This window comes from Taudactylus pleione, unplaced genomic scaffold, assembly GCF_031769625.1.
Source record: "Taudactylus pleione unplaced genomic scaffold, aTauple2 ptg000435l, whole genome shotgun sequence".
NCBI lineage: Eukaryota > Metazoa > Chordata > Amphibia > Anura > Myobatrachidae > Taudactylus > Taudactylus pleione.
In genome coordinates, this window is record NW_028284837.1 from 2,193,846 (window position 1) to 2,245,475 (window position 51,630).

General features: G+C 44.4%; 1 pseudogene; it reads right to left on the minus strand.

Moving 5' to 3' along the window:
* Positions 1-17,644: 17,644 nt before the first annotated feature.
* Positions 17,645-43,208, minus strand: LOC148505894 (extracellular calcium-sensing receptor-like; annotated as a pseudogene).
* Positions 43,209-51,630: the final 8,422 nt, after the last annotated feature.

The following is a 51,630-nucleotide window of genomic DNA, read 5'->3' on the forward strand; positions in this document are numbered from 1 at the left end:
CTTCCTCCTAGTGCTGTTGCTGCTGCTGGGAGTTGTTCATCATCCCAGAGAGGAAGTAGGAACATCACTACTTTTACTAAACAATTGACCCTCCAACAGTCCCTAGCGATGAGGATGAAGTACGACAGCAGTCATCCTGAAGCAAAACGTATAACTGAGGCCTTTACTGCTATGTTGGTGTTAGACGTGCGTCCGGTATCCGACATTAGTGCAGTGGGATTTAGACAATTGATGGAGGTAGTGTGTCCTCGGTTCCAAATCCCGTCTAGATTCCACCTGCATCCTCAAAGCAGCAGCGACAAGCGTGCGTCTGTCTGTTAAAGGGTGGTGACACCCTCAAAGTGTTCTACACAAACAATTAAAATATTGTTCTTTTTTTTTCGGTCTTTGTGAAATGTGTGGGCTGTAGCCTCACCTGCATCCTTAAAGCAGCAGCGACAAGCGTGCGTCTGTCTGTTAAAGGGTGGTGTAACTCTCAAAGTGTTCCAAAAAATAAAAAACTATTTTTTTAATGTGTTTGTGACTTGTGTGCGATGTAGCCACACTTGCATCCTCAAAGCAGCAGCGACAAGCGTGCGTCTGTCTGTTAAAGGGTGGTGACACCCTCAAAGTGTGCTACACAAACAATTAAAATATTGTTCTTTTTTTTTTGGTCTTTGTGAAATGTGTGGGCTGTAGCCACACCTGCATCCTTAAAGCAGCAGCGACAAGCATGCGTCTGTCTGTTAAAGGGTGGTGACACCCTCAAAGTGTGCTACACAAACAATTAAAATATTGTTCTTTTTTCTGTCTTTGTGAATTGTGTGGGCTGTAGCCGCACCTGCATCCTTAAAGCAGCAGCGACAAGCGTGCGTCTGTCTGTTAAAGGGTGGTGACACCCTCAAAGTGTGCTACACAAACAATTAAAATATTGTTCTTTTTTCTGTCTTTGTGAATTGTGTGGGCTGTAGCCGCACCTGCATCCTTAAAGCAGCAGCGACAAGCGTGCGTCTGTCTGTTAAAGGGTGGTGACACCCTCAAAGTGTGCTACACAAACAATTAAAATATTGTTCTTTTTTTTTTGGTCTTTGTGAAATGTGTGGGCTGTAGCCGCACCTGCATCCTTAAAGCAGCAGCGACAAGCGTGCGTCTGTCTGTTAAAGGGTGGTGACACCCTCAAAGTGTTCTACACAAACAATTAAAATATTGTTCTTTTTTTTTCGGTCTTTGTGAAATGTGTGGGCTGTAGCCGCACCTGCATCCTTAAAGCAGCAGCGACAAGCGTGCGTCTGTCTGTTAAAGGGTGGTGTAACTCTCAAAGTGTTCCAAAAAATAAAAAACTATTTTTTTAATGTGTTTGTGACTTGTGTGCTATGTAGCCACACTTGCATCCTCAAAGCAGCAGCGACAAGCGTGCGTCTGTCTGTTAAAGGGTGGTGACACCCTCAAAGTGTGCTACAGAAACAATTAAAATATTGTTCTTTTTTTTTCTGTCTATGTGAATTGTGTGGGCTGTAGCCGCACCTGCATCCTTAAAGCAGCAGCGACAAGCGTGCGTCTGTCTGTTAAAGGGTGATGACACCTCAAAGTGTTCTACACAAACAATTAAAATATTGTTCTTTTTTTTTTCGGTCTTTGTGAAATGTGTGGGCTGTAGCCGCACCTGCATCCTTAAAGCAGCAGCGACAAGCGTGCGTCTGTCTGTTAAAGGGTGGTGACACCTCAAAGTGTTCTACACAAACAATTAAAATATTCTTCTTCTTTTTTCTGTCTTTGTGAATTGTGTGGGCTGTAGCCGCACTTGCATCCTCAAAGCAGCAGCGACAAGCATGCGTCTGTCTGTTAAAGGGTGGTGTAACCCTCAAAGTGTGCTCCACAAATAATAAAAATATTCTTTTTTTTTTTCTGTCTTTGTGAATTGTGTGGGCTGTAGCCGCACTTGAATCCTCAAAGCAGCAGCGACAAGCGTGCGTCTGTCTGTTAAAGGATTGCATCGGTGACAGCATCCAAGTAGGCATGTCAGACAGTCCGTACCTGTACTGGCAGGAAAAAGAAGCAATTTGGAGGTCCCTGTACAAACTGGCTCTATTTTACCTGAGTTGCCCCCCCTCCAGTGTGTACTCCGAAAGAGTGTTTAGTGCAGCCGGGAACCTTGTCAGCGAAAGGCGTAGGAGGTTGCTTCCACAAAATGTGGAGAAGATGATGTTCATAAAATGAATTATCAACTCTTCCAGGGAGACCAGCCTCCAGAACGTACAGAGGGACCTGTGGTTCCAGCAGGGACGAATTAATACTCTGTGAGGATGAGGATGTACACACTGAAGAGGGTGAGGAATCGGTGGATGAGGAGGATGAGGATGACATCTTGCCTCCGTAGAGCCAGTTTGTGCAGGGACACATTAATTGCCAGCTTGTTTTGTGGGGGCCCAAACGAACCAATCATTTCAGCCACAGTTGTGTGGCAGACCCTGGCGCTGAAATGATTGATTTGTTAAAGTGTGCATGTCCTGTTTATACAATATAAGGGTGGGTGGGAGGGCCCAAGGACAATTCCATCTTGCACTTCTTTTTTTTCTTTGCATTATGTACAGTTTGGGGCCTAGTTTTTCTAACTGCCATCCTGTCTGCCACTGCAGTGTCACTCCTAGATGGGTCACGTGTTTGTGCCGCCCACTCGTGTCGCTTAGCATAGTCATCCAGCTACCTCGGTGCAACCTTTTGGACATGAAAACACTATTGTGAGGTGTGAGGTGTTCAGAATAGACTGGAAATGAGTGGAAATTAAGGTTATTGAGGTTAATAATAGCATACGAGCAGAGAAACCAACAAATTCTGTGATTTTAGCTGTTTTTATGCTTTTTTAAAAAAAAATACAGATCCAAAACACAAAACCCAGAACCCAAAACACGGAAGGGTGGTTTTGGCAAAACCAATCCAGATCCAAAACACGAAGAAAGATCCAGATCCAAAACCAAAACACAAAACACGAAAAGTGGCCGGTGCACACCCCTAGTATAAATGGTTATGAAATAGAAAGAAAAATAAAAATAAAATAAGGAAAATAAGACAATCCACAATCATTATGGTATATGATTGGCAGCAACACAGATTGCGATCCTATGCTGTGTTATTTAATCCATTTTATTATATAACCACTACTATTTCTATGAGTACTCTCATTAGGGTCCTGCCATAAGAGGCTCCTGCACTATTTATACCAGGACCTTCTTCTGAACGTGGTCTAAAAGTAGATACTCATAACACTTAGGACTTCATTCAGAGTCGGTCGTTGTGGCCGCACGGTCGTACTGAAAAAGGGGCCGGATATGCAAATGATGCACTCGCATGTTGCGTCCCTAAGGTCGGATCGTTAGCTGGCCGACCAAGGGGAGGAAGCGGTCGGACTGCAAAAATTACGCCCCCTTCTCATACGCATTACACGTCATCTCCGGCCATATAAGGATTAATCGCGAGCATCGGTAACCATCGGAAATGGTCGTAGAGCTTAAGGTTGACCATACCCTCTCTTAAGCACTACGATCATGTCAGCGTACAAACCTCCCATGTCACGTGTGCCATGACACTACTGTAATTTATGCACTCCCATAAAACGCCGTTTACATAATTAGGCATGCCTGCATTCGGATCTCCACTCCCCCGTTTTCAAGCACCTTCCCCTGTTACCACCCACAAACGCCTCATCCTGTCAATCAAACTACCGCCCTAGCAGTGTTCAAGGAGAGAGAACTTTCTGATCGTAGCGGCTAGTTTGCGCACACGCATTGCGAACTTTACGCATGCGCAGTTTAGCGAACATCGGTGGCGTACGACCGTGCAGCCGCAACGACCGACTCTGAATGAGGTCCTTATTCCCTACCCTGGGAGTGCTAAACAGTACGCTCACGTGCCATTCAATGATACATTATAATGGCATGCAGCAGCTGCTGTTTTGAAGACTCCATATAAGGGAGTAGTTTAATTTAAATTTTTATCTGTATCTAACTGTCTACCAGTACCTGGGTAACTTCACAGGCGGCTTGTGCACGATCTGCCTCTCACAACAACCTGTGATTGACATACATCAACATATTTTAGGGTCATTAATTTTCATTTATTTGACCTTTTTTTCGCATTAGAAAGTGTCAATATTTATTAGGATACTTCATGTAATCTATACTGTAGATGCATTATTATTTTGTTTTCCTGAAGAGCTTATTGATGTCTCTGTGTCTGCTGCAATTCTGATTCGCCATTGTGCTATTATAATATCACATAGTCATTGGACTTAGAGACTTTTTGTTGTGTTTTGGTCTCAACACTATGGGTTCTATTTATTAACATTATTTTTACTAAAATAAAGTGAAAAAGGGTGTTTTCACACCCTTTTCACATTATTTTAGTTTCACCTGTAGTTATTACAGGGCAATTGGAGTAGAATTAGTAAAATTCTACTCCAACCCCCAGTATCACTTATTTTTAGTAAAGCAGATCGCATTTCCCATAATTGTAATGGGAAATGTGATCTGTGTGCAAGTTACTAAAAATAAATTGTAAAAAAATACCGGGGGAAGCCCTGTGATAATAACGCCACCTGGAGGTGGCGTTATCCAGGGTCTCCCCCGGTTACCGGGCTCCCACTCTGCTCTAACGGGGAGAGCAGAGGCGGGAGCCGGGTACCAGTAATCAGCTGTGTGGTCTAAGCAGACCGCAAGCTGATTGCTGTAAAAAAAAGAAAAAAAAATTAAACATTTTTTTTTTCCTTACCTGAATCCAGGGACCGGTGATCGGGCCTCCGGTGATGGCTCCTCTCCGGTCAGCTGGTCTCCCACAGTGCACTGGGGCCCGGTCATCAGGTGATCGGGCCCCAGTGCAGTATGGGAGATCACCTGATCGGGAAGCCCGGAGAAGACCACCGGAGGCCAGGAGGATGCAGGTAAGTGTAATGAAGGGAGGGGGGGTCATGGGGAGGGGTCGCGGGGGTCCGCGATCGCGGGGGGCGGGACTTAGTGCCAGGGGGTGGGGTTTAGCGTCGGTGGGGGGTAGTAGTGGTGGTCGGTCGGCGCATGCGCGGGCTCTTAGTCGCTGTATTTTTTCCGAAAATACCGCGACTAGAGTGCGGATGGGATCCGCAGGGACAGAGCTTTATCGCAAGCTCTGTCCCTGCAAGGGATTTATAGTAAATCCCTGTGATATTGCCTGAATTCACTCGGTAATATCACACTACAATCCGCATTCAATATGCGGATTGTAGTAAATAGAGCCCTATATGAGATAGAGAATTAGAGACCAATTTGTACTATTTCACTCAGCTTCACACATTTGTGATATTTATTGCAATTGTATGTCTTTTCATGTTTTGTGTTTGTTTGTTTTTTGCTGTTGATATTCTACGGCTGTTATTCTAAACAGTATGGCCGTATATTAACGGGTTCAGACTTGCGGCTGGCATTTTAATGTATATTTAATAAAAGTTATTAATTATTATATTATTATATCGTTCTTATTATAATAATCACACCAGAGTGCCCCCGAAAAAAGAGAGTTTTCTCTTTCTTCCCCAAACTACGCCAAATCGAAAGATAGTAATTGAATATTCATCTGATTCGACTGGATCAAAAGCGCAGTGTGTACCCACCTTCCACCATTCCTGCGATTCTACACCAGCAGCAGCGCCTCCTCTGTGGGTGGTAGAATCTTTTTCTTTTGATATTTTAGCCGTTTGGGATCGAAGGTCATCAGTACGATTGTATAGGTGTGACATTGGGCCTCGATGCCAATGTTTTAGCAAATGGCCATTTGTTTTACTACTGTGCATGTGCATAAGTCAAACTGCTCTTGTGTCATGGTGGCCCCGCTATGGAGGTCACAGTGAGGATTTATTCGTAAAGTGATTGACAGACAGAAACCGGTTGCGGGCAGCAATGGGGGGGGGGATCCAAATACATGCATGTTGCGACCTTTTCCAGGGCACGTCTCAGGCTATGGCTGCGATCCATTGCACAGTTGAGAATGCTCCGGCATCTTATTTCCAACTCCTGTTCTGCTCAGCCATAGGGTTACTCAGAAGTTAGATGATCGATGGTTGTGTCTTTGTACATAAGTGGTGGACTTGAGATAATACAAATCATATTTTCACACACCTACTGCATACCGGATGGAAGCTGCGATGGCATTTGTGAACGTTTCTGAATCAGGCCCACTGTGTGGTCATTGTTGTGCACCAACTGCTCATACTTGTCCAAAAACATCGTTCTGCTCAAGTACACTCAGGTACAAAGGCCCTCATTCAGAGCCGCTCGCTAGCGGCAGTACGCTCGTTCCGAGCGATGTTTGCACATCTGCGCATGCGTACGGTTTTTAGTACGCATGCGCGAACCAGTCAGTGCGGCCGAAAATCGTTTGTACGCTATATAGCGAGTGCCTGCTATTTTGAGTGACAGAATGAGGCGTATGTGGGTGGTAACAGGGGAAGGTGCTTGAAAATGGGGGGTGGAGATCCGAACGCAGGCGTGCTTAAAGGTCAAAACGGGCGTTTTATGGGTGTGTATATTTAAAACAGCAGCGTCAGTGACCACGTCACTTGGTTATTTTAGAGCCAGAACTGCTCGCAAATTTGTGGTAGCAAACACCAACCACAAGAATAGCGAGCAGTTCATACGCTGGTCGATGTACTCGATTAATCTAATAAATAGCGGACATGACGTAGGATGCGAGCGGCCAGGGGGCGTTTTTAACAAATAAACGAGCGTATGTTTTGCTCGCTCGTTCAGACTTAGAGGTGTGAACAGACTGCAATGTGCGTACGGATCATTTGAATAGCCACCCCTTGGCCCTCATTCAGAGCCGTACGCTCTGAGCAGAGCGCACGCTCTGCATGAGGGCCGGGCTCCTTTTTCATGGAGCGTCCTCCTGGACGCTCGTATAGCTGTGGGTCACCACCCACAGGCTATACGAGCGTGCATTTTGATGGCCGCGATGGTCGTGACCATCGCGACCATCGAAATTGCGAGCCGAAGCCTGCGGTTGAGGTTTTCAACCGCAAGCTCCGGAGTGATTTTGGCTCTATCAGAGCCAAAATCACTCCCACTGACATCACTAGTGATGTCAGTGGGCCGGCTTCTGACGGGAGGCGTTCCCGTGGGAACGCCCCCGTCAGGGAGGCACGCCCCCGGCACGCCCACCAAAGGGGGCGTGCTGTCAATCAACATTGACAGCACGCCCCCTTTGATCGGACACAACGAGCGAAGGAAAGTCCTTCGCTCGTCGTGTCTGGCGCATGCGCACGACGGAGCTCCCTCCGTCGTGCGCATGCTCAGTGCAGACCATCGACCCACTTGCGAGCGTACAGCCGCTCGCGAGTGGGTCTGAATCAGGCCCCTTGTTTTTAAACGAACGACCGCAAATAGCGAACGGCTCTGAATCAGGCCCAAAGTTACTTACTGCATATGTAAAGTAAGACTTAAACAATAATCAGACTGGCGCTAATGTAGGTATATAGTTAATATTTATCCATAAACAGCTGCATACGCCTATGGGTTTGTGGGCCTGATTCAGACCCGCTCGCGAGCGCTGAGCACTTGCAAGCGGGTCGATGTTGCCCAAGTGCGCATGCGCATGACGGAAGCTGCTCCGTTGTGCGCATGCGCGAGACCCGGATAGCGACGGGGAAGCCGTCGCTCCAGGTCTCGCACCAAAGGGGGCGTGCTGTCGATGGTGAGTGACAGCACGCCCCCTTTGGTGGGCGTGCCAGGGGCGTGGCTGCCCAGACGGAGGCATTCCCATGGCAATGCCTACCGTCTTGGTCCGGTCCCACTGACATCACTAGTGATGTCAGTGGGAGTGTTTTTGGCTCTAATAGAGCCAAAAGCACTCCGGGCTTGCGGCCAACGAGACCCTACTGCAGGGGTCTTGTCGCAAGCCCGATGGTCAAGACCATCGCGACCATCTTTTTAGCCGCTCGCATAAGCTGTGTGTGGTCACCCACAGCTATGCGAGCGGCCAGGAGGCCGCTCCAATATTAGGTAGAATGGCCCTGATTCAGTGCGAGCCCTCTTGTCAGAGCGTCCGGCTCTGAATCAGGCCCTGTGTATACCCAATTAAAACCACCAATAGGTGGTCAAATATACAATAAACCAAAATACTGCTGGTGTTGCGCTCATAATCTAATATGGAAAAAATATTAATAATAATAATAACCAGAGATGGCAGAGACAAAGAGATTCAGGACACCAAGATGTAGCATACAAATATTCAATCTTTTTATACAATTTAAATAGTGTCATATGATAATAAAACATGTACTAAAAAGACATAACATACTTAATAGGTCAAAACAGACTACTCATGTGATATATATATATAAAAGAGAGACCTCCCAAATTGGGGTCCGGTTAATATATTTTACTATGAAAAAAAACATGTATATCTGTCTTATTGTATAGCATATAAAGCTCACTGGATTGCAACCAAAAAATTACGTCTTAAGTCCACACTTATCACTTGAACACAATCCTTATTAGAATCACCATACAGAGGTGTATATAGCTGGTATCATGGATTTCCAAATCTTGGATGAGTGCTAGCTCTGCTCAATATGCTGTGGCGACAGGTGCCTCCTAAACTCCAGGAGAGCTGCTACGCTGATGGTATCCCGGTTATCTTGACCAGAAAAGTCTCCAATATAGGTAAGTTACAAGGGGCCATTGTAATAATCTCCCCCGAGTGGCAGGAACAAGGTATACAGATGCTCTTGAGGAGGGGAATGCCCTGAGACTCGTAATAATGTCAGCCCATGACCGCCTCTTTTTCCTTACTTCTCCTCCGCAGCAAACCTCGTCCCACACATGGAACAGGAGACTGAACACCAGGTGAACTCCCATTTCCAAAGCCGACTTGGTAGGTCTCCAAAGATGTTTGAGAACAAATGTGTCAATATAATAATGCACTAACGCATTTCGCTTCAGATCCGCAAAGCTTTATCAAAGAGTATGCATATGTAAAGTGAGCGCTTGTTTCTTTTATTCCTGTAAGCACTTACTGTATACCTCACCATGGATATGTGGTGGGGAGCTTGGGGCTATAATAGCCTCTGGGTCAATAGTTCTGTATGTGCTATGTACTAAATAACTTATTTCTTAGACTTCATTGTTCCCATACATCACTGAAGTAGAAAGGTAATTATGGGTTAGTACACTCTCACCATTTGTTACTCTACTCATATAATCTCATATATTCCACTTAACACTATTCATTATGCGATTTACAGCAAGCAGACCATCCAGTTATTTCACTATCTTAATTAAAAAAATTGCCTTTAACCAGAGTCCATATATAATACTGTACACACCTATACCTGTTATAGGTACATCACAGTCATAGTGCAGAAATATGACAGGGGTTCTTCTGCTCTCAATGTTACTTCATGATCTAAAGGCAGTACAATGTCATACACCTAGCGTCCATATGCCATATGGCGCGAGCCACCATGCGCGACTGAGCCGATCCGAGAGGTGTAGTGTATTGTCTATTTGTTTAACTCTTGCACCTTATTCACATCGCAGATGCAGCAAAACACCACTCACAGGGGGGAATTCAATTGTTTTTTTGGGGGGGGCGTTCAATTTCACTGCCCTGTTTTTCACCATCATCGTGGCTAGCCAGCCTCCTGGTTAGGTTGTACTTCAAATGATTGTGTTGTGGACATGTAAAATTGGTGGGTGGCGAAGATCCTTTCTTACCGCCTTGTTAAATGCGCCCACCAGCTTCCTGATAGGCAAGGTAATTTGTGTAGTGCAGAGAGCACTGCATATGGGGAACACTACTGGGGGTACTCTATAAGAGCCACTACTGGGGGCACTGTATAAAAGCCACTACTGGGGGCACTGCATAGGGAGGACCGCTAATGGGGGTACTCTATAAGGGGCATTGCATAGGTGGGACCACTACTGGGGGCATAATGTGTACTGAATAGGGGAAACCACTACTGGGGCACTGCATAGGGGAGACCAGTACCTGGGTTCACTCTATAAGGGCCACTACTGGGGGCACTGCATAGGGGGATCAATACTGGGGCATTGCATAGGGGGGACCACAACCTGGGGAAATGTATAGGGGGAACACTACTAGGGGCACTCTATTGGGGGCGATTCAATTGTTTTTTAAGCCGTGATAATTAATAAGCACCCAGTTTTGCTATTCAATTGTTCGAAGCGCTCATTAATTATCGCTCTCTTTGCCCCCTATGAGACCAGTTTTAGCCATGTAAAATGGCTAAACCCATCTAAAATTCTGGTTAGGGCGTGCTGACCAGGGAGTATCTCACACATTTCTGCTCGCACCCTCCTGAGTGCGTGCAGAAATGCTGCCGCTGGCAGCTATCATGCCCTGACAGAGCAACAATTGCATTGCTCTGTCGGGCGTCTTAAAAAAAAAGCCACCGGCAAAACATTTGAATCGCCCCCAAAAGAAGGGGATGAAAGAGGCCAAAAAAAAAAGTATTTTATTGAAATATTTGATGAATAATTGATAATAACTCTTAACAATTACATATCAGTTATATATAAATAAAATTGAAATATTTAAATATTTTTTAGTAAAAACTCACCCCCTAGGGCTGGTGAGAAATTACAGGCGATAAAGTGAAAAATAGCTTGACAAATATTTAGTATCACGCCTAATTTACAACAATTGAATAGCCCTGGCCATGTTACAGATAGGCTGGAATTTAGGCATGATAAATCACAATTATCACGACCAAAACATGTACAATTGAATAGCGACTACATTTTATCACACCTAACAACATGTTTATCTCGGATAAAAACACCGTGATAAAACAATTCCCCCCACAGTGTACTAGAGACGCTGGGCTGCAAGTATTACATGTATAAAGTTGCATATGAAGCCCGATGGAAGTTGGCGTGAGGTAAAGCTGCACAGCCATTACATACATCATAGCATTTCATACACAAATTCCCACTCAGTCACACACAGATGTACAAATGTTGCACATCAATATGACCAGTGTGAGCTAGTAATGTACAGTAGTTTTGTTTACCACATTTTGGGCAAAAAAGTTGTTTGGTGCGGCTGAGTCACCGGGACCTGGTGCGATGAGAGGGGTGATTTGCCATTACTGGAGCCACAGTGTATGAGGACACATCTGTCCAACAAGGAAATACTATACAATACCATTAGATCACTTGTGGATGGGAGTTTCCAGCTTGCCAAGCTCTGACTTATGTGTTTGTTGTACATGATGTGTGCTGGTCGTTACCTGTGTTATACTTTCCTGTCATTGTATATAGTTGCATTTCTTGATTTCTTACATGATGACCTCTGTTTGCACTCTAATTGCTTTTTCTCTTACAGTAATGTGTATTTATTTCCTCTTTGATTCTCTATTTCCTAGTTATTGCTTTTCTGAGTTTATATCTGAGTCTAGTTTATGCAGGTAGTCATCGCTGGTGATGATGGAAGAGCAAGGAGAGCACAGAGCTGTCTGATGTCAAGAGATACAAGAGATAAACTCAAGCCCATGTGTGTTACCCCCATTTCTGCAGTGTTCCTAAGTCAGCAACAGCTTTACTGGCAGCTAGACATTCTAAGCAACCTTCGGGTAAAAAAGGTCGACGGGGTCAAAAGGTCGACATGAGAATAGTCAACACAAAAATGGTGACTCTTTTTTTTCTAACCCTTATCTTTACCCTAACCCTCCCCTTTATGTCTATCCCTAACCGTCCCTCCTAGTGCCTATCCCTAACCATCTCTCCTAGTGCCTAACCCTAACCATCCGTCCTAGTGCCTAACCCTAACCCTCCCTCCTACTGCCTAACCCTAACCCTCCCTCCTAGCGCCTAACCCTAACCAACCCTCCTAGTGCCTAACTCTAACCCTCCCTCCTACTTCCTAACCATAACCCTCCCTCCTACTGCCTAACACTAACCCTCCTTCCTAGTGCCAAACCCTAACCATCTCTACTAGTGCCTAACACTAACCATCCCTCCTAGTGCCTAGCCCTAACCATTCCTCCTAGTGCCTAACCCTAACCATCCCTCATATTGCCTAACCCTCTCTCCTAGTGCCTAACCCTAACCATCCCTACTACTGCCTAACCCTAACCATCTCTCCTAGTGTCTAACCCTAACCGTCCCTCCTAGTGCCTAACCGTAACTGTCCCTCCTAGTGCCTAAACCTAACTGACCCTACTAGTGCCTAACCCTAACCATCCCTCCTAGTGCCTAACCCTAACCATCTCTCCTAGTGCCTAACCATAACCATCCATCCTACTGCCTAACCTTAACCCTCCCTCCTACTTCCTAACCCTCCCTCCTAGTGCCTAACCCTAACCAACCCTCCTAGTGCCTAATCCTAACCATCTCTCCTAGTGCCTAACCCTAACCCTCCCTCCTAGTGCCTAACCATAACCCTCCCTCCTCTGCCTAACTCTAACCCTCCTTCCGAGTGCCTAACCCTAACCATCTCTCCTAGTGCCTAACACTAACCATCACTCCTAGTGCCTAGCCCTAACCATTCCTCCTAGTACCTAACCCTAACCATCCCTCATATTGCCTAACCCTCCCTCCTACTGCCTAACCCTAACCATCACTCCTACTGCCTAATCCTAACCGTCTCTCCTAGTGTCTAACCCTAACTGTCCCTCCTAGTGCCTAACCATAACTGTCCCTCCTAGTGCCTAACCCTAACTGGCCCTACTAGTGCCTAACCCTAACCATCCCTACTAGTGCTTAACCTTGACAATCCCTCCTAGTGCCTAACCCTAACCATGCCTCCTAGTGCCTAACCCTAACTGCCAGGATAGGTACCTAACCATCCCTCCTAGTGCCTAACCCTAACAATCCCTTATAGTGCCTAAACATAACTGTCTCTACTAGTGCCTAACCCTAACTGCCCTACTAGTGCCTAACCCTAACCGTCCCTCCTAGTGCCTAAACGTAACTGTCCCTCCTAGTGCCTAACCCTAACTGTCCCTACTAGTGCCTAACCCTAAATGGCCCTACTAGTGCCTAACCCTAACCATCCCTACTATGCTTAACCCTGACAATCCCTCCTAGTGCCTAACCCTAACCGTCCCTCCTAGTGCCTAAACGTAACTGTCCCTCCTAGTGCCTAACCCTAACTGTCCCTACTAGTGCCTAACCCTAAATGGCCCTACTAGTGCCTAACCCTAACCATCCCTACTATGATTAACCCTGACAATCCCTCCTAGTGCCTAACCCTAACCATCCCTCCTAGTGCCTAACCCTAACCATCCCTCCTAGTGCCTAACCCTAACTGCCAGGATAGGTGCCTAACCATCCCTCCTAGTGCCTAACCCTAACAATCCCTCCTAGTGCCTAACCCTAACCATCTCTCCTAGTGCCTAACCCTAACCATCCCTCCTAGCCCTTCAAATGTTCTACTGAACTAGCCAGCTATAATTTAATTTGCCAGAATGTTTCTAGGTTATTATACAGATGTGTCCTTTTTCATCTTGGCCGATGCTGTGGCACGCCATGGTATGCATCCTGCAAATAAGTGACGGGTGCGTGGGCATAGGCCCTCATTCAGACCCACTCGCGAGCGGCTGTCTGCTCGCAAGTGGGTCGATGGTCTGCACTGTGCATGCGCACGATGGAGGGAGCTCCGTCGTGCGCATGCGCGAGACGCGACGAGCGAAGGACTTTCCTTCGCTCGTAGTGTCTGATCAAAGGGGGCGTGCTGTCGATGTTGATTGACAGCACGCCCCCTTTGGTGGGCGTGCCGGGGCGTGCCTGCCAGACGGAGGCGTTCCCAAGGGAACGCCTACCGTCAGAAGCCGGCCCCACTGACATCACTAGTGATGTCAGTGGGAGTGATTTTGGCTCTGATAGAGCCAAAATCACTCCTGGCCTTGCGGTTGAGAAACTCAACCGCAGGCTTCTGCTCGCAGTGGCGATGGTCGCGATGGTCAAGACCATGGCGACCATCATCCTGCATGCTCGTATATGCTGTGGGTGGTGACCCACAGCTATACGAGCGTCCAGGAGGACGCATCATATTTATGGAGGTGGGCCCTGATTCAGAGCGAGCGCTCTGGTCAGAGCGTCCGGCTCTGAATGAGGGCCATAGTTCGCACCCGGAATCCCATAGGATTGCCTGGTGCAATCCATGACCAGCATGGCATACTATGCATTGTGGGCGTGTGGCATTTTACATTCCGCGACTCGAGGACAAATTTGCCGCTGATGCAGCCAAGATGCAAATGTACTATGATGGTTAGTTTATGTACAGATGTGTCCAATGTAAAGTTTTTTATTTCTTTGAGTAGACTCATTTTTTCTATCTTTTGGAAACAATTTAAGAAAGCTTGATTGTAATTTTCTTTCAAGGTCAAATCAATATTATTTTGATCCGTTGTTGCGGGGCCCCTGAAAGCTGATAGGATTTATCCCATCATACATTTATGTGTAGTAATGTGTAATTGTAGAAAAGAGTGAGATGATGATGGAAAGGAGAGATGGGATGAAGTGAGTAGCTTAGGGTAGGTACACATCTAAACGACCAACATTCATCCAATGTTCAGGGCGATTTGCCTTCACCCTGGACATCGCATGATTGCCGGTACACACTTAAAAGATTTAATGAACGACAGAATGATCACTGTTCCATCCTCCATTAATATGTACAGCTTTGCGTGCGATATCATGTGATTGGCCGTGCAGCATGGCCATTTTCACGATATTGCATGTGACCGCAGGAGCACACAAAATGAGCACACACACTGCATGATATACACGATTTGTCATTCCGATGTGGACAAATTGGCAAAATCGGGCAGATATCATGCAAATGTGTAGCCGGCTTTATGTAGAATTCCCTATTTGTGTTTTCAGTGCAATAAAAGAAATTAGACACATTTTTCTTTAATCAATTAATTAATTTACTTAAATACTAAACTGGTGGCATGATAGAGCACATAAGAACACGCCAAGCCCGAATTGTGATTCAATAACCAAACATAGACAAATAAGGGAGTTATACTGTAGAAGTCACTCCAGCACAACTTGGATACAAAATGTCCCCCAGCCCCCAAACAACTCTGGATGAAAACTCGTCTCCCTTGCAGGTGGTACCCATGACTCCCATGCCTTTGGTATTGTTAAAGTCACATATACAATAAAAAGCACTCAACTAACTTTTTCACCAAAATGGACAGTTTCCTGTACTTTAACACAACAATGTACCAGTACAACAGACAAACAGCAACACAATCATATGAAATTCTAACTATGGGCCATATTCAATTAGACGCGAAAAGCCGTTTTTAGCGAAAAAGTATCGTGTGGTCGGAACTTATCGCCATATTCAATTCCAGATGCTTTTCACCTATGCGGAAAGTCAATGCAATGTAATAGGCGACAAAGATTCGCCTCTGAATAGCATGTCAAAAGAAGTGCAAATTTTATTTTGGGGTGCAAAGGTGGGGAAACCACTCAGAACCCTTGGGACAGCCCCTTAAAGAACAACTGTGTCAAAAAATCCCGGAAACAAACTTAAGAACACCCCAAAAAAAGTACTTTCTTTTTGTGGGCAAAAAAGTCCAAAAGTGGGAGGACAAGCATAAAAACTTTCGAAATAGACTTCTTGGGGGTCTGCAAGGATGGCTCAGGTGTTTTGGGGATTGCAGGTGCATGTAACAGGTGCGTTTTTCACGTTTTTTTAAAACTTCACTTTAGAGACTGTAAATTATGCTAGTACCCATTTTCATGTACCCCAAATTTGCCAGGACTACTTACTTTCACCAAAAAATACCGCTTTATGCAGAACTTGTGCAAAGACCCTAATAAGAAGCTATTGAAACAACTTCAGTACCCCAAACAGTTTTATTAGGGCTATTCGGGCACTACTACATTGATCCCCAAAGTTAGTGCATCTTTTTGGGGGGTTCTGGCCGATTTCCCCAATTCTGACAGCACTTTCCACCTGTTTTGAATTCACCGGTTGCCATTTTCGCGTGGTTTGTAATTGAATACAGCGAATAGCAGGGACGCACACGATAAGTTTCCGCGTCCAAAACACGTAATGTTGGCAGAATGTCGGGCAGTGAAACTAATTGAATATTAGAAAGTTGTGTTGAAAATCCAAGAAAAAGAGGCCTACTGTAATTATAGCCAGTCTCACACTTTTATAACCAATTATCTAAGAACAGTCCAAGATGCATTAACAAAACTGTTCCAAAGTTAACAAATTTCATTGCAACTATTTTATTCATATTACATTTTCAGATTAAAACTTGGGGGTTGAGTCTTCTTCAGCCTTATACAGCCTTCTCTCACTCTTCTTTCTTTGTCTAGTTTATGAAGACAAACCCTGGTGATAGTAGGTGCGAAGGAAGCACACAGGACCTCATTCCGAGTCAGTCGTTGCGGCCGCACGGTCGTACGCCACCGATGTTCGCTAAACTGCGCATGCGCAAACTAGCTGCTACAATCAGAAATTTCTCTCTCCTTGAACACAGCCAGGTCGGTAGTTTGAGTGACAGAATGAGGCGTTTGTGGGTGGTAACAGGGGAAGGTGCTTGAAAACGGGGGTGTGGAGATCCGAACGCAGGCGTGCCTAATTATGCGAACGGCGTTTTATGGGAGTGCATACGGTTTATGGGAGTGCATAATTAACAAAGTAGTGTCATGGCACATGTGACATGGGTGGTTTGTACACTGACTTGATCGTAGTGCTTAAGAGAGGGTATGGTCAACCTTAAGCACTACGACCAGTTCCGATGGTTCCCGATGCTCGCGATTAATCCTTATATCCCAGGAGATGACGTGTGTGGTGAACGAGAAGGGGGCGTAATTTAGTATTATGGCCGTTTCTTACCCTCGGTCGTTCAGCTAACGATCTCATCTTAGGACCGCAACTTGTGATGACTTAATTTGCATATCCGGCCCCTTTCCCCTACGACCGAGCGGCCGCAACGACCGACTCTGATTGAGGTCCACAGTGCTATTCATTGTAAGGGGCTACAGTATGAAACAGAAAAAGCTCATAATCTTAGATTTATGTGTGTACAAATAAAAGCAATGATATCATTACAGTCACGTGGATGATGTCATCATGCAAACACAGAAATGTGTATAGCAATTGTTCATGCAACTGTTTAGCTGTGACACTAATGTTGTCTACATGCATGTTGTCATGCGTGTTGGGAGAAAGAAGTGAGCTGTATTTGTGTGGTGGGAGAAAGAAGTGAGTTGTATGTTAAACAATTAATTACAGTAAATTTTTCTATTGAAGATTGTACAAAATATGGACAACAAGATCCCTGGCATTTCATGTATGAACAAAATCTTTTACACATAAGTTTTAATGTGACATAATCATTTAACAAACCAATGAGGTCCAGGCCTGTGGTTTGCATGTAAAAGTTAGAAGTCACATGAGGAGAATATAAAAGAGCATTTTTCAAATTTTTTACCTTTTGTGCAAGAATCATTAGGCTATAGGGTGACTGGCATAATCAAACTCAACAAAATAGTTATTGAATGTCCTAAAGAGGTGCCTGAGACAATTTCCACCACAATCACGCCAATGAGCAAAGAAGATAACAACAAAATAGAGATTCTCTTACTTTAATGCTTAAATGGAAAAATATGAATATTGCTAATGCATTTACTATATCTTGCTCTTAAGTTGTTCTGTCTCTTCTCATGAGATGTTCCCTGGAGTTCATGTCAGGTCTGAACACTATGATAAAACATTTAGGAAGAAACATACAGATCACCAGAGCCCAACTGGATGCCAGGATGGCGAATATCTCCATGGCCACAGTGTATTTTCCTTGAGCACTGAGGGAGGCTGGGATAAAGGAGAGCCAGACACTGAGGAAGGCCAACATGCTGAAAGTAATAAACTGGGCCTCATTGAAGCTATCAGGAAGTCTCCGAGCCAAGAAGGCTACAATGAAACTACTGGTGGCCAGAAGAAACAGGTACCCTAGCATGGTCCAGAAAGCAATGGGAGAGCCCTCATTACACTCAACAATTATGAGTCCTGGTTTGGTTTGAGTGTTGTATTGTGGGAAAGGAGGGGTGAGTGACAGCCAAGTGACACACAAGAGGAACTGTAAAAGAAAACAAATAAAAATGATCATATAGGACACTTGAGGTGTGGTCCATCTCCTCAGGCTGCTGCCCGGTCTGGTGGCCATGAAAGCAAACACCACCATGATAGTTTTTGCCAAAATACAAGAGACACAAAGGGCAAAAACCAGTCCAAAAGCAGCTTGGCGTAAGAGACAATTCTCAGGTTGGGGATATCCAATGAAAACTAAGGAGCAGAGGAAACACAAAGATAAGGACACCAGCAGAAGGCAGCTTAGAGAATAATTGTTAGCTTTCACTATAGGTGTGTCCTTAGAGTAGATAAAAAGCATTAAAATAGAAACAGGAATGACCGAGGACAGTATGCTTGAAGTTGACAATGCTGCTCCTAACGGATCTTTATAGTGTAGGTACTCTACAGTCTTCTGTAGACATTTGGTTTTCTGGAGATTTGGCCATTGATCCCATGGACACTTCAGACAAGCAATCGAATCTGGGAGATAGAATAGCAAAATTGTATTACTGTATGTTGCTTTTTAGATTACAAAGAAAATTAGTAATATTATCATAGAAAATTTGTTTTGACTTGCAGATACAGTATATTAATTAATGCTGAAATTTTGCCTTGTATGTGTAATTTTTCTACAAACAGGACAAATGAATGTGCAAGAAAATTTCTACAAAATTAAAGTTAATCAGTGTTTCTTCAGTAAAAACATTAATGTTTTTTTTAGTTTTTATAAGCAAAATTAGAAGAGAAGGAGGAGTAGAGCAGGAATATAAGAGACAAGAACATGGGTGCAAACATGGCAAATCATCTGGATGGATAGTAGAGTATTTGTAGAGTATTTGTGCCAGGAGAACCACTTTATCAAGGAAACCATGTAGAGCAGGGACAGCCAATGTCTCCATTTTACAATAAAAAGGATCTGGGTAACAATCTTGACAATGGAGGGATGAGAGGGGTTCTTCCAGATCTGGGCAATGACCACTTTGGCAGCTAAAAGAGTATACACAAAAACATACCAATGTTTTTCAAACAGAGTAAGGATAAACAATTTGGAGCGACAATCCTGGATCAGGTCTACAGCCACCCTGAAAACTGAGGAGCTCATTTTGAGTACATCCTGCCATAAGGAGGAGACACATGGGCAATCTCAAAAGATATGAAATAGCGTACCTAAAGCATCATATTTGCACAAGAAAATTTGGAGCATATTGGCCAAATATTATATGCTTATGATGGGCAGCATCGAGCCTATCTCGGAATTTCAACTACATCTCTGCATGGTTTAGGCATTTTGACAGTTTTAATAAACATGGTCCCACTGAGGTATTATAATCAATTTGTTGAGATCTGATTCCCATTGAATCTGTGATTGAAACTTCATGGCTTGGTCAGTGGAAGAGAGATACTGGTACCAAAAGGTAATGATGCCTTTTAGTTTTCTAGGTTTCTGCAGAGGTGAAAGAAAACAATACTTCAAATGAGCAAGGAGACATGTCTACTGATATTTCAGCAAGTCCAGCCACTGAAAACCACCATATTCTTTAGGCAGCGTCATGTGGCTGTAGTCTATTCTGTGAGGTTTCTCATTTCAAACATATGTACTAGACATCAATTTCGGCAGCAGATCCAAACATTTTGTAGGCAAAATGTGTAGGATAGCACGGAAGTTATAGGTTCATTTTACAATCCACCATGCAGCCCAACCAGGGGACCAAAGACCAGTAATTTGAGAGATCAGAGGTAAAATGTTGACATAAAAAATGTCATTAATGTAGACTGAAATCTGAATTCCCAGGTAAGCCTGTTTTCTTCCAGATATAGGAACATTTATCTTGTAGAATTAAACATTTAGATGATGAAAAATGAATTGGGAATGCCTTAGGTTTGGTGGGAATTAAATAATAAAAGGATAGCAAGTTATAGCAACTGATTAACTGGTGCATGGTAAACAATGAGTTGTTAAAGCTTATTACAAAAAAAGAACAATATCAATTAAACATAATTTGTGCAACATGCCATTAATTCGAAGACCTCAAAATTAAGCGGTCAGAAATCTCTTGGGCTAGTGGCTCTATCAACCTGCCTGGAAACAGTCAGTACACCACGATAAGTCGGCTAAGTTTCGCCTCCTGGACTGTCCGCCTACATCTCGTGTTTTTGGCGAAAAGGCTTTTCGTGCGTGACCGCTTTTCACCCTATTCAATTCTAAAGGACGCAAAAATGGGACCTGGCGAAACTTAAAAAGGTAAAAAGTGCTGTCAGTTTGGAGAAAGCAGGCTGACACTCCCCAAAAGATGCACTGACATTGGGGATCACTATAGATACCCCCGAATAGCCCTGCTGAAGGCATTTGGTGTACTTAAATGGTCTCAATAGCCGCTGTGTAGAGTCTTTGCATTAGTGGTGAAAAATAGCATTTTGCAATATTTTTTGGAGAAAATAAGTAGTCCCAGCAAAATTGGGTTTTTTTTTGCCCCCAAAACAAAAGTACTTTTTTGGGGTGTTCTGAATATTTATTTAACACTTTTTTGACACAGATTACCTTTGGGGGACTGTCCCAAGGGTGAAAGGAGTTTTTGTAACGTTTGTACCCCAAAACTGCAATTCTGCACTTTTTTTTGACCCCTATTCATAGGCAAAACTTTTTTGCCTATTTCAATGTATTGACTTTCCACATACGCGAAAAGTCTTTGGAATTGAATAAGTTTCTGCCTGGAGAAATTACGTCACCAGCAATACTTTTCCGCGGATTCGGACTTATCGCAACTAATTGGATATGGGCCTAAGGGCCTGATTCAGAGCCGGACGCTCTGACCAGAGCGCTCGCTCTGAATCAGGGCCGTCATAGTTAAATTTGGAGCGGCCTTTTGGATGCTCGCATAGCTGTGTGTTACCACCCACAGCTTATGCGAGCATCCATGATGATGGTCGAGATGGTCAAGACCATCGCGACCATCGGGCTTGCGACGAGACCCTGCAGTAGGATCTCGGTGACTGCAAGCCCTGGAGTGATTTTGGCTCTATCAGAGCCAAAATCACTCCCACTGACATCACTAGTGATGTCAGTGGGGCCGGACTAGGACACCATCGACCCGCTTGCGAGCGCTCAGCGCTCGCGAGCGGGTCAGAATTAGGCCCTAAGTCAGAAAGTTAACTGTTGCTGAACACTTGAGCCAAGAGTCTTGTATAGAGCACATGAAAAAAATCTAAAACAGCACCTTGAAGGCCAAAGTAGATAATACCGTGTACATGTATCACCAATTTAACCAGTCAAAGACTTCTTGGCATTAAGAAGCAGGAACACAATCTCCTTCCTGGATCCCAACACTGATTCCAACAAATTGAGAAACTTCCTAGTATAATTGGAGGTCTGGCAGCCTTGGATGAAGCCCATCTGGTCAGAGTGAAACTAATCGGGGTATAAGGGAAAACAAACGAGTAGCAATTAATTTATCAAAGGTGCTTAATATCCATATTTGTTAGAGCTACAGTATATTGTAAGTCTATAGTTTTTACAATATGTGGGATCTTAGCCAGGATTGTGTATAATAATGATTTGGGCCTCCAGCATTACCTGTGGAAAGATTCCCACCATAGCTAAATCAAAAAGATCAGTCATCCCAGTATGCAAATAAAAAGATGTTTGATTAGCCATTTGGGGCAGGTGCTTTATCAGAACTTGGGTCAGAAATTCTAAAAATTGTGATACTGTTCCTCCATAAATGGTCCTAAAAATCAGCAATCTTATCAAGAGACAAGGAAATATCTCTGAGAGTTTAATCATGAGCCATGATCAGATCATTGTGAGAGGTCACTAGTTTGCCTATATTGGCCTCTACATGGTTCATGTGGTCTCCAATTCTGTGATGTCTGCTCTGAGCTCTCTAATAGAGGATCACATCTCCAAGGTGAAGTCAGTAGTATTGGCCTGTTAGAGAGGGTCTGACTCGAGATTAACCCCTAGGTCCAGACCAGACAAAGAATGTTATGAGGGGGGGAGAGGGGTTGGCTGAGATGATGATGGAAAGGAGTCTTCAGAGTGATGCCAATGCAAACATATTTTGTTTCTTTGGATGCATAACAAAAATGTCTTGAAAAACTTTAGTAAAAAAAATGAGGGGTCAAATGATGTCAGGCTGCACCAGGTAAATAGAATTTGTAGGCAAGTATAAGCAGAAGGCACACAGGAGGGCAGTATAGGATAGGACACAGCCATATCACATATTCTCCTTTGTAAGCAAAAGTACTATATTCACAAAAAGAGCATTCACAAGTTCCGGATTTTTCATGGTTGTAGAGGGTGAGAGAAGGCAGAAGAAGCAAAGAGTTTGTCGGACATTCAGGGGGAACACTCGGATCAATGAAGTCTGGAAGAGAGCCTTCAGTCCGGGAATCACTAAAGTATACTTAGGTATGACAGAAAAAGTTAAACTAGAATATTCCTATGCTCAGGATGGACTAAGGCAGCTATGCAGTAACAGAATGTCAAAACCAGGTAGAAGTGTGTGTAGCACTCAACGGCTAGAAAGCAAGAAATTGTGAGCCCTAGCACTGATGAACCAACGCCACAGTAATTAATCAGTCTGATAATCAATCAGCCAGAGAAGAAGCCATAGGAACAGGACCTTCAGGCACACAGTACAGAGAGTGGAGTCATCTGATTGATGGGTACTCCAGTAAAGCCGGAAATATAGCAGGCCTGAAATGGTAGTCATTCTGCATTCTGAATTGAAACCTATATAATTCATTTGATATTTGTAACCAGCTATGCTCCATGGACCAGATCACATTAGATCAACCTGCAGGTGTGTCAACAGGGCATTTGGGGCAGGATGGAACTTGCCAGACAGCACGAGAGCTGAGCTGGAGAAAAAGTAGACAGTCCCAGAGAGGAGTGACAATAGCCCACAAGCTCCATAGATGCTGGAGAAGAGGGGACCACTGAACTTTCATTTTAGGACAAATATAACAGGAATTTACCTCCAGGGGAAGAAGCTAACCAAGAGCAGCAGTAAAAAACTGAACAGTTTAACCAAACCATTTGGAGACCATGTAGAGATAGCAAGTGGAGTTCACCTAGATTAATATGTAAAATCAGGCGAGATAATAGCAGAGATAGAAAAAAGTACTATGGAGATGAGGCCGCCATATTTGGCTGCAAGCCACACCACCCAATGTTGTCTTCTTAAGCATTGTCTGAATTTTTACTTTATGGTTGTTGTCCAATATCACTACGGAAAAAATATTTTTCATTGTGAAACACTTAAAAGGGGGCATTTATCAAAGCTTGGAGAGAGATACAATTGTGAGCGCTAAAGTACCAGCCAATCATCTTCTAACTTACATTTTATAGACAGCGTTTGCAAAATGACAGTTAGGAGCAGATTGGTTGGTACTTTATCTCACACAGTTTTATCTCTCTCCAAGCTTTGATAAATACCCCCTATATGTCCCTCTTTGATGTCTTCCCCCAATGACTCCTTGGATTTTTAATTGCTGCATCTCATTGATCTTCTTTAGGTATATTTTTCCATTGTCTATTTATATTATTGACTAGAACAATGGAGGTCATTCAGACCCACTCGCGAGCGGCAGTACGCTCGCAAGTGGGTCGATGTTCCCCACTGCGCATGCGCACGACGGAGGGAGCTCCGTCGTGCGCATGCGCGAGACCTGGCGAGCGACGGGGAATCCGTCACTCGGAGTCTCGCACCAAAGGGGGCGTGCTGTCGATGGTGACTGACAGCACGCCCCCTTTGGTGGGTGTGCCGGGGGCGTGCCTACCAGACGGAGGCGTTCCCATGGGAACGCCTACCGTCTGAAGCCGGCCTCACTGACATCACTAGTGATGTCAGTGGGAGTGATTTTGGCTCTGATAGAGCCAAAATCACTCCATGGCTTGTGGTTGAGAAACCCGACCGCAGGGTTTCACACGCAAGTCCAATGGTCGCGATGGTCAAGACCATCGCGACCATCTTTTTAGACGCTCTTATATGCTGTGGGTGGTGACTCACAGCTATACGAGCGTCCAGGAGGACGCTCCATTTTAATGGAGGAGGGCCCTGATTCAGAGCGAGCGCTCTGGTCAGAGCGTCCGGCTCTGAATCAGGGCCAATGTCTGTAATCCACACAATAGGAAAAGTGTTTCTCTATGGTTCTTTTCCCACATAGTACATTACCATGTTTTTATCATGAGCGGAATTTGTTATTGGTGGTCAGGGAAAAGCAACAATTGTAATAAAGTCTGAAACAACAGTGGGCCTGATTCATTATGGATCGCTATTACGATTACGCGCGTAGATGGGCGATTGTTGCATACTGCGCATGCGTATGCATCACAGTGCATGTGCGCAAAGACACCACTGCGATCGTACTGCAATCGCAGAGGCCGGGGACCCATCACAGAGTGATTGACAGAAAGTGAGTATTTGTTGACGGGGGGGGTGGTCAGAAAAATGCAGGCGTGCATAAATTAGCCACTGCGACCACTCACTGCTGCAACGAGGTTAGCAATTTCTGAGTAAGATCAGACCTGTTGTACAGTAATCGTGCGTGAGAGGACGATGTTACTCGATGTTCCTGTATACGCAGTATTGTTATGGATATGTGAAAGCGATAGTGGACGTCTCTATGCTGGCTTTGGGCATCTCTATAATAGCTTTGTGATTGCATTCATTAGCATATCGCAATAGCGATCCGTAATGATTAAGACCCAGCATCAGAAGTGGTTACGTTATCATGGCCAATGGTGGGGAACCTGTTGAAGTTTAGCTGACATTGAGGGGTATTCAATATGAAACGTTAACTTCACTGTCGAAGTTAACGTTTCATATCGGAGTTTTTACCTGCGCTAAAGTATGGTGCGCGCTCCCGCTTATCCCCGTATTCAATATAAAATTAACGAAAATGGGAAACTCCGAAGTTGGATTTGCGTAAAGTTACGAATGTTTCCTTAAAATAATTGTAAGACCCCCCTGAAGTTGTAAAAACATGGGGGAACACTATGGGTACCCCCGTTTTAGCCTTTAATTGAAAGTCGGGGATTTAAATAGCCGCAGCAGGTGTTTTTTCCCGACATTGAAGAAGTGATGCAGAAGAGCACTTAGGTTATTTTTTTCGTTTTTTTAAGTGGTTCCATCAAATTTGGGGTACATGAAAATGGGTACTAGCATATTTTGATGTCCCTAAAGAAAGTTTTTAATAATTCTGCATTTGTGCACCTGCCACTATAAATCTATTCTAGAATACACCTGCCACTAATAACCTATTCTAGAATACACCTGCCGCTAATAACCTATTCTATAATACACCTGCCACTAATAATCTATTCTATAAAACACCTGCCGCTAATAACCTATTCTATAATACACCTGCCGCTAATAATCTATTCTATAAAACACCTGCCGCTAATAATCTATTCTAGAATACACCTGCCGCTAATAATCTATTCTAGAATACACCTGCCGCTAATAATCTATTCTATAATACACCTGCCACTAATAATCTATTCTATAAAACACCTGCCGCTAATAACCTATTCTATAATACACCTGCCGCTAATAATCTATTCTATAAAACACCTGCCGCTAATAATCTATTCTAGAATACACCTGCCGCTAATAATCTATTCTAGAATACACCTGCCGCTATAAATCTATTCTAGAATACACCTGCCGCTAAAAATCTATTCTAGAATACACCTGCCGCTAATAACCTATTCTAGAATACACCTGCCGCATACTTGCAGAATAGCCCTGAACCTATTTCCCTATTGTTTAACAATTTTTTACCATTTTTTTTTTTTCACCCCAATTTTTAAATAAATTTTTTGGGGTGTCCCTATTTTTTTTTTTTTTTTTACACAGTTCTTTTTTAAATGTCATTCTCAGGGGTGCAGGCTATTTTTTTTAAGCCTGCACCCCTAAACCCCAATTCTGCACTTTTTTTCGATACCTATTCAATGGTGAAAAGTTATCCCCATTTTTTATCAAAGACTTTTCAAAACTGCGATAAGTCTTTGATATTGAATACAGTGTGAAACTGAAACCTGCAATAATGACGTCATAGCTCCGATATTAACGCAAAAACGATGTTATCGCTCCCATATTGAATACCCCTGATTGACTCTGGAACAAAGGTAAAAAAACACCTCAAACATATACAGTACTGCAAAGTTTTGCTTTGTTCGCGTTTAAATACCCTGGCTGGCATCTGGCATATTCGTTGATGTAGCACTAGGAATATTCTACAAAATATCTATAAATGTAATCACTGAAAAGGTTCTATATTGTTTTACTGTAATAATAATGCATGATTGGTTGTATATTAGGTTTAGCCCCATTCACTTCAATGTTCAATCATTTATTAAGAATGGAATAATACACAGTGGGACTGATTCAGAGATGCTCGCAAGCGCATAGCTCCTGCGTTTGTGGGCGGCCCTACTGACATCACTCGATGTCAGTAGGTGGACTAACTGCTCTATTAGAGCAGGAAGTCCGCTGGGGCTTGCGGCCACGAGACCCTACCGCAAGGGTCTCATCGCAAGCCCGATGGTCGCGATGGTTTTGACCATCGTGACCATCACCTGGCCGCTCGCATAAGCTGTGGGTGGTAATCCACAGCTATGCGAGCAGCCAAGAGGCCGCAACTAAAAAAACAAGCGCCCACCCTGATTCAGAGCGAGCGCTCGCTTTTTGCGAGCGCCTCTGAATCAGGGCCAGTAATCCCAGCTCCAGAGCAAGAAATTAACTTCTAATGTATGTAGTGCGATGTACATATCAACATACACAATGACTATTTTATCAAAATGTCGACATTATGAATGTCCAAACATTAAATTAGGTTTAGGCTGAAATTATGGTGTCAATATGTCATACCACCTGTCTCAGGTACCTCAGCTGGTGTCAGCAGGTCCATCACTCACCTGTCTGGTTAGATATTTCTCCTTGTAGACATGGGACACATTCAAAGCAGCACACAGGTTGTCCTCTTATTGCCGCCTTCCTGGTACCTGGGAGACAGCTCTCACTGCAGACTGAGCGAGGGGCCTGGTGATAGGACACAAGGTTTTTGAAAACAAGAATCATAAATTACTGTATAAACTATGTATGTCGTATTATTCTTCTAGGAGAAACATAGACTTTATAAAGACCAAGGAGGATATGTATCAATTCTTGGAGAGATATTAAGTGGAGAGAGATAAAGTACCAATCAATCAGCTCCTGAAGGTGGGTACACACCTTGCAGATATATATGTAGATGACGGTTGTTCATATACACTGAATGACCATCATCTTCCAGGCAGCCGCCAGTCCCTCTGGCAGGGGGACGGATCTGGGGCGGGTCCACCCCCCTTCTCACTGCTGCCTCTGCATGTGTATGGCCGGTGAGCAGACCCCCCATACACTCTTGCTGATGGAAAGATGTGTCTGCAGATATATCTGTCAGTGTGTACTCAGCTTTAATGACATTTTTAAAAACTAAGGAGTCTATTAACTGATCCTTGAGTGGAGCTAAGTGAACGGAGATAAAGTACCAGCCCATCAGCTCCTAACTGCCATGTCACAGGCTGTGTTTGAAAAACGATAGCTAGGAGCTGGTTGGCTGGTGCTTTTTTCTCATTCACTTTACCTCTGTGAAAGGTTTAGTAAATAAACCCCACAGTCTGTAACATGATAGTTAGGAGCCGGGAGCCAGCGCAGATCAGCCTCATGTGTCTAAATACACCACAAGCTGATTAGAGTGAATCAAAAACTGTAATGGGAGTGCAGAAAATGGTTCCCGAAAGCCATATTGTGTGTAGTGATTTTATAAATGTATCAGGCATTAAATAATGGTCAGACATTAGGAGGTGGTCAGACATTGCATAGGGTGTTTTTTACAGAAAGAACATACAGTAAGTAAAGGACAAAGTTGTCTGTGACCAGACATACTTAATACTGAGTCAATCCTGTCTTACCTTCAACTAATCTGAAAGTTTACACCATAAAACAAGTTGTTGTTGAGATTGCCAACAGTTATAAAAGAGGCAACAGTGCCACCTACTGTCTATTAATATTTATGTATATTTCCAAACATGACCTTTATACTTGTTAAAATGCTGATGTAGGAGCTTTTTTTTCCTATATAAGCTGTCATTTGTCAGTATACAATCATCCTATTGCTCGATGTACGAGATTCCAGCTCCAAAAGTGTTGGAGGGGCTCCTGGGAAAGAAACAATTTATGTTCTGAGTAGATGATATAACAAGCATGTTAAGTGTTAATAATTTACTTTTGCTTTTACTTTATAATAAATGTCTTTTTAACTGGTATTTGTTTGTATGGCTTGATTAACGTCTTTGTTTCCATAGAATCTTATCTTGTTCTACCGAGAATAAAAACCTAAAATAACAAAATATACATAAAAAATAACACCAGTCCAGTGATTTGTCATCCAGCGAGCTCCCCTGTGACCTTTGTCAGCTACTCTATGCTGTCAAATTAGATTCTGGCTTGTTATATAACAGTATACTTACCCCTCCAGAGTCCCACGCCGGCACGCGCTGCAAACAGACATCACCAAAAATATGGTGTGGTGGCCATTTTCCCTGAGATTTGCGCATGCGCAATAGAGAAGTCTCCAGGATCATAGCATGGGCACCATGTTCCCGGGGATCTTCCCATGCACTGTAGGCTCTGGCACAAAGCCAGCATCTACTTTGCTTCCAGAGAGGAGGGGGCCTGCATGTACTGTAGACTCCACACGGGCCATCTCCTCTCTTAAATTCCCCTGCTGGGATGCCCACTTTGTGCATCTTTAGATGCTACTATCAGAAGCACCTTCAAACCTTGCATCAACCCCATGCAAGGTGCAGATTATCTGTCATAGTATTTCTCTATCATAGTATGGCCTCCAATGTAATTGGTTAAGCATCCGAGTTTGCACCCAGTTATATATGATGCCCGCAACACTCCCATGATGTACCCATAACACTGTTTATCTCCAAGCATTTTAATAGCCACCTGCCAGTCACCACCCAGGAATGCCCGGCACATTTCTGATACTGTGCATCTCAAAAGCTACTGCGAATCACTATGCTCATACTGTGGGACACATGCATTGTGTGAGGGCCATTTTAGCTACTTAGATGCATGTGCAGTTTAATTCCATTGACTATTTGTTTGAATATTGGCATTGCATGCAACTGAGAGTATGTCATACAGTATTACGGCTTGGCTAAGTAGAATGTAGGATGGAAGGTATTTTACAGTGTATTATACAAAGCAGATTGAGCTCATAGGGGTTCCTCAATAAGGGTCTGCTTAATATGTCAAGGGTCACAGAGAGTGGCCATGGCCTGGATATTGAGGAGGGGTGATACCAAAGCATACTTGCCTACTCTCCCAAGGTCTTTGGGAGGCTGACAATTTTTATGGTAACCCCCTTGCACCCACGGACAAGTATCACACCCACAGAAGAGTAGGCACTTCTCCTTCATCCTGCCCACTTCATAGTGAAATGGGCAGAATGGGAAGAATTTTTTCGGGGAACGGAAGTCTGCGGGTAAGGGGCAGAGCTTAATGATGCAATTCTATCAATCACTCTGCGATGGGTCTGCGTAGTCTCTGCGATCATGCACGCGCACAGCGATGCATGCTCACTGCGATGCATATGCATGCGCAGAATGCAACAATCATCCTTCCATGCGTAATCGCAGTTGTGATCCGTAATAAATCAGGCCCACAGTCATGTATTCTATACAGGTGAGGAATTGCTGTTCAGGTACAATGGAATCAAGATGGAATTTGGAATCGGGGTTGCATGACCTTAACTAATTTTCTAAAACCAAATGCATTGATGGCAGATATTGGACGCAGAGCTAACGCTAGCATAGCCGTCATGGCTTCAGTGATTTGTTTTGCAACTGGATGGCTACTTTCAAACTTGCTTCCTCTTGCAAATGATTGTTTTATAGTCAATTATTGTTGAAACTGCTAGTCTTCTTAGTGTCCTTCTGTGATGAAGATTCATTCCAAACAGCAGTGGCCACAGCGGCTAACATGTAAGGATTCTTCAAGGAATCCTGTATAGGAGAGGAGTCAGTTCGCCTTTGCAAGTTGTATGCAGGAGGACTAGATCCGATCATTAATGAAGAGATTAATGGTGAAGGTGTTGGCAGTGGAGATTCATGTGCTGGTATCTATCCATGATGCTGACAGCTGATGCTGGACTGGTTATTATTATTTTTTACAGGATTTTTGTTCTATTCACAAATGGTACAGATTTCTTGACAAATGTTGTCATTTCAGATTTGTGAAAAAATAATTCCACATAAAAGGGTATAGTAGCATCCTCCATTTCTATGTCACCATCATTAATTCTACTACTACTTATCCTCAAATTTGCAGAGGGTTTAGAAATGGTGGAAGGAGACTTCTCTATGATTACAATGTCAGACACACACACAGTAATTGTGGACACACTTAGGCTCTCCTGAGGGATCTGTACAGTTTGTGAACACACAGTTTGCTCTTAAGCCTTAGCGTTCTTTTTGTGCACTGATTTACCTGTTTTACACAATTAGACTCAGAGCGAGAAGGTGTTGCATGAGAGGTTACAGATGATGCCTTACTGTGTTTGGCCCCAGCTTCCACAGTAGGCATTCTGGGGCATGAAATAGCAGAAGCAGGACCACCACTCACAAAGAAATGCCATGGACTGAGCCTTTCCTTGCCACTGCATGTGGTGTTAAGCACGTTGGCAATTTAACTTTTTTCAGCAGGACTTAAATATGCAATCCAAAACATGCAAGATCTGAATCCGGAAAAATTATGTTTTGCCTCGTTCTAGGAACCGAGCTAGGCGTGACGGCCTGAGCCGGGACTTGGAATCAATCTGAACCCTAAGCTTTGGGTGTGTTCGGTTTTCTCAAAAACCGAACTGCTCATTTCTAGTTTATACTGTATTTGGATATTTATTCCTTATTTACAGCTGCAACTGCCCTAGCTATCCCTATTATGTCCTGTACATACTGTAGTTCCAAGCAACATTGATGTGACCTGAAATAATAGATCACATGCAGGCATAATGTTGCGCATTCTTATATATATCATAAGATAGAGTTTAGTCTTACTTATTATATATTTATACCATGTAGCAGAACAAAAGTCTTGCTTTGAATTCAAATTATTTTTTAAAATGCCTTAAATTATACTTTCTGACATTGTCTTTGCAAAGTCCCACCTCTTTTTCTCCCATAGGCCACAACAGTCGACTTGAGTTGATGTTGAGAACTTGACCAGAAGATTCTACAGCATTATAACTGCCGACCATGACCGATCCGATAGTTCCTTCTGGGTGCTGCTGCCAGTTCACAATATCATAGATGGCAGGAATTGCTCCATTATCATCAAAATAAACATAACTCCCTCTGTTCAGTGTAACTCTCACATTCTTTATATAGTGCAGGAGCTGTAAAGTAAAACCAAAAATCATTTTTCTTTTTTAATTGATAATGTTCTACTTAACAATTGTATGATGGAACGTGTGTCTGTGTATCTGTGTATCTTTGGGGGTTGTGGGATTTAGCAAATTGCAGTTTTATGTGCAATATTACAAAAACATTCAATTTTCCAAAGAAAAAAAACACATAAAAATCTCATTTGTGTAAAAAAAAAAAACCCATAAAAAATCATCACAAACCACTAGAAAAAGAGCAGACATTTTGGATGTGGTTCTTACTGTGAGATTGCTCAAATTCCACGGCAAAAAGGAAATGTTTCTACTACTGAGTAAGAAAAACACCCAGAATATGCACAAAGCACAAACAAGATACTACAAAAACTCTAATTCATGCACTTATTATCTCCAGCATTTATTATTGCATAACGCTGGGTACACACTGGCAGATATATTGGGCGACCAATATATCGGGTGCCCGAGTGCCAGTGTGTACCAGCGATATGTCTGTGAACAATGTCGTTCACAGACGTATTGCGTCGGCTCTCCCAATTATAAAGTGCAATGGCATATGCTGCGCTATATAAATAAATGTTAGCTAGTACAAACCCGTTTGAATTGACGGTTAGGTTTTTTTAAAGAATAAACTCATATCAAGTAACTAAGTAATTATTGTAAAATTTATTTGATTGACAAAATGTTACAAATTCATTTAAAGACTTCAGTAAAGACAATATATTGAGTCCATCTATATGCGGCAGGTAGTCCAGGTGCATCTTCATGAGTGATCCTTAACTGCAACAGAGGGCCTGATTCAGAGCCGCTCGCAAAAAGCTAGTGCTCACTCTGAATCAGGGTGTGTTTTTTTTTTTTTGCGACCTCTTGGCCGCTCGCATAGCTGTGGGTTACCACCCACAGCTTATGCGAGCATCCATGATGATGGTCGCGATGGTCAAGACCATCGCGACCATCGGACTTGCGATGAGACCCTTGTGGTAGGGTCTCATTGCCGCAAGCCCCAGTGGACTTCCTGCACTATTGCACCCAGTTATATATGATGCCCGCAACACTCCCATGATGTACCCATAACACTGTTTATCTCCAAGCATTTTAATAGCCACCTGCCAGTCACCACCCAGGAATGCCCGGCACATTTCTGATACTGTGCATCTCAAAAGCTACTGCGAATCACTATGCTCATACTGTGGGACACATGCATTGTGTGAGGGCCATTTTAGCTACTTAGATGCATGTGCAGTTTAATTCCATTGACTATTTGTTTGAATATTGGCATTGCATGCAACTGAGAGTATGTCATACAGTATTACGGCTTGGCTAAGTAGAATGTAGGATGGAAGGTATTTTACAGTGTATTATACAGAGCAGATTGAGCTCATAGGGGTTCCTCAATAAGGGTCTGCTTAATATGTCAAGGGCAAATTCCACGGCAAAAAGGAAATGTTTCTACTACTGAGTAAGAAAAACACCCAGAATATGCACAAAGCACAAACAAGATACTACAAAAACTCTAATTCATGCACTTATTATCTCCAGCATTTATTATTGCATAACGCTGGGTACACACTGGCAGATATATTGGGCGACCAATATATCGGGTGCCCGAGTGCCAGTGTGTACCAGCGATATGTCTGTGAACAATGTCGTTCACAGACGTATTGCGTCGGCTCTCCCAATTATAAAGTGCAATGGCATATGCTGCGCTATATAAATAAATGTTAGCTAGTACAAACCCGTTTGAATTGACGGTTAGGTTTTTTTTAAAGAATAAACTCATATCAAGTAACTAAGTAATTATTGTAAAATTTATTTGATTGACAAAATGTTACAAATTCATTTAAAGACTTCAGTAAAGACAATATATTGAGTCCATCTATATGCGGCAGGTAGTCCAGGTGCATCTTCATGAGTGATCCTTAACTGCAACAGAGGGCCTGATTCAGAGCCGCTCGCAAAAAGCTAGTGCTCACTCTGAATCAGGGTGTGTTTTTTTTTTTTTTGCGACCTCTTGGCCGCTCGCATAGCTGTGGGTTATTGGAGCAGGAAGTCCACCTACTGACATCACTAGTGATGTCAGTAGGGTCACCCACAAACAGCACACGTTCCTGCAGGATCGCCTCCGTTTGCTCAGCCACCCCCCTTCCCCGCCTTCCAAACGGGGCAGCTGTCAATCAACATCGACAGCTGCCCCTTTTGGATGCGAGCGCCGGAGCGAGTGCTTTTGGCGCTCACTCCGGGGCTCGCACACGTGTGCACTGGGCCACCATCGACCCGCTTGCAAGCGCATTGCGCTTGCGAGCGGGTCTGAATCAGGCCCAGAATCCTTTGATCTTGCTCAAGATCGGGCAACATAGAGCAAACCATGTGAGAAGACTGGCAGGTATATTCTGACTTTGGCAAGTGTCTGTCCTTGACTCTTATTCATTGTCATTGCAAAGGACAATATGATCGGAAATTGAATCTGTTTGATCGTAAAAGGGAAAGTGCTGTCACTTGAAGTCAGTGGAATGCGTGGCAAGGTATGCAATGAACCCTTATGTTCTCTGCACAAAGTTTCTACACAAATTGTATTTTGGAAGAGCAACTTTACGATCATACTTGCCACCAATGACTTAAGGAGCGTACACACTAGATGATATGCTCCCTGAGCGATATCGTCTAGTGTGTCCCCGGCAGGGTGTGCTTAATGTCGTTCATTAACGATATCGTTCAGCGCCGGGCTCGTTCCCACATTCCCCAACATGCAGCAACCTGACGACATCGTCAGGTTGGCCTGCATGCTTACTTGATGAACGATAATGACGAACGACCCGCGGGAACATCATTTTTGTGTTAAAAATGGACGATAAAGTGGACGACTGAACGATAACGATATTGTTATCGTTCAGTCATCCACTTTAATCGCCCAGTGTGTACGCACCTTAAACCTTTCCTTGTGTCCAGGTTCCAGATGAGCATCATGACTGCACCCTTTTTCCATCATAGAATGTGAGGAGAAAGTCCACTCATCTCTCTTGTATACAAAAATTAACCTGGATAGCGCACTCTTTCACTGTCATCTTCAGTCACAACTGTGTCGAGAAGTTGTTCAATGGGATGCAGTCAGGATACCGGCGGGCACTAGCTTGATGATATCCTGACACTGACATCCCGACATGGAACTAGATAGGTGTCAAAATCCCAAAGCCTATCATTAGCACCACTACAAAATCCTAACATCCGGCATACCGAAGGAAGGTAAGCTGGGTGTCTAGCATTTAGCTGCAGGGGGGATGGTTAGGGACCCCCGGGGGGACTTAGGGTTAGGCACCCCCTGGGAGGGTTAGGGTAGGGAATTGGGGGGTTAGGGTAAGGCACCACTATTCCACATTTGCTTGTTAGGCACCCCCCGGGACGGTTAAGTTTAGGGTGCGGGGTGGGGGGGTTTGGTTTAGGCGCTAACGGGAGGGAGGAGATGAGGGTTAAGGTTAGGGTAGGGAGAGGAGAGGGTTAGGGTGCTTACCTGCTGCAGTCGGGATTTCGATCTGTCGGGCTGCCGATGTCGGCATTACATACCGATTCCATTCAATAATCTTGTTGAACTCATAACAGTGGGACTTCTTTGGGTAAAGAATTGCTCTATCTTTCAGTTCATATTCAGACAGGGTTTGAATGTTAGTGCCATACATTGTTTCAATAATGTCATTCCATAACATTTAATTTGGTATTTGAATGAAAGTCAAATCTGGAACATTGGCATGGCCAGAACCAATCGCAGATAGAAATCGATTAATTCAACCTTGTTACGGTGTGTACACATGTTCTGTTTCAGGAGATACTCTTTGAAGTGTGGCCATAGTGCTCACGATTTCAGACAATTCTCGATAATGGTTCTGCATTGCAGTGAGGTACTATGGGTAGAACTTGTTGAAAATCTCCTTCAAGTAACAAGAACTTGCCACCAAATGGCTGTTTGTTTTTTTTCAATCTCATGGAATAAACAATCAAAAGCAGGTCAGGGCATTAGCAGGGATCATGGAAGCTTCATAAAAAATGTAGAACCTTCCCAATGTCAGTTATTTTCCAGCTTTTGTACTCGGCTTGATAGAACTAACTGAATTCTCGAACAAAGGAATCAGAAATTTGAAGATGATGTGGCTTGTACGTCCTCCTGGGAGAAGCGTTGCTGCAATGCCTGTCCATGCTACAGTGAAACATTTCAGGCCTTTGCCACCAAATAAATGTAACAATGCTCCATGCAAAAAAGTATTTCCACAGCCACCAGCATCAGAAATGAAAAAGACATTTGTACTTGTTTCTTGGTTAGTGACGTACACAGTGCTCAAAGTGGGAATTTAGAGGTGGGGGTATGGCAAATGAATCTCTCCCCCCCTCCCCTTGGGCCCCTGCTTCCATATCACCCCATTGTACGTCTCACCCCCCCCCCTCCCCCCCTCTCTCACACCCTGCCCTTCTCACTAATTCCCTCTCTGTCACCCCCTACAATGCTAACTGCCTGCCTCCCTCTGTCTGCCCCTCTCTCTATTCCCTCTCACATCCTCCCCTCTCTCTATTCCCTCTCACTACTTACCTCTGTCCTGCGCTCAGTGCGCTGCTGGAACGGAGCTGCAAGGAATCAGGAGCACCGAGTCCCACGTTGCTGGTGCAGTTGTGCGAGCCAATGAGAAGCTGCCACCTGGCAGCTTCTCATTGGCTGGCGGCCGCGACCCCTGTGATTGGCTGGCTGCCACGAGCCCTGTGATTGGCTTGTGGCCGCGAGCCTTGCTATTGGCTGGCGGCCAGTGTGTGCTGACTGTAACCAGGACCGGATGCTTTGTCCCGGCTACATGCCAGCGTGTCCGCTGCCGCCGATTGAGATGTGTCCCCTGCGGGACACATCTCTACACATTTCCGCCGCTGTTCCAGCGCTGGGATGCCATACTGCCATACTGCATCCCAGCGCTGGTGCATTCTTTTCTGCGGCTAAAATGAAGTGGGGTCAGGAAGTGGCGGCATGTCATTCCGCCGTATACCGCCCCACTTCGACCACTGGACGTACACCATTATACTATCAATAATCGCTTTTTTGTTCCAAATTAAGTTTAGGAATCATATTTTCAGCAATTGATTGTTCGGTTTCTGCCTCAAACACAGTTTGTGGCATGGCTTCTAGTGAGACTTGTGGCAGACCTAAATCTCTGAGGTTCAACGACTGTGACAAAAGTATTGTACCAATTTCAAAGAGCGCCTTGTTGTGACTAATCTCTAGTGAGAGAATTCTACAGAAGGCTTCAGTTAAAGTTATCTCGAATTTCAAAAAAAGTGCTATAGGGTCTTTATGTCCACATAAAGCACAAAGGTTATCAATCACTGCTCTGAACTGTTTGGACATCTGGTGAGAGGAAACTTCTTTGAGTGCAATTTCATATTATGTGTCAGATTCAAAAGATGGCAGCCTGGGGACACTGACCAATAGCAGATGAAGTTCAAAGGTTTCCTCATGTTTTAGGCTGAAGGTGTTGACACGGCCGATAGCTAAACAATTCCTTTGCATTTGTTGCAAAAAAAATACTCTTTTAGAATATCCTGGTATAAAATCGATCTTGGTTTGGGGTCATTGTGATTGAGTTCAAAAAATGCTGTTAACGTTTTCTTGGCAGTTTTCTTGGCATGGTTCTTGTTGAACCTCTAGGATGTAGACATTGTGATGTCTTGGCAGATGAATAACTCCTGGACAGTATGCAATTTTGATTGCATTGGGATCTCAAGTAACCTCCAACATGCCTCAGTTGCACTCACATAGCCCATGTTGACAAATCGTGTAATCTCATCATAATCAGCTCGTCCATTTGGAGCACCATTCACTGTCTTGACATTCCTACTATTGTAGCCTTTGTAGATATATTTGTGTGAATACTTTATTGCTTTACAGTTGAACATACTTCTATGTTGATATGAGCCTGAAATTTCTCATCTACTCACTTGTGATTTTGAGAAAGTGACCATTAACTTTGGTTAGAAAGGTTCTGCCATCGTTTCTTTGTTTGTAGATGGGCTAACCATTGCAGTTTTCATTTGTCACAGCTGCATAAGGTGTCAGGAAATTCTTCATACAGTGCATCTGGAAAGTATTCACAGCGCTTCACTTTTTCCACATTTTATTGTGTTATAGCCTTATTCCAAAGTGGAATAAATACATTTTTGTCCTCAAAATTCTACACACAATACCCCATAATAACAAAGTGTAAAAAGTTGGTTTTTTTTTTGATTTTTGCAAATTTAATTAAAAAAAAAACCTAAGAAATCACAAGTACATAAGTATTCAAAGTCTTTGCCATGAAGCTCAACATTGTATTCCAATGAGCATGCAATTCTGTGAATTAGCATCTCCACCATTTTGTGAGTGACAGCAATCTCATTCTGTGAGAGTGCTGAATCTGCATTTAACCACAGGGTGTGATGGCATACTATATCTGTATTGTGCAAGGAACACGTCCATTTCTGATCATAATTTCATTGCTTTTTTTAGTTTGAGTGGCAGAAATTCAGCAGGTTTTGTGAAGTTTCAGATTAATGGGACATGTGAAACTATAAGGTTTTTTGTCTATGGAATATAATATATAGACATTTGCAGTAGAGGCCCAGCAGAGCATCACCAGGGATGAAACCCAGCGGCTGGTGATGTCTATGCATTCCAGACTTCAGGCTGTAGTTGCCTGCAAAGGATTTGCAACAAAGTATTAAAAAGTGAAAGTTAGATTTAGGATTGTTTAGTTTGTCCCATTACTTTTGGCCCCTTAAAAAGTGGGAGGCACATATAGAAACCATTGTAATTCCTACAACGTTCACCTGATTTGGATGTAATTACCCTCAAATTAAATCTGAAAGTCTGCAGTTAAAGCACATCTTGTTTGTTTCATTTCAAAGCCATTGTGGTGGTGAATAGAGGCCAAAATATGGAAATTCTGTCAAAGTCCCAATATTTATGCACCTGACTGTATATATATATATATATATATATATATAAATATATATAACAGTGTAACACCACTGTAGTAGAGGAGAGTAACTGAACTTCACTAAATCTTGAATTTAAAGTTTTGACCAAAGCTATCTTTAAAACAAAATTGCAGAGGATGACAGAACATTAATCCAAGACATAACTCACCTGCCACTGTTTAAAATTCAAAATGTCCCATCTCCTAATTTGCAGCTTTTCAGGTCTTCAAAAGCTTTGGCCACAACTTGGACAGCAGCATAGTAACCATGACTATACTTTAAGCTATTGGTGTAAAAGAAGCTGCTCTTGATGGTGTCTATACTCTCTGCTCCTGTGCACTCTTTCACTGTCGGATCCAAAGAGCTGGTCATGTCTTTCTGATACAGAAACTTACAATTGAAAAGTTTTTCCCAATAGAAGTTCTCCCAGGACTCTGTCATAGAAGGTTGGACCTTGGAAAGGAAGTCACTAAATCCTGGAATCGCTCTATTGTTGATAAATAAACCAATGGACCCTGATAAAACCTGAGAAAAGCCTTCAGCTGAGAACAAACTGGTCATTGACCAACCAGTATTGGCAACAAAAATCTTCCCTTTGATTTTCTGTTTCAACATCTCATTCATGACTAGAACCAAATCAATGTCAGTAGAGAACATAATGATGACCTTGACAGATGACTCTTTAATGACCTTGGCTATGTGAGGGGCGTTTCGGTCTGGTTGAGATAAACGGATATATTCAGTGAAGGCCACACATGCTCCAGCCTTTATTATCTCTTCAATGATTGGCTGAATCCCTTGTAGGCCATAATCATTTCCTGCAGCCAACAGACCGACCCAGGTCCAACCAAAGTACAGAATAAGCTTAGCCAGTCCCTTAGACTGTTCCTTATCACTGGGAATAGTCCTGACAAAGGAGGGGAACATTATTCGGTTACTCAGGAGAGAGATACTTGATCCTGCACTGATCTGGAGAAAGACCAAAAATTACACATATGTACAGCAACACCATGATTTTGTTCCCTATTTGGACATGTGCATATTATTTCAGTTTAGAAATTGTGCCTTTTATGGTGCATTAAAAATGGAATCTTTTAGTCAATACACAGTATTATTGTAATTTGTAAATTCCTATCTAGAAAATCAAATGTCCTAACTGACTGACTCATCAACGCCCAGCCCAAACTCCTGAACCTAGAAACATGAAAATCGGTGAGTATATCCCTTCCATGATGTAGGTGCCCAGGAAGCAGTAATTTTTCATAATTCACCTCCTAAGGTGGTGAAAAGGGCTAAAATGTTTCCTTCCCCTGTGCATTGTCCTGACTGACTAATCGTGGCTGTAGCATAGCTCAATATTCAAACATCAACTGTCATCCCAAGTGCTGCCAAATATCACTGCCAGTTGGTGTGGCTCCTCTACATGACTAGTGAGGGAAAGGAATGTGTTACTACAGAGGTAAGGGCAGAAAATGTGTTACAACAGCAGTGAGAGGCAGGGGCCATTTCCCAACATTTTGTAGTAAGAAATCACTGGGAAAATGGCTGCCATGCCATTTTCCCAGTGACCTGGGCATGCATCCATATCCGGGAGCAGTATAGTGCCCGGAGTCTACTGCTGCTGTCAGTTCTCTGATTGCAGCCAGGGAGAGAGGAGGGAGCCCTGGACAGGGAATGCACTTGGGCCCCCTCCACTATTAATACTCTCCTGGTGAGAGGCAATGTGTTACTATAGAGGTGGGGGAGTAGAATGTGCTACTATGAAGATTAGGGAGGAGAATGTGTTTATATACAGGTGAGGGTAGGAAAATGTGTTACTACACAGGTATGGGAGGGGGATGTGTTTCTACACAGGTGAGGGTGGGGAACGTTTTAATATACAAGTGAGGGAGGGGAATGTGTTACTACACAGGAGAGGGAGGGGAATGTAAAATTGCTCTTACAGGGTGAGGCAATGGAATGTGTTACAATAAGGGTGAGGGAAGGGAATGTTTTACTGCAGGGGTAATCTGTTACTATAGAGGTGAGAGAGGGGAATGTGTTACTAGAAGGGTGTGGAGAGGTAATGTATTACTAAAAAGGTGTGGGAGGGGAATGTGTTACTCCAGCTGTGAGGGAGGGGAATACGTTACTACAGGTGTGAGTGAGGGTAATGTGTTACTACAGGTGTGAGGAAGTGATTGTATTTCTACACAGGTGAGGGAGGAGAATTTCAAATGTGCTACAGTACGGGCGAGTGAGGGAAATGTGTTACTACAGAAGTGAGGAAGCAAAATGTGTTAGTGCACATTTGAGAGAGGGTCATATCTTACTATACAGTGAGGGAGGGGATGCATTACTATAGAGATGCAGGAATAATGTTTTACTGGACTGGTGAGATGGAAATGGAAACAGTAAATGTCTAAGGTCTACCGAGGTGAAACTGGGAATATCAGCTAGTGTTAAATAGAAACATTGACAGACTCAGGGTTAAAAAAAACTATTTACTTCATTGTATAGCTAAGACATATTAATGGCTGAGAGACGGTGGGCATAAATGAAATGCCTTTTGTGCACACATATGGGACACTCACATGACACAACAAGCTCTTCCTAATATTCTACATGCAAACTCTAGTCCTTGTTATTAAAACTGATATAAATAAAGGTATATTTAAAGCGATCACCTTACCTGAGGGTATCTAAAGACCCCCAATATGTTTGCCACTATAATTGAGTTTGAGGAAAAGGACGACCCTATAACTGCACTGGTGGCTGATTGCCCACGACACCTGTAGTTTGGGATGGCCATGCTGGATTCAGATAACAAATGTAAAGCTCCTTGTACTTCAGACTGAGGCACATTACATGTCTTATACACCTGTAATCCTAACGTCATGTTACTGAGAATATTGGGATTCATGTTAATCTCTTTGACAGCGTACATGATGGCTAGAAGTTGCTGGTAGTAATCCAATCTGAATCTTCAGGACAGAAATAAATACAAGACAGTGAAAGTAAAAACATTGTGTTGCACATGACAAGGAATCAAGATAGCAAAAGAGTGACAATGTACAAAGATATAGTGTAAACATTTTTGGAAAGTCACCATGGAGCTAGCAATCTGATGGCAATCCAAGATCTTAGTGCAACTTTTAGTAACCATAAGGTAGCCATCAGTAACCTAGCGGTTCCCACTTTTGAAGTCAATGGGGGGAACCGCTCATTGGCAGAGAGAGATGGAGGCTCAACTCTCTAAGCCAATGGACAATCAGCCCATGCATTTCTATGGGAAATGGCATGGCTGAGCCCTCATTCTAAAAGTACCATCCTTAGAGGACTGTGCTATGTCTGTGACTCCGGTAATGGTGGTTTGTTTTTTTCTAAAGATGTTGATGCCTACATGGACCAAAGAGAACTGGAACCAAGGGGTAGGTGAGTATGGATTTTTTTCACAGGTGTCGTGGATGCTACTGGACAAGTGGACATGAATGGTAACAGGGATTATAGGTGAGTATGCATGAGTGTGACTGTGCACATATGTTTTAATAAAATTATACTGTCATGGTGTGTGTGTCCTGTGTTTATTTTAATATCTCTTTTGCAGGTTAACTAGAGGTACCAGCAAGCCCTTCATGCCCCGCATGCTGGTTCTCCAAGTACCAGTATGTGGGGTAGGCTTGCTGGGACCACTATTATTCATCTATTTTTTACACAATCAAGCCAACACCCACCACCCAGGGATGCCAGAAATAGCCCTAGGCTATCAGCCAAGGCCTGGGTTGCCCTGAAGAGGGCCTTTATTGGGGGGTCCCCACCTCCCCAGGGATCCCCAGCCTGGGCTGACTAGCAGTCAGGTGTGAATGCTGGTGAAAGGGCACCCAGGCTGTGGTATTACACCCCTGCTTAAAAGAGGGTGGTGCTGAAAATACAGAGAACCCCTACTCATTTTGTCCCCTGTAGTTCCACAACCAGGACTGGCTCACTGAGACTTGTGCTGGTTGATGAAAATACAGGGAAATGCCATTTGTTTGGGGGGGGATTTTTACCAAGTTGCACAGGAGCTGCATGCTGAGAGGGGCCATTTGGCAAAATTAAAGTAACAGTAAGAAAGAACACATCTGTATGTTACAGCATAATGCCTACTCTTTTGGAAGTCGCGGGAGGTTCACGATTTTTTGGGTAGCCCCCTGCACCCCTGGTAGAGGGGATGCAGTCAGAAAGCTGATGGTCGAAATGCAGACCGCCATCTTCCCGACTGTCAAATCCCGGCAGGGTACTAATGATAGGTGTTGAAATCCCGATGTCTGTCATTATACCTACGCCGGGAGCCCAACGCCCGGCATACCGAATGTAGGTAAGCCGGGCGGCGGGCATGGACAGCCGTGGGGGGGAGAGTTAGCTTAGGAGCTCCCGGAGGGACTTAGGGTTAGGCACCCTCCCAAGGAGGATTAGGGTTAGGCTAGGGGAAGGGGAGGCCAGGCACCCCCGGGGGAAGTTAGGGTTAGGCACCCCCTGGGGAGACTTAGGTTTAGCCTGCGGGGAGGGGGGGTTAGGTTTATTCACTCACAGGGGGGGTTAGGGTTAGGCACCCTAAGGGAGGGTTAGAGGGGGGAGAGGGTTAGGTTTACTTAGAATACTTACCGATCTGGATATTCACTCCTGTCTGTGTTGCAGCATCGGGAATTGAACCGCCAGGCATAGTTCTGGTGGTCATTCATACCAATCCCTGATAGAGTGGACCTTCTCCTGCATTCCTGCCCACTTCCTAGTGAAGTGGGCAGAATGCGGAGAATTTTGATGGCGATCGAAGGTCTCCAAGTAGGGGCAAAGCTTAATGACGCGATTCTACAAGTATCTCATCATTTGGCCCCGCCCCCTATTTAAATATGCACCTATCGCATAAAATTACCACAAGGGGCGAGGCTTATTGACATGAAATGTCAGGCCCCACCCCTCATCGCCGCCCATCTGCTTCTTCAATGGGTCAGAAGTAGTGTCTTGCAGTATTTAGGGAATGGAACAACAATTGTGTCAGTACAATCACTTCCCCACCTATATTATCCTCATGTGCTCATTCTGTGATGCAGCTGTCTGACTCTCAGGGGTCTATTCATTATGAGAAAATTATCATTAGTGATCATTTAGTTATAAATTCGCAAATGTTTAATTTCTTTAAAAAAACAATTCATCATTAACTTCATGTAAAAGTATCACTTCGAAAAACTGCTCTTTCTGTGAAGACAACTTTTTGGAAGTGAGATAATATTATCCTACAGTGCCTCTTAATGAGTAGTTACCAGTGCCCGCTACCCCAGAGCCTCTGCCCAGTGCCCATTGCCTGCTCGCAGCCCTGTACTTCCAGCAGCTGTCCTCATAGTCCTCTCTGCCCCTGCTGTCAGCTCTATTGGCAGCCCGCTCTCATGTATTTCTAGCAGCCGTCCCCGCAGCCCTCCTTCCCCTGCACCCGCTGTCAGCTCTGCCGGTCACCCTCTCCCCATTACTTCCAGCAGCTGTCCCCTCAGCCCTCCCTCCCCCTGAACCCACTGTCAGCTTTGCCGGAAGCTCGATCCCCTGTAGTTCTAGTAGCCTTCCCTGCAGCCTTCTCACCCCTGCACCTTTCGCAATGAATGGTGTGGCTTGAATTTGGGACTGTGCTGAGCCTCACCTCTGGAAGTGCCACTAGCAAATGGTATTTTATTTACTTACCCTTGGCACTCACAGGTTACCAACACTAGAGAAATAGCAATGCCCACCACTGGGCCATCCCATCCTCCCCCCCCTGTACACGTGTAACATTATGACTTTACAAGCTGGGTGATGAAAGCTGGAAGCTGACATCTGGGCAGCTCTTGGGATGCTCTCTAGGCTGTAGGCTGCTGTTCCAGATATGAGTGGATAATGGTAGATACATACTGTATGTGTCCTCCGTCATTGTTGCTGCAGTCACGTAAAACCATTCTAGTTGCACCTAGGGCCTGATTCAGACCCGTTCGCACGCAGCCATCAGCAGCCAAATTACACAAATCCCGCGATTGCTAGAAAGACATTAGCACGCCCACTATGCTTTGCCTGGCGATCGCGGCATGTATATAGACGCCCACCAGCCTGACATAAGATGCCCACTTTCCCTTAGTAACATACGTCTGTGATACCCCCATAGTTTTGTGGTCACCCCTTATCTAATTAGGGAGACACCAAGGCTGTTCTGTTGCCCCCGTCTGTCTTTTTTTTTTTTAAATAGGATCATACAGCACCATTGGCCTCATAGGATAATGCAGTGAACTTTTGCTGACCCTGCTCCCTCGGACCATACTGGGCATGTGCAAACAAGAAGGTAGTCAGCGACCCAGTTTCGGAGGGAAAATCTTGCCCTTTTGATTAGTAGCCTGGGTGTCCAGGCAGAGGCCCTGATTCAGAGCCGGACGCTTTGACAGAGCGCTCGCTCTGAATCAGGGCCGGTCTTTTTTTTTTTAGAACGGCCTCCTGGCCGCTCGCATACCTGTGGGTGACCACTCACAGCTATAGCGAGTGGCCAGGAAGATGGTCGCGATGGTCAAGACCATCGCAACCATCGGGCTTGCGACGAGACCCTTGTGGTAGGGTCTCGTTTCCGCAAGCCCCAGAGAGACTTCTAACAGAGCCGGAATCTCTCCACTGACATCACTTGTGATGTCAGTGGGGCCGGCCCAAATGGTAGGCATTCACATGGGAACGCCTCCGTTTGGGCAGCAACCCCCCCCCCGGCCCTCCCACCGAAGGGGGCGTGCTGTCACTCAACATCGACAGCACGCCCCCTTTGTTGCGACACCCGGAGCGATGGTTTGCCCATCGCTATACGGGTCTCGCGCATGCGCACAACAGAGCAAGCTCCGTCGTGCGCATGCGCTCTGCGCCACCATCGACCCGGTTGCGAGTGCTCAGCGCTTGCGACCGGGTCTGAATCAGGCCCATAGATTCCTGTAGGTGGCCTGTTGCTGGTTTCCCCCTGTCCACTCATAGAGGCAGGACCGACAGGGAGGAGAATATGAAATAGGTTATAAAATACATTCCCCAGGGCTGTCAGTGCTGAGTCTGGGAGGAATTTCTGAAAAAGGAGGGTTCTGTTAGGAGTTTCTGTGGAGTGCCCCAGGATCTGTAAAATAAGGGGTGCTGTAACCCTTTTATTTGGCCTGGATTACAAATACTGCATCTGGTGCTGGCTGCAAGAGTTTCTGTGGAGTGCCTCTGGATTTATAAAATAGGGGTGCTATTACCCTTTTGTTGCTCTGAATAGCTAATGCTGCATTGTGCCAGACAAGTAAACCCCATTGGATTACAATATGATGCCAGATTGAGTTGAGGACACTGTGGATCCTCCACAATTTGGATTATTGGGGCTGGATCCCACACTGGAGCCTGAAGGTTGTACTTGTTGCTAAGTAGGTACAGCCCCTGCACTTACCTGCTTCATGGAAGACTGCTGCTGCCAGGGAGGAGGAGAGCCTGTGACTGACAAGGACCCCTGGAGCGGTAGCGCTGCCCTACTGGCACCCGCGGCGAAGGAGCTGCGCTGCCGGTATTAAGAAAGAACTGGACTGCTTCAGGAGTCATTGCCACCCGCCCGCTGGGTGAAGAGGACGGAAAGCCCCAGCGCCGAGGTGGACACAGCTGCCGCTATATGAGACTCCGCTGAGGACCCGACTGCGAGAGGAAGGGCCCGGAGAAGACTGCTGCCAAAGACCACTGGGAGATCAAGAGGACCCCACCGGAAGGACCCACCAGCTGCCGGCTGCCAGCGGACCGGAGGGTACCAGGAGAGGAGCTGGTCACCAGAGACAAGAAGAGGAGACCCTCTGCCGCGCTGCCCTGAGCGTGCTCACTGTAACCTAAACCCCTGCTGCCCGGAAGGTCCTGCAGGAGAGCCAGGGGCACCGCTGCCCCGCCACAGGCAATGAGGAGAACAGCCCCAGAGGAGGATTGCCGATACCGCTGATTACCCGCACTGCCTGGCTTAGAGTTGTGTAATCTCCTGTGGATTACTTGTTACCAGAGGAGCTTCAGTGGTTATTGCGCAGGCCGGTGCGGTGCTTTGCATCCCAGGCTGTGCCTGTTCCAGTGACCAGGAGTCGGAATTGGGCTGAAGAGCCCCTGCCAGTGGTGAGACTGTGACTACCCCCTGTGTCCTCCCCATTGTGCCCTTTAGTGTGTCCCCAGCCCTTTTAGTGGGCCCCTTGTCCTCTCCTAGGAGCTGCAGTTGTTGCCCAGTATTCACTCTCAGGTCCACCAGGGAGTTTCCTTTGTTTTTAGCACATAATTGCCCCATCTCCCCCTTCATAGTGCCTTAAATTAGGTAAAGTGAGTGTGTAATGTTGAAATAGGGGGGAAGAGAAAGATAGGTCACCTCTTCTGTCCCCCAAAAATTGTATTGGTGGTTATTTCTCTTCTGTGAACCTCTGGCTCATGTCCAGGAGGGGACGTGATTTATGGGTGTTGGCTCAAGTCCAATGCCACCGTGGGTTATCCTATGTTTATTTTTAAACCAAATGAAATGCTATTGATGTGTATTTGCCTCTGTTTAGTGTTGGCCATTTGTGTCAATTAAGGGGTTGATAGTGGCCCTCCGTGGCCCTTTATCTGTTATAACTATCTGTAAAGCTGTTCACTGCTTGCTGTGTTATTATTGTCAATGCTGATTAATATTTTGCTTGCATGAAATGTTTAAATATTTACTGGTATTGTTGTTAATGTAAATTGTCTCTTATACACTGTTTGGCCCGGTAACCATGTCAAAGTCCATTCAATTTCATGCTGATGTAATGTACATTACTTGTTTATTTAGCCCTGTGTAACCCCGGCTGGCAATTCTGGTGGTAGTAATTTGTGGCATAGGCGTTTAGGAAAACTGTGTTACATTATAGCTGCCGGTGAACTACTGTTATCAGCATAGCCTCAGTGTTATCCTTATTTTTCTCAAGGCTCAAAGACTGTGTTACATTATTGCTGCCGGTGAACTACTATTTTCAGCATAGCCTCAGTGTTTTTCTTATTTTTCTCAAGGCTCAAAGACTGTGTTACATTATTGCTGCCGGTGAACTACTGCTATCAGCATAGCCTCAGTGTTGTCCTTATTTTTCTCAATGCTCAAAGACTGTGGTACATTATTGCTGCTGGTGCACTACTGCTATCAGCATAGCCTCAGTGTTATCCTTATTTTTCTCAAGGCTCAAAGACTGTGTTACATTATTGCAAGCTGCCGGTGAACTACTATTATCAGCATAGCCTCAGTGTTGTCCTTATTTTTCCCAAGGCTCAGAGACAGTGTTACATTATTGCTGCCGGTGAACTACGGTTCTCAGCATAGCCTCAGTGATATCTTTAATTTTCTCAAGGCTCAAAGACTGCGTAAATTATTGCAAGTTGCCGGTGAACTACTGCTATCAGCACAGACTGTATTTCAAAGCTATAGGCTGCTGGTGCACTACTGATACAAGGCTAACCTACATGTGTTTTTCCCATGTTATCCTCAGCAAAAAGAAGCGTAGCACAGACTGTATTTTAAAGATATAAGTTGCCGGTGCATTACTGATACAAACTCGACCAGCAGGTTTCATGTTTAGGTCTCTCATTTGTTTTAGATAAATTAAAAGCTCTGTAGGGATTGTGGTTCTTGTTGGTGACACTTGCTTGCCAGCTGGGGTCACCGGTAGAGGACGGGGAGGTAATAAATAAATTCCTTGACATTGAAAAGTGTAATTTATTTCATTCCATCTGTGAATGGTAACTATTTCCTGTGTTAATTGTTAATCATTGATTGGTTACAATAAAATTGTGTTGCACCTTTCCCTCCTGACTGGTCATTGTGTCTGCAAAAGGGGAATACAGGCTTGCATCTCTGTCACGGTGTGTCCTATCTTAGCTATGGGGACATCGGCCATCGAAGCATTCCGAACACATCTGAACCTGGTGCTAGTGGTGCAGCACTGTACAAACTTCCAGAGCATCACACGTCATCTCCAGGAAGAGTATTAAACAATCGGTAACATCGGATCCATACGCAGCACTTGTAGCTGACCATACCCTACTGCAAGCACGGCGAGTGCTGCTGTATGTAATTCACCCATGTGACCTGTACGCTGATGATGCTTCTTAGTTATGCACGCCCCTGAAATGGCGTTCCGATGCACAGACACGCCTGCATTCGAACAACCACACCCCCTGTTACCATCGACCACCCCCTGTCACCACCCACAAATGGCTCGTCCTGTCACTCATGCTTGTGGAGTGTCTGTGTACAGGGTGCGAACACTTCCCGATCGCATGGACTGGTTCGCGCATGTGTGCTGCATCTTGTACGCATGCGCAGACTGCAAACATCGGCAGGCTACGTGCGAACTCAGGCCTTCATTCAGAGCCGCTCGTAAGCAGCCGCTCGATCGTTATGAGCGATGTTCGCACATCTGCGCATGCGTACGGGTTGCGCGAACCAGTCAGTGCGGCCGAAAATCGTGTGCTCGCTAAATAGCGAATGCCTGCTATTTTGAGTGACAGAATGAGGCGTATGTGGGTGGTAACAGGGGAAGGTGCTTGAAAACGGGGAGTGGAGATCAGAACGCAGGCGTGCTTAAAGGTCAAAACGGGCGTTTTATGGGTGTGCATAATTAACAAAGCAGCGTCACTGACCACGTCACTGGGTTATTTTATAGCCAGAACTGCTCGCAAGATAGCGGTAGGAAAAACCAACCACAAGAATAGCGAGCAGTTCATACGCCGTTCGATGTACTCGATTAATCTAATAAATAGCGGACATGACGTATGATGCGAGCGGCAAGGGGGCGTTTCTTTTAAATTTACGACCGCAAGTTTTGTTCGCTCGTTCAGACCTAGAGGTGTGACTGTGAACAGACCGCAAAGAGCGAACGGTTAATTTGAATAGCCACCCCTATTTTCTGAACGAGCGAGCGCTAATAGCGTCCGGCTCTGAATCAGACCCTCAGCCTTGCAACCGGGTCTGAATCAGGCCCCTAGTCCCATGTGAGTTTACTTATGCATAGGGTTTTCTCGTACATCTATTTCACTGCAAATGCCTCTAATTCACAGTGTGATGCACATGCAGACTTTGCTGATTAAAATGATATGCGGCATGTGTGTGCTCTGTGTGTGACTGCAGCTGTATCTGTATAGGAAATGCTACGTTACAGTGTCAGCGGCATGTGTGTGCTCTGTGTGTGACTGCACCTGTATCTGTATAGGAAATGCTACATTATAGTGTCAGCGGCATGTGTGTGCTCTGTGTGTGACTGCACCTGTATCTGTATAGGAAATGCTACATTATAGTGTCAGCGGCATGTGTGTGCTCTGTGTGTGACTGCAGCTGAATCTGTATAGGAAATGCTACGTTATACTGTATGCAGCATGTGTATGTTCTGTGTATGACTGCTGCTGTATCTGTATAGGAAATGCTACATTATAGTGTCAGTGACATGTGTATGTTCTGTGTGTGACTGCAGCTGTATCTGTACAGGAAATGCTACGTTACAGTGTATGCGGCATGTGTATGTTCTGTGTGTGACTGGTGCTGTATCTGTATAGGAAATGCTACATTATAGTGTCAGCGGCATGTGTGTGCTCTGTGTGTGACTGGTGCTGTATCTGTATAGGAAATGCTACGTTATAGTGTCAGCGGCATGTGTACAGTATGTTTTGGGTGTGACTGCAGCTGTATCTGTACAGGAAATGCTACGTTATAATGTCAGTGACATGTGTATGTTCTGTGTGTGACTGCAGCTGTATCTGTATAGGAAATGCTACGTTACAGTGTCAGCGGCATGTGTGTGCTCTGTGTGTGACTGCAGCTGTATCTGTATAGGAAATGCTACGTTATATTGTCAGCGGCATGTGTGTGCTCTGTGTGTGACTGCAGCTGTATCTGTATAGGAAATGCTACGTTATAGTGTCAATGGCATGTGTATGTTCTGTGTGTGACTGCTGCTGTATCTGTATAGGAAATGCTACGTTATAATGTCAGTGACGTGTATGTTCTGTGTGTGACAGCTGCTGTATCTGTATAGGAAATGCTACGTTATAATGGCAGTGACATGTGTATGTTCTGTGTGTGACTGCTGCTGTATCTTTTTAGGAAATGCTACGTTATACTGTATGCGGCATGTGTATGTTCTGTGTGTGACTGTAACTGTCTCTGTATAGGAAATGCTGCGTTATACTGTATGCGGCATGTGTATGTTCTGTGTGTGACTGCAGCTGTATCTGTATAAGAAAAGCTACGTTATTGTGGCAGTGACGTGTATGCTCTGTGTGTGACTACAGCTGTCTCTGTATAGGAAATGCTACGTTATACTGTATGCGGCATGTGTATGTTCTGTGTGTGACTGTAACTGTCTCTGTATAGGAAATGCTATGCTATAGTGTATGCAGCATGTGTGTGCTCTGTGTGTGACTGCAGCTGTATCTGTATAGGAAATGCTAAGTTATAGTGTCAGTGACATGTGTATGTTCTGTGTGTGACTGCAGCTGTATCTGTATAGGAATGCTACGTTATAGTGTCAGCGGCATGTGTATGTTCTGTGTGTGACTGCAGCTGTATCTGTATAGGATATGCTACGTTACAGTGTCAGTGCCATGTGTATGTTCTGTGTGTGACTGCAGCTGTATCTGTTTAGGAAATGCTACGTTATAGTGTCAGCGGCATGTGTATGTTCTGTGTGTGACTGGTGCTGTATCTGTATAGGAAATGCTACGTTACAGTGTCAGCGGCATGTGTATGTTCTGTGTGTGACTGCAGCTGTATCTGTATAGGAATGCTACGTTATAGTGTCAGCGACATGTGTATGTTCTGTGTGTGACTGCAGCTGTATCTGTATAGGATATGCTACGTTATAGTGTCAGCGGCATGTGTATGTTCTGTGTGTGACTGGTGCTGTATCTGAATAGGAAATGCTACGTTACAGTGTCAGCGGCATGTGTATGTTCTGTGTGTGACTGCAGCTGTATCTGTATAGGAATGCTATGTTATAGTGTCAGCGGCATGTGTATGTTCTGTGTGTGACTGCAGCTGTATCTGTATAGGAAATGCTACGTTACAGTGTCAGTGGCATGTGTATGTTCTGTGTGTGACTGCAGCTATATCTGTATAGGATATGCTAC